General features: G+C 37.7%; 1 protein-coding gene and 1 non-coding gene across 2 annotated transcripts; one reads left to right on the top strand and one right to left on the bottom strand.

The window, feature by feature from the left end:
• Positions 1-35,170: 35,170 nt before the first annotated feature.
• Positions 35,171-41,300, top strand: LOC133803116 (protein TRIGALACTOSYLDIACYLGLYCEROL 4, chloroplastic). The gene is made up of 5 exons (XM_062241059.1): positions 35,171-35,523; positions 36,138-36,384; positions 36,959-37,340; positions 40,581-40,897; positions 40,977-41,300. Exons 1-5 carry the CDS (start codon positions 35,252-35,254, stop codon positions 41,172-41,174), a joined length of 1,416 nt encoding a protein of 471 aa, XP_062097043.1. The 5' UTR covers positions 35,171-35,251; the 3' UTR covers positions 41,175-41,300.
• An 8,797-nt stretch (positions 41,301-50,097) lies between these two features.
• LOC133807839 (small nucleolar RNA R71) lies at positions 50,098-50,204 on the bottom strand. The gene has a single exon (XR_009879729.1). It is a non-coding gene; the product is annotated as a small nucleolar RNA R71 (small nucleolar RNA).
• Between the last annotated feature and the right edge of the window lie 21,885 nt (positions 50,205-72,089).

The raw sequence follows: 72,089 nt of genomic DNA, 5'->3' as shown, positions 1-72,089 counted from the left end.
CTCTTCCGGCTTAAAGCATCAGCTACCACGTTGGCCTTTCCCGGATGATACAAAATCTCGCAATCATAATCTTTTACTAACTCTAGCCAACGCCTTTGTCTCATATTCAAGTCCTTCTGGGTGAAGAAGTATTTCAGGCTCTTGTGGTCTGTATAGATCTCACACTTCTCACCATAAAGATAATGCCTCCATATCTTTAAAGCAAAGACCACATCTGCCAACTCTAAATCATGAGTGGGATATCTCTTTTCATACTCCTTCAACGGACGAGAAGCATAAGCAATTACCTTCTCTGACTGCATCAGAACACAGCCCAAACCCTGATGAGAAGCATCACAGTAAATCACAAACTTCTCCTGATCTGTCAAAAGACTCAGAATCGGAGCTGTAATCAATCTCTGCTTCAGTTCTTGGAAGCTGTTCTCACACTTATTCTGACCACACAAATTTCTGGCTTTTGCGTGTCAGCTCAGCCAATGCAGTAGCAATCTTTGAGAACCCTTCCATGAAACGTCTATAATAACCTGCCAATCCAAGGAAACTTCTAACCTCAGAAGCATTCTTCGGCCTTGGCCAATTTTTGACCGCCTCAATCTTCGCTGGATCTACCTTAATCCCCTCCTTACTGACAATGTGCCCAAGAAAGGATACCTGAGATAACTAGAACTCACATTTCTTGAATTTAGCAAACAGTCTGTGCTCCCTCAGTCTCTATAGAAGCAACCTCAGATGCTGCTCATGCTCTGACTCAGACTGAGAATATACCAGGATATCATCGATGAAGACGATCACAAACTGGTCCAGATAATCCTTGAACAATCTGTTCATCAGATCCATAAAAGCAGCAGGGGAATTAGTCAATCCAAATGACATGACTAAAAACTCATAATGCCCATATCTGGTACGAAAAGCAGTCTTTGGTATGTCTCCCTCCTTGACCCTCAACTGATGATAACCAGAACGAAGGTCAATCTTTGAGAATACCTTCTTACCTTGCAATTGATTGAACAGATCATCTATTCTTGGCAAAGGATACTTATTCTTAATTGTCAACTTATCCAGTTCCCTATAATCAATACACATCCTCAGAGAACCATCCTTCTTCTTTACAAACAGAACTGGCGCACCCCAAGGTGAGAAGCTAGGTCTGATAAAACCCAAATCCAACAGTTCTTGCAACTGTACCTTTAATTCTTTCAACTCAACTGGGGCCATTCTGTAAGGTGCTCTAGACACTGGCTCCGTCCCTGGTGCCAGTTCTATAACAAACTCAATTTCTCTGTGTTGTGGCAACCCTGGCAAATCTTCTGGAAACACATCCAGAAATTCACATACAATTCTAGTCTCTTCTAGTCTCACTGGCATGACCTGAGTGGTATCAACCACACTGGCTAAGAATCCAATACAACCTCCTTGCAATAGATACCTAGCCCTCAATACAGAAATCATAGGTATGCGAGATCCATGCACAGTACCAGCAAACACAAAAAGATCCTCACCTTCAGGCTCAAAGGTGACCATCTTCCTCCTGCAATCAATGGTTGCCCTATACTTTGCCAACCAATCCATACCCAATGTCAGTCATAACCAACTCTATCAAATCCACTGATAACTCTCTGCCCTCTACTGTCACTGGCAAAGATCTGACACATCTCCTGGATACCACTAACTCTCCAGTGGGTAACAAAGTTCCAAACCCCACAGCATAAAAATCACAGGGTCTACACAGTCTATCAATAATACTACTAGCAACAAAAGAATGTGTAGCACCATAATTAATCAATACATTATAAGGGGTTCCACCACTAAGAAGTTGACCTATAACAACTGAGGGAGAAGCCTCAGCTTCTACTTGAGTCAATGCGAACACTCGAGCTAGGGCCAAGCTATCCACTTTCCTGGGTTCTTCTTTTCTTGCCTTAGGGCAATCCTTTTTAAGATGGCCCATTGCTCCACATGAGAATTAGGCCCTTGCCCTACACTCTCCCAAATGATGCCTCTTGCATCTAGGGCACTCAGGATAAGACTTCCAGGCTTCACTACCACCTGGACGACCCATAGAAATACCACGAGGCCGCCTATAAGGACCTGGAACTGGGAAGGTGTCAGGAACCTTCCTCTTCTACTCACTGGGGCCTATACCCCTACCAGAACCCACAAATGGAGGACCTATCCTCCTGAAATCCTTTCTGGCTGCACTGTCTCGCCAGATCCTGTTCTCTGCACTCTCAGCTGTGAGTGCTTTCTCCACCACCTGTGCATAGATAGTAACCCCAGCCACAGTGGTGATACGTACATCACAGGCTAATCTCGGCTATAGCCCCTGCAAAAATCTCTCTCTCCTGGTCCCATCAGTGGGCACCAGCTCCATTGCAAATTTTGCCAAACGATCAAATTTTAAGGCATACTCAGAGACTGATAAATTCCCCTGAAGTAGCCTAATGAACTCCTCGGCCTTCGCCGCCCTGATGGCATCATTATAATATTTTTCATTAAACAAAGTTTGAAACTCCTCCCAACTCAGGGCATTTACATTCTTGGTCTGGGTAATAACCTCCCACCAAATCCAGGCATCCTCCCGAAACATATAAGTGGCACAGGCCACCCTCTCATTACCAGATACCCTCATGAAATCAAGGATAGTGGTAATCATACTCATCCACTGCTCTGCCTTGGCAGGATCTGCACTGCCCTCAAATACAGGAGGTTGTTATTTCCTGAACCTTTCGTAAAGAGGCTCCCATTTATTTCCAACCTCAGGCAGATGCTCTGCTACTGGCACCGACACAGGGGGTGCCTCTGATACACTAGCCACTGCAGGCACTTGCTGCTGTTTCAGGAGACGAAGCTCTTCTCCCTGTCTCAACACTGTTGTCTGCAAATCACTAATTATCTGCTGCCAGTTTACAGGAGCTGGCTGTGGAATCTGTGACTAATCATTTTCCTGACCCTGACTATTATTATTCTGTCCTTGATCACTTTGGCCAGCTAACGTATCTATCTGCCCTGGATTCATTCTTATTTGTTATATCTTGCTGAAACATTGATCAATACGGCCAGTCAGGATGTAATAACTAAACCTCTTGCCGCCTTACGGTCCAAGAACAAGCAGACAATTATCATATTCCACAGTCATATAATTATTCAGGCAGATACATGTTTATAGCATTTAGCACTTAGCATGTATCACATAATAACTCACAATCAACCATACTAATAAGTATGTTCCAGCAATCTCAGTACTAATTAGCACACATTTGTTGATAATATAATATTTCAGGGCACAGGTTTAACATGGTGTCTCATGCATACAGGTAAAGCATATATACTATATTTAGGCAGTTATACATATAACTACATAAATAGTTACCAAACCATGAGTCGAGCTTGACTTCAGTGATGTGTGTACATGCCCAGCCAGTCTACAGGAACCCTAACCTTGGCACACTCTGATACCAAGTTGTAACGCCCTGGTTACCCCAGAACAGATATGACGAACCGGAAATTTGACTCGCTACCCGAGTCCTTTGGTTAAAAACGTGTTTCTAAGTGTTATTAACAGGCTAAGGTGGAAAAATAATAAAAAGGAAATGATATATTTTATTAAATACATAAAACTGTTCATGGGCCCATAAAAACATTTACAAGTTATTTACAACTCAAAATGGTCATTACTGTTTCAAATTTACAAACCCGCCGACCTAAGCGGCAAAAATAGGGTAAACCTCTAGTTCCTCTGAGAACTCCTTGGCCGTGGTGGTCAAGCGACTGCATATGTACACATCACCACCTAAGCTCTCCACTCAAGGCTGGGTGAGCTTTTCTTTCCCTTTACCTGCACCACATAGCACCCATGAGCCAAGGCCCAGCAAGAAAACACAATATAGCATGATATAATATCAACAATGATCATAATAATCATTCAGGACTTTCAGTCCAAAACAGGTAAGTGACATGTTTCCTAGGATTGCCTTTGATTGGGTTGTTTCTCATCAAATCCTTCGGTCAAGAAGCTTCTAATCTTTCCTAGGATCGCTATGCCTTGATCCTCGCTTGATTCTGACTCCTAGAACTCGAGATTTCTCCGAAAATGCTTCGAATGGTAAAACGTACTAACGGGAAGAGAACGAGAGGTTTTCTAACGTACGTTCTATCTGACAAGCTACTTCAAGCTTAAGTAACCTCAAATAAAACCTAGTGCTCGGGGTCCCAAAAACACCCCCGGGGACATTATAGTCAAAACTCCCAGAATTTCCTCTTGGTCTCAATAACTCCCAATTTATTATCAAATAACATCCTCATAACTCAATATCCCAATAAAAGACCCCCCGTTATGACAAAATCGCTAATTTATAATATAAGGTCATCTCATGCCGAATAGGTCGAATATATCTCCATAATAATGGGATCTCATTCACAAATCACAATATGCACCAAAAATACACAAATATGCCATCAACGGGCCAAATTACCAAAACACCCTAATATTCAAATGTGGACCCACATGCATGCATATAACATAATATTATAATATAATTCACATAAACATGCATATTATCATCTAATGGCATAATTAAACAGTTATGGCCCTCCCGGCCTACTAATCGAGCCATTAAACCGCATTAGGGATTTCGGGGCATTACAGTTTCCATCAAAATGTTGGCATGTTTGGCATCCTGAAGCCAATAGGATACGTAGCTGCTACAATGTTCTAGGCGAAAGGTTCGAGCTTCTCATCGGAGTCATAATCATCAATGTTAGGAAAACTTATACTGGAACTTGTTTATTTTCATGTAGATCTTATATTAATCAAATTAATATAAGAAAACCTATAACAAGTTTCTAAAATTGAATTCATACAGAGATAATGATAAGAACACTTACATTATACGCAGCGAATTGATTGAGTCATTCATTCAGTTTCTCTAACCCTTGTATCCTTTCTGTCGCAAAGTATCACCAAGAAATTGAACCGTTCTTCAATTTTCTTCACAACCTTCCAAAGTATCCTTAGAATCACCTAGACTAGGGTGGGCAATTCTCAACACATGAGATAGATGCAGTGAGAAGAAGAGAAAAGAATATTGAGGCTTAGAAAAGGACTTATGTTGTAGAAAGAATCTAAAACCTACTGGATCTTCTGATCTTCTAAGAAACAAGTGTGTTTTCAACTTTCACTTAACATTCCTTTTATAGGCTCAATTAGGTCATTTATTTAATTAAAAAATCAATTAAATAATAGCAATAAATCAGCCCTAGGTCGAAATTATCATGGGCTTTAGGCCCATGAAATTTCTCATTTAAAATAAGCCTATTGGACTTAAAATCAATGTCTGTATTATTTTATATTGATTTAATTAATTAAATAATTATTTAAATCATTTATCAAATTAATTATTTGTAATTTGAAAATTTATTTAAACTTATTTATTAGTTTAGACCCCAATTTATCTTAGTTAATAAATCTGCCATAATTTCTCTTTTCTTCTTTAAACTACATAACTCTGTGAAACTATCAAAAATTGACCTGGTCAACTTTGATCATTCTAATTGATAATTAAATCAATTAATTGAGACTATCTAGATGATTTTATCCGAGGTACAGTGGGGACCATGGGCCTATGAAATCAAGCTCCAATAAGTTATCATAAATCTAACAAATAAATTTACTAACTTATTAATTTCTCGTGACTCCACTAAAGACTCAAGAATTGCACTCTTGAATTCATAGAACGATCTATAAGCAATATAGATACGTTATTAATTATCCATTGTTACAACCATAATTGTCACTCAATCCTCTATAGATGGTCTACAATGAGATGGGACTAAAATACCGTTTTACCCTTCATTGTATTTTATCCTTAAAACACTTAGTTCCTTGTAAATGATATTTTAGTAAGCTAATATTAATTACTGAAATGAGATCTCTATCATTTAGCACCTTGAACCAAACTAAAAGGAAACCATCGTTTCACTTCTTCATCAAAAGCTATAGATGTTCATATCTATGGTTAACACTCCCACTAAATTATACTACCGAGTTCCCAAGATGTAAGTATGGGCTAGTCCGTAGGGTAAGCTGGTAACGAACAAGTCAAAGAACTCCAATAATACAATCAATTAGAATACTAACCACTCAGAATTGAGATTGAATTGACCTATGGTCAACTATATGATATGACTAGAATAGATAATAACGATATGTTTTCTTATCTTGTCTACTATCAATATCGGTCCAGTCTGATGTAACAAATACATCTGATCTTATCTACTTTGATAATGTTCTGGCAAGAACATAACATTGTGATGTGTAAGTAGAGCATATTGTAGATTGGCAAGTCAGTATAAATCATGTGCACTGACTAATCTTAGGACTAGCTTATTTTGAACATATAATCATATTTATATTCCACTGTGATTACGTCACTATGAATATGATTGGCTATATGCTCGGGATTTAATAGAAGTTTATATTAAACAAATAATCATGAAAATAAAACATGTGAGCAAAGTGATTGACCAAGTCAAAAAATGAAATCTATTCTTTTATTGATAATAAAATGAGATTACAAAGAAATTGGGTTTTAATTAGGGCATAAAACCCGAACAATCAATCCCTGTCCCAGATAAGAGCTTCTTCATTTGCTCATCCAACAAGGCCAGTTGCTCGAGGGTTGGGTCTTTGGTTTCTAGGTTAGCTGGGAGCTGTTCACCAGCTCCCAGCCTATTGTACACGTTTGATGGGTTGTATTCCCTCCAAGTTCGAGCTTGGTTAGGTGGGACATTCCTATTGTCGCGTACGATAAATGGACCTCCCTCGTGTTGAGTATAACTCATATCATCATTGCGATCTAGAAACCTTATTTGTGAATTCAGATGATCACACAGGTCGGGATATGGATCAAAATGAGGAATTTACTGAACTAAGATGATTCCTCAGGTCGCTCTCAGACCTGACTCCACGCTGGCTCCCCGTCCAGTAACTTTCATTTGCGAAACTTATAGGCCGCAGCTGAGATTGAGGACTTGGATTATCAGCACGTGCCTGTGGGACGTAAGTGTCTACTGACGAGGGAGGATTTTTCCTACTATTTCCACGAACTGCAGCGTCTCTTTGTGGGCACGATAATGTCGGATGTCTAACCGGCGATGGCAGATGTCTTATCGGTGAGGCTATCCTCATTCCACCAGGACAAACTAAATTAACCCATCTCGGTTCTACCCCGATGTCTCGAGTTCTCTAGGTGCAGGAGGATTCACTGAGGTGTTTTGTCTCCATGAATTTTTCCCAGCTCGCCCTGGTGGGTTGTTATGGGCTGTAATGCCCCGAAATCCCTCATGTGGTTTAATGGTTGGATTAGTAGACGAGAGGGTCATAATTGTTTTATTATGCCATTAAATGATTATATGAATGTTTATGTGAATTATATTATAATATGATGTTAAATGCATGCATGTGGGTCCAAATTTGATTATAAGGGTATATTTGTAATTTGGCCCGTTGAGGGCATATTTGTATATTTTGGGTGCATGTTTGTGATTAATTGTTAAGGTCACATTATAATGTGGATTTGTTCGAGCTATTCGGCATGAGACGATCTTTGAATATAAACTATCAGTTTGGTCATAACAGGCTTAAGCTCGGGGCTCGAGGTGAGTCTCGGGGTGTTTTGGTGAATAGAGCATTGCCGAGAATTAAAGGGTAACGGGATATGAATTATTTGTATTTGAGGATATTGAGAATAATGGGAATTGGAGGACGTTAATTATGATTTGTAGGTTTAGAGGTTAAAAGTCATGTTTGCCCTTACTAGCCTTTAGAGGGTTTTATTTAACCTAGGGGTAATATGGTCTTTTGGCAAGGGTTATATGGGATTCTAGTACGCTGTAGAATAAGCTGAACCAAAACAAAGCCAGGTTTCCCTTCCTCACGTTCATCATCTTCCTCTTGTTTTCTTTGGAGTATTTTATCCCAATTTGAAGAACTAAGCTAAGGAATCAAAGTTTGGAGATTAGGACTTTAGTTCAACCATTGAAGAGGACTTAAATCCAGCTTGATGTAAGAATTTATCAATGAAACCTTAGTTATACTCTGTTTTTCTTATGGTTTTTAGTTGTGGAATTTAAGGTGCAAAGTTGAGAATTAATGAAAGTTTTTGGAGAAAGTTCACTTGGGTTTTGATGCTTGTATGGTGGGTAAGTTGTGGTAGAAATTGGGGGATTTTCTTGGTGATGTTGGGGGAGTTTTAATGAGGTTATAGATTGAGTTTGAAGGGAATAAAACAAGGTTTTTGGCTGAGTTTCAGGCGAGGTCACGGCTCTATTCTAGAGCGCTGCGGCCCAAGCTTAAGAAAATGGGAGGAAGAGGCTGAAGGGCCGAAGGGTCGCGAGATGGCCAGGGAAGGCCGCGGCCTGTGCTGGGAGCTGAAGGAAGGCTACCTCTGGTTGAGGGGCGGGCTGCGGCATGGCCAGGGAAGGTCGCAGCCCTTAGTGGCATTTTGGCTAGAAATAGGTTTTTGGCTTGGGGATTCAAGCCTTAGGCCTCGGGATCGATCCTACTGCCCGGTTTAGTAGGACTCGATGTCTCGGAGGCTAGATTTTGGTTTGGGAACCTTTTTTATTCATTTTATTGATGGAGTTCCATAATTGGTTATGACCAGGTGACCATCAAGGAACTAAGAGGTTGATCATTCTCAAGGGTCGTTCTTTTAATCATTCTCGTTCGAACCAGAGGTAAGAAAACTACACCCTATATGTGACATGCGTGGTTATTATAGAGGCATGTTGGTTGTTAAATGTGGACATTGATTGCATATTAAATGCTTAGCAAATCTTGCTTACTTGTGTATGGCATTGACTATTCAGAATCGACATTGGTGGTGTATTACTGACCTAAGAGTCAGGAATGGTATAAGCGTCAAGAAAGCAGAGCTGATAAAAGATTAGATATATTCGATATCAACGTTGAATGATTCTAGGAGCATTAATGCTGGACCGACCCTAAGGTCGATGACAATTATAAGCGCTTGACTAGTTTAAGACTAGTTACTCAGAGCCAGGGCCAAAGGCCTAGGTGACAGCTTGTCATATGGCTAGGGAGCAAAATCCCATGGTTATGACTCTATGGTCACGAGGTAGGTTATGTTGGTGACTAGTTCATCAAGCACCTATCCTGTTTAATCTAGTGAAAGGATCACTTATTTGTAAAGCCCCAGTGACCTTATCGTCACATGGCTTATGGGAACAGAACCCACTTTAGTGACTTTTACAACTGTCATTCCTCTATTTTGGACTGAAAGTCCTGAATGATTATTATGGTCATTGTTGATATTATACTCATGTAATTATGTGTTTTCTTGTTGGGCTTAGGCTCATGGGTGCTATGTGGTGCAGGTAAAGGGAAAGAAAAGCTCACCCAGCCTTGATTTGAGAGCTTAGGTGGTTTACCCTATTTTTGCCGCTTAGATCGGCTGGTTGTAAATTTTACACAGTACTGACCATTTTGTATCCTAAACAACTTGTAAACGTTTTTATGGGCCCATGAACAATTTTATGTTTTAAATAAAATATATCATTTCCTTTTGATTGGTTTTCCACCTTAACCTATTAATAACACCTAGAAGCACGTTTTTGACCAAAGAACTCGGTTAGCGATTTAAATTCACGGTTCAACGTTCACCGTAACAGTCTTGGGGTGACCAGGGCATTACAACTTGGTATCAGAGCGTGCTAAGGTTAGGGTTTTCGTAGACTGGCTGGGCATGTACACTCACCATCGAAGACAAGCTCGACTCATGGTTTGGTAACTATTTATGTAGTTATATGTATAACTGCTTAAATATATTATAAATGCTTTACCTATATACATGAGACACCATGTTAAACATATGCCCTGAATACTGCATCTTCAGCAACAGTGTGCTAATTAGTACTGATATTGTTGGCACGTTCTTATTAGTATTGTGGATTATGAACTATTATTTGATACATGTTAAGTTCTAAATGCTATGATCATATATTGATATGTATATTTGTATGACTGTGGAATATGATAGTTATATGCTTGTTCTTGGACTGTAAGGCGACAAGAGGTTTAGTTATCACTACCTGACTGGCCGTATTGATTATTGTTTCAGCAAGGTATAAGTTGATAAGAATGAATCCAGGACAGATAGATACATCAGCTGGCCAGAGTGATCAAGGCCAGAAGAATAATAATCAGGGTCAAGAAAATGACCAGGGACAGATTCCACAACTAGCACCTGCAAACTGGCAGTAGTTGTTTAATGATCTGCAGGCTACAGTGTTGAGACAGGGAGAAGAACTTCGCCTCTTGAAACAACAGCAGGTTCCTGCAGTAGCCAGTGTATCTGAGGCACCTCTTGTATTGGTGTCAGCAGCTAAGCAGCTGCCTGAGGTTGGTAACAAGTGGCAGCCTCTCTATGAAAGGTTAAGGAAGCAGCAACCTCCAGTTTTTTAGGGCAGTGCAGACCCTGCTAAAGCTGAGCAGTGGATGAGCATGATTACCACCATCCTGGACTTCAGGAGGGTGACTGGTAATGAGAGGGTGGCTTGTGCCACATATATGTTTCGGGAGGATGCCTGAATTTGGTGGGAGGTTATATCCCAGACCAGAAACATCAATGCCCTGAGTTGGGAAGAGTTTTAGACTCGGTTCAACGAGAAGTATTATAACGATGCCATCAGGGCAGCAAAGGCTGAGGAGTTCATCAGGCTACTTTAGGGAGGTTTGTCAGTGATTGAGTATGCCTTGAAGTTTGATCGATTAGCAAAGTTTTCCATGGAGCTGGTGCCCACTGATGGGACCAAGAAGGAGAGATTTCTCCAGGGGATATAGCCTAGATTAGCCCGTGATGTTCATATTACCACCGTGGCTGGGGTTACTACCTATGCACAGGTGGTTGAGAAGGCACTCACAGCTGACAGTGCAGAGAACAAGATCTGGCGAGATAATGCAGCCAGAAAAGAGTTCAGGAGGACAGGTCCTCTATTTGTGGGTTTTGGTAGGGGTAGAGGCCCCAGTGATCAAAAGACGAAGGTTCCTGACACCTTCCCAGTTCTAGTTCCTGATAGGCGACCCTGTGGTATTTCAATGGGTCGTCCAGGTGGTAGTGAAGCCTGGAAGTCCTATCCTGAATGCCCTACATGCAAGAGGCGTCATTCGCGAGCGTGTAGGGCAAGGGCCTGCTTCTCATGTGGAGCAGTGGGTCATCTTAAGAAAGATTGCCCTAAGGCAAGAAGAGAAGAACCCAAGAAAGCGGATAGCTCGGCCCCAGCTCGAGTGTTCGCGTTGACACAAGCAAAAGCTAAGGCTTCTCCCTCAGTTGTTACAGGTCAGCTTCTTAGTGCTGGAACCCCTTATAATGTATTGATTGATTCTGGTGCTACCCATTCTTTTGTTGCTAGTAGAATTATTGATAGACTGTGTAGACCTTGTGATTTTTAAGCTGTGGGGTTTGGAACTTTGTTACCCACTGGGGAATTAGTGGTATCCAGAAGATGGGTCAGATCTTTGCCAGTGACAGTGGAGGGCAGAGAGTTGTCAGTGGATTTGATAGAGTTGGTTATGATTGACTTCGATATGATATTAGGTATGGATTGGTTGGTAAAGTATGGGGCAACCATTGATTGCAAAAGGAAGATGGTCACCTTTGAGCCTGAAGGTGACGATCATTTTGTGTTTGTTGGTACTATGCATGGACCTTGCATACCTATGATTTATGTTTTGAGAGCTAGAGATCTTCTGCAAGGAGGTTGCATTGGATTCTTACCCAGTGTGGTTGACACCACTCAGGTCATGTTAATGAGACCAAAAGAGACCAAATTAGTCTGTGAATTCCTGGATGTGTTTCCAGAGGATTTGCCAGGGTTGCCACCACACAGAGAGATAGAGTTCGTGATAGAACTGGCACCAGGGATGGAGCCAGTGTCTATATCACCTTACAGAATGGCCCCAGCTGAGTTGAAAGAATTGAAAGTACAGTTGCAAGAGCTGTTAGATTTGGGTTTTATCAGACCTAGTTTCTCACCTTGGGGTGCGCCAGTTCTGTTTGTGAAAAAGAAGAATGGTTCTTTGAGGATGTGTATTGATTACAGAGAACTGAATAAGCTAACAATTAAGAACAAGTATCCTTTGCCAAGGATGGATGATATGTTTGATCAGTTGCAAGGTAAGAAGGTATTCTCAAAGATCGACCTTCGTTCTAGTTATCATTAGTTGAGGGTCAAGGAGGGAGACATACCGAAGACTGCTTTTCGTACCAGGTATGGGCATTATGAGTTCTTAGTCCTGTATTTTGGATTGACTAATGCCCCTACTACTTATATGGATATGATGAACAGAGTCTTCAAGGATTATCTAGACTAGTTTGTGATTATCTTCATCGATGATATCTTGGTATATTCTCAGTCTGAGTCCGAGTATGAGCAACATCTGAGGTTGGTTCTTCAGAGACTGAGGGAGCACAGATTGTTTGCAAAGTTCAAGAAATGTGAATTCCGGTTATCTCAGGTATCCTTTCTTGGGCACATTGTCAGTAAGGAGGAGATTAAGGTAGATCCAGCGAAGATCGAGGCAATCAGAGATTGGCCAAGGCCAAAGAATGCTTCTAAGGTTAGAAGTTTCCTTGGATTGGCAGGTAATTATAGGCATTTCGTGGAAGGTTTCTCAAAGATTGCTACTTCATTGACTGAGCTGACACGCAAGAGTCAGAAATTTGTGTGGTCAGACAAGTGTGAGAACAACTTCCAGGAACTGAAGCAAAGATTGATTACAGCTTTGATTCTGAGTCTTCCAACAGATCAAGAGAAGTTTGTGATTTATTGTGATGCTTCACATCAGGGTTTGGGTTGTGTTCTGATGCAGTCAGATAAGGTAATTGCTTATGTTTCACGTCAGTTGAAGGAGTATGAAAAGAGATATCCTGCTCACGATTTAGAGTTGGCGACTGTGGTCTTTGCTTTAAAGATATAGAGGCATTATCTTTATGGGGAGAAGTGTGAGATCTATACATACCACAAGAGCCTGAAATACTTCTTCACGCAGAAAGATTTGAATATGAGACAAAGGCGTTTGCTGGAGTTAGTAAAAGATTATGATTGTGAGATTTTGTATCATCCAGGAAAAGCCAACGTGGTAGCTGATGCCTTAAGCCGGAAAGGTCCGGGGCAGATTTATGGTGAGAGGCTGATAGCCAGGGAATTAGCTGATGATATGACCAGAGTTAGTATAAAGTTGCTGGTGGGCCTGTTGGCCAATATTACGCTACAGCCTACACTGTTGGAGAGAATAAAGGAGGGTCAGTTGGGTGATCCACAACTAATCAAGATCAGAGATGATGTTTTGGCTGGAGCATCCAGAGATTATACAGTGTCTGATTTAGGCTTGCTGCGGTACAAGGGGCGGATATGTGTTCCGTTAGACACTGCTATGAGGCGAGAGATTCTGGATGAATCTCATACTACACCTTACTCTTTGCATCCATCCACCACAAAGATGTATCAGGATGTGAGATCGTTGTATTGGTGGTCGGGGATGAAGAGGGATGTAGTGGAATAGGTGGCTAAGTGCTTGACATGTCAACAGGTCAAGGCTGAACATCAGAGGCCGGCAAGGTTATTGCAGCCTCTAGATATCCCAGAGTGGAAATGGGAGGACATCACGATGGATTTTGTGGTGGGCTTACCCAGGACTGTTGGTCAGCATGAATCTATTTGGGTGATAGTGGATCACTACACCAAGTCAGCTCACTTCTTGCCAGTGAGGACTACATATACAGTTGATCAGTATGCATATCTCTATGTGAGAGAGATCGTGCATCTTCATGGAGCACTGAGGTCGATCGTGTCAGATCGAGACCCCACTTTTACTTCCAAGTTTTGGGGAAGTTTGCAGAAGGTCATGGGAACACAGTTGAAGTTCAGTACTCCTTATCATCCTCAGACAGATGGGCAATCTGAGAGGACGATCCAGATATTGGAAGACATGCTGTGAGCATGTGTGCTGGACTTTGGTGGATCTTGGAGTAGGTATCTACCTTTGATAGAGTTTTCCTACAATAACAGTTATCAGTCTACCATTGGAGTTGCACCTTATGAGATGTTGTATGGTAGGAAGTGCAGATCTCCCATTCATTGGGATGAGCCAGGTGAAAGGAGATACTTGGGTCCTGAGGCAATTCAGAGGACCAGTGAGGCCATTGAGAAGATTAGAGCTCGGATGCTCACTTCTCAAAGTAGACAGAAGAGCTATGTAGATCCCAAGCACAAGAACGTGGAGTTCCAATTGGGAGACTATGTCTTCCTTAGAGTCTCACCATGGAAAGGGGTGAGAAGGTTTTGGAAGAAGGGCAAGTTGAGCCCTAGGTTTGTAGGTCCATTTGAGATCCTGGAGAGGATTGGTCAGGTGGCTTACAGGCTAGCCTTGCCTCCGGCATTGTCAGCCGTGCATAATGTGTTTCATGTTTTAGCTCTTCGGAGGTATGTGTCTGATGTGACTCATGTTTTGAGCTATGAAGATCTGGAGTTTGAGGCAGATCTCTCCTATGAGGAACAACCAGTCCAGATACTTGATGGAAAGGACAAGGTCCTCAAAAATAAGACGATACATTTGGTTAAGGTGTTGTGGAGGAACAACAAGGTCGAGGAATCGACCTGGGAGCTGGTTGCAGATATGCAGAGTCAGTATCCCGAGCTGTTCAGGTAAATTTCGAGGACGAAATTTCTGTAAGGAGGGGATAGTTGTAATGCCCCAAAATCCCTCATGTGGTTTAATGGTTGGATTAGTAGACGAGAGGGTCATAATTGTTTAATTATGCCATTAAATTATTATATGCATGTTTATGTGAATTATATTATAATATGATGTTAAATGCATGCATGTGGGTCCACATTTGATTATAAGGGTATATTGGTAATTTGGCCCGTTGATGGCAATTTGTATATTTTGGGTACATGTTTGTGATTAATTTTTGAGGCCACATTATAATGTGGATTTGTTCGAGCTATTCGGCATGAGACGATCTTTGAATATAAACTATCGGTTTGGTCATAACAGGCTTAAGCTTGGGGCTCGGGGTGAGTCTCGGGGTGTTTTGGTGAATAGAGCGTTGCCGAGAATTAAAGGGTAACGGGATATGAATTATTTGTATTTGAGGATATTGAGAATAATGGGAATTGGAGGACGTCAATTATGATTTGTAGGTTTAGAGGTTAAAAGTCATGTTTGCCCTTACTAGCCTTTAGAGGGTTTTATTTAACCTAGGGGTAATATGGTCTTTTGGCAAGGGTTATATGGGATTCTAGTACGCTGTAGAATAAGCTGAAGCAAAACAGAGCCAGGTTTCCCTTCCTCACGTTCATCATCTTCCTCTTGTTTTCTTTGGAGTTTTTTATCCCAATTTGAAGAACTAAGCTAAGGAATCAAAGTTTGGAGCTTAGGACTTTAGTTCAACCATTGAAGAGCACTTAAATCCATCTTGATGTAAGAATTTATCCATGAAACCTTAGTTATACTCTGTTTTTCTTATGGTTTTCAGTTGTGGAATTTAAGGTGCTAAGTTGAGAATTAATGGAAGTTTTTAGAGGAAGTTCACTTGGGTTTTGATGCTTGTATGGTGGGTAAGTTGTGGTAGCAATTGGGGGCTTTGCTTGGTGATGTTGGGGGAGTTTTAATGAGGTTTTAGATTGAGTTCGAAGGGAGGAAAACAGGGTTTTTGGCTGAGTTTCAGGTGGGGTCGCGACTCTATTCTAGAGCGACGCGGCCAAGCTTAAGAAAATGGGAGGAAGAGGCCGAAGGGCTGAAGGGCTGCGGCATGGCCAGGGAGGGACGCGGCCCGTGCTGGGAACTGAAAAGAGGCCGGCCAGGGAGGGTCGCGGCCCTTAGTATCATTTTGGCTAGAAATAGGTTTTTGGCTTGGGGATTCAAGCCTTAGGCCTCGGGATCGATCCTACTACCCGGTTTAGTAGGACTCGATGTCTCGGAGGCTAGGTTTTGGTTTGGGAACCTTTTTTATTCATTTTATTGATGGAGTTCCATAATTGGTTATGACCAGGTGACCATCAAGGAACTAAGAGGTTGATCATTCTCAAGGGTCGTTCTTTTATTCATTCTCGCTCGAACCAAAGGTAAGAAAACTACACCCTATATGTGACATGTGTGATTATTATAGAGGCATGTTGGTTGTTAAATGTGAACATTGATTGCATATTAAATGCTTAGCAAATCTTGCTTACTTGTGTATGGCACTGACTATTCAGAATCGACACTGGTCGCGTATTACTGACCTAAGAGTCAGGAACAGCATAAGCGTCAAGAACGCAAAGCCGATAAAAGATTAGACCTAATCGATATCAACGTTGAATGACTCTAGGAGCATTAATGCTAGACCGACCCTAAGGTCGATGACAATTATAAGCGCTTGACTGGTCTAAGACTAGTTACTCAGAGCCAGGGCCAAAGGCCTAGGTGACAGCTTGTCACATGGCTAGGGAGCAAAATCCCATGGTTATGACTTTATGGTCACGAGGTAGGTTATGTTGGTGACTAGTTCATCAAGCACCTATCCTGTTTAAGCTAGTGAAAAGATCACTTATTTGTAAATCCCTGGTGACCCTATCGTCACATGGCTTATGGGAAACAAACCCACTTTAGTGACTTTTACAACTGTTACTCCTCTATTTTGGACTGAATGTCCTAAATGATTATTATGGTCATTGTTGATATTATACTCATGCATTTATGTGTTTTCTTGCTGGGCTTTGGCTTATGGGTGCTATGTGGTGCAGGTAAAGGGAAAGAAAAGCTCACCCAGGCTTGAGTGGAGAACTTAGGTGGTAATGTGTACATATGCGGCCGATTGACCACCACGGCCAAGGAGTTCTCAGGGGAACTAGAGGGTTTACCCTATTTTTTCCGCTTAGATCGACGGGTTGTAAATATTACACAGTAGTGACCATTTTGTATCGTAAACAACTTGTAAACGTTTTTATGGTCCCATGAATAGTTTTATGTTTTAAATAAAATATATCATTTCCTTTTGATTGACTTTCCACCTTAACCTATTAATAACACCGAGAAACACGTTTTTAACCAAAGAACTCGGTTAGCGAGTTAAATTCACGGTTCAATGTTCACCGAAACGGTCTTGGGGTAACCAGGGCATTACATGGGCATTCCTGGGAATCTGTGTGGAAGGCACGGAGCTGGGGGTCGCAGTTTTGACCGACCGACTGACATGCGGATGATGGTTCCTGTGATGATTAGTGGGCTGAGCACTTCGGTGATTTCGCTCTGAAGGTACAAAGCTCGAAGTGGCGGTCCTGATAGAACGACTAGGTTTGGATTGGTTATTCCTGTTGGACTTATGGGACCCACTTTGCCTCTTTCTGACATTAACATCGGTTGCAAGAGGGGGTAACCAAGCCAGGACCTCCTCGATCTGTCTGTTTTCCCTAGCAAGATGGCTCTTTAATTGGACATTCTCCATCTCGATGGCTGTTAGATATCCTGGATTAGGATTTGGTGGGCGTGACGTTGAACTCCCAATGTCGTCTTGGCCCACCGGTTGCTTCCCAGGACATTGCTGAACATTTGGGGCCTTTTCAGTGGGAATGACTGTATGATAGGCCTCTTGCCCACCAAGCTGTTCCATTTTGTTGTCATGCATCGATCAAGTAACCACCATGATGAACTTCGAATGAAACTTGTAAAGGATTAAGCACTAAAAAGCTCTATATGAAAGCGCCAAATTGTTGACGCGGTTTTTCGCCAACAGTAGATTTATAAATCTAATAAGAGTATTAATGCTTATTTGCAAACCATAATGAACTTATATGAACCCTTTCTTACACACACGATTTTACGCGGTTCAATGATTAAAATTCACCTAGTCCACGAGACAATATTATTACTCTCTCACAATTTTTGCAGAGTTTCAGTATTACAAAAAGGTTGTCTCCTTCCCTGTCCATGATCCATGATATTTATAGTAGAATTTCCTGGACAGATTTGGGTAACCGTGTGCATAAATACGGTAAACATTTAATAAAGATAATTCCCATTTACATAGGGATATGATTACTTAACAGAGTATACTCATGTTATCTCGGACAATAAATGTGCAATACAGCCTGGACATTAATGATCATATAGAGTGCCTCCGAATCTCTCAGGATCCTTCAGTATGTGTCATGACCAGGTTTCCACGAGCTGAACATATTCAAAGCGCCCTAAAGGGGATCCGACCACTACATGTCTCGAACTGGACCATCATCCTAAGAGGTGACCTGCCAGTTACCTGAATGTCATTCTGCCAAGTCCTAACTAGAGCTGCTCACATCATCATTAGCTAGATGTTCTACTCATCTTCTTTTTCCATATATTCATCTGTCAATTGTACCCCTAACTAAGTGATTAAACTCACACTAATTTTTAGAGTACAACACATACATATTCTTCAACATTGATTATTATTATTCATTCTTTAAAATGTTGATCACCATTACATAATTAATCATACTCATATTTAATTCTTCATCTTTAACGTATTAATAATCATTCTTATATAAAAAAATTGTTAATAATTGAATTGCGAAACCTTCAAGTTACCAACACTCACATCTAGAGTTGTAAATATGGGTCAGACTTTTTAGCACGACACGAAACCGACACGAGCCCGGGAGGCACGAGCACAACATGACACTAAAAAATATGAGCTTGGGCCAGGCATGACACGAATTGAAAATTGGCACGGCACGACACGACATAGGCCTGAGCATGGCATGGCACGACTAGCCCGAAGGCATGAACTAACTAGCCTGAAAGCGCACGACACGATAAAAAGCTCAATATTTTGACATTAATAATGATAATAAATTTTTATTTATCAATTATCTATAAATTAAAATGACAATAAAAGTCTATTGTTTTTCTTAATGTTTATAATTTTATAATTATATTAATTTATTTTAAGATTTCTGAGTTAAAATTATTAGCATTTATTAGTAGGTATTCAAATTTTAATAATTATATTTGATATAATTTTGTGTAAAGTATTGTTGAAAAGTATATAAATATATCTCAAACTATAAATTAAACAAAGAAATGTTTTTTATTGGTGGTGAGTCCATTGATTGTTAAAGAGGAGGTGGAGGGTTCAATTATCAAACATCATAATTTTTGGGTCGGCCCGATATGGGTCGAGCCGTATTGGGCTTACTCTTTCACATACGAGCAAGTTCGGCCCAACCCGAATTATTCGAAGGCACGAAAATGTGGGCGTTGGTTGGTAATGAAAACAGTTGTATTTACCTTCTAGATTTTAGAATAAACAATAATAATTTTTAATAAAATTTGATTTGCTCTTTATTTTTATTATTTTAATTTGTTTTTTATGATATCCAAGTTTTTAGTGTTATTGTGCTTAGCTCTCGCTTCTCACAGCTTTTTGAGTAAACAAGTTTTATGATTTTTATTTATTCTTTTGCTTTCAGACTTGATTTTGATATTATGGAGAATATTAAATCTGTAACTATTTTAATAATTAAAGAGTTATAAGTTTGACAACTTCAAAACTATCATATTATTTGTTAAGAGCTTTTAGCATTATTGCCCCCTAAGTTATGGATGGATTGTCAATTTAGTCCCTGAATTTATTTTTTAGCAATCAAATCATTAAGTTTATTAAATAGTGACAATTAGATTCTTTTATTTAACTCCATCTATTTTTTTAACAGAAAATTTAATTAAAAAAAATTCTATTTAATTTAAAATTTACATAGAAAAAAATAATTATTTTAAAAATATTTTAAATAATATTATTTTAATAATAAAAACCCTCACTTTAAGCTCTACTGGTGGGGCTCTCAGTGTTCTTGACCCGTGAACAGTTTTCGATGCAATTTTTTTATGACTGTGTATATTGTAGCTATTTAGAACATCCTGCAAATTTTCAAAAAATTTCGAATAATTTACAGTACTGAAAACTAGGTTCAAAGATGTTGTTGCACGTGTGACTAATTTTTTTATAAGGGAATTCTTCTATAGGAGCTTCACTTTAAGCCCTACCGGTGGGGCTCTCAGTGTTCTCAACCTGTGAACAGTTTTCGGCGTGATTTTTTTTATGACTGTGTATATTGTAGCTATTTAGAGCATCCTACAAATTTTCAAAAAATTCTGAATAGTTTACAGTACCGAAAACTATGCTCAAACATGTTGCTTTCCATGCGCATAAAAAAATTAGTCACGCATGCAACAACATCTTTGAACTCAGTTTTCGGTACTATAAACTATTCAGAATTTTCTAAAAATTTGTAGGATGCTCTAAATAGCTACAATATACACGGTCATAAAAAAAATCGCGCCGAAAACTGTTGACGGGTCGAGAATACTGAGAGCCCCACCGGTAGAGGTTAAAGTGAAGCCCCTATAAAAAAATTTCCCTATATTCTTATATTATATATACAAATAATATTATGTATATATATTAATATAAATAGATAACAAAAGTTTTCAGTACAAAAAAGTAGCAAAATTTTGCGCCAATAAATATTGACACTTCTCTAAGCTTTCTCTTTTCTTCGATGAACTACAATCCACAAAAAGATTAATTTTTGTATATCTCTTCTATATAAAAATAATATAGATAACAGAAATTTTCGATTTTAACAGTTTTTTATTTTTTCTCTGTTAACTTTAACGGAATATTCTTATATTTAACATAATATTTTTTATATTTAATGGTAGATTGTAAACGTGACTTAAACTTAAATAAAATAAAATAAAATTAATTAATAATTAAAAAAATTAAAATAAGATATTTTTGAGATATTTTACAATGATAATTATTTAAAAATAATAAAATCATACATTTTATAAATTAAACTTAAACTTAAACTTCACTTATTAGAAAAAATATATATATATATATAATATACTATCAACTAGCAATAAACTTAAATTTAAAATTCACTTATAATATTAATTATATATTAAACATATAATATATAATCTCTTGTTATCACTGCTAGATTCAAAAACTAGAACAGCCATAAACTTAAACAAAAATAAATTATTAATTAATTAATTAAAATATAATATTTTAAAGATATTTTATGATAATTTAAATAATTAAATTATTTTTATTTAAAAATAATAAAAGCATACATATTATTTTTTTTATCTTATAAATTTGTGTGATAGTTTGTTTTTTATCAAATGATTGAAGCTATTTTTATTCATCAAATTCACTAAAGGATATGGCAAGATACATTAAAAACTAAAAATAATTTATGTATGTATACTACTGTCTACACTATGATTTTTTTTGTTTTTATTTTATTTCTATTATTAATATCTTTTTAAATATTATTATAATTTATATATATATCTGTCAATTTTGTGTTTAGATGTCATATATGTAGAGATTATTGATATAAATATTTATATATACTATAGAACTAAAATTCATTCTATTATATATATTTAAAAAAAAAACAGTAATAGTGAACCAATTTTTATTAAAATTATTGATAATATTTACAATTTTAAAATTAAACAGAAGTGTATTGCATGTTCTTTTTCCCTAGTATATATATAAATATGTAAACGTGTTATATATATATATGGGTGCACTCTTAATGGTTACTACCCATGGATAGTTACTTTAATATTAACCATTGGATTAAGATCAATGGTCCATATTTATAGTTGTTAATTAATATTTCTATAAATAAATTTTGATTTTTCAAATTTTTGGAAAGTTTACTTGATGAAAAAAGTGTATTTATTATGAAAATATAATATTGTAAACTTTTCATTTTTCAAATACATGTCAATTTTTAAATATAGTTAGTGTCTCTCATTTGTTGGACACAATATTAATTATGGCAAAAGAAAAAATAACTAAATTCGAAATTAATGTAGAAAAAAAAAATTTACCTATTGGTGACTTGCTATACCAAGTCACTATGTTATCAAATCATCATAATTGTTAGTACCCATCTATGGGTAGTAACTATTGAAAAGTCTTCCATATATATATAATATGCATGATTATTGCAAAGGGCGAGGAGAGGAGGAAATAAAAGGTGTTGTTTTTTTTAATTAAATTTAATTTAGTTTTTATTATTTAAAATATTTTAAAATTAATTATTTTTTTAGTTGAATTTTAAATTAAGCTATAATTTTTTTCTTAACTTTTCTGTTAAAAGTTAGATAGAGTTAGATAAAAGAATCCAATTGTCACTATTTAGTAAACTTAAGGATTTAATTACTAAGAAAAAAAACTCAGGGACTAAATTGACAATCTATGCATAACTTAGAGAGCAATAGTGCTAAAAACCCATTTGTTAAACGTGTATTTTATCATATATTAATCAGATTTTTATGTTTGTGTTATTTTTGGTACAAATTTATGAGTCCAAAGCCCATAAAAGAGCAAGTTGTGGTATTTTTCTAAAGCCTACTATCCAAAAATTCATAAAACATATTGTTGACCCTTGAATTAGCCAACGACACGGAGTCAAATGTATGACAAAATATGAAATGACACTTGAAAATATAATCTAATAGAAAGGGAAAAAACACCAAGGAATTATAGTGGTTCGGCCCCAATGATAGGTAACAACCTACGTCCACTTAGTGTATTGTTATTATTGAACTTCAAAGTCGTGATCAAAGAACTAGGGTTCTTTGAGTTTTACAAACCTTGGAAGGATTACAATAAAGCAATGAACAATCACTATAGCTCTTTCTCTCTCAATATTCAGGAAAAAACCTCATGAATCCAAAATCTCTTCCTTGAGCTATTTCATGCATATTTATAGGCTTAAGGAGGGTTACACATGCTAACGTGTCCTATATTTCCTTAATAATCGCGTATCAAGGATAATTATGAAGAAATATTCAAATGCAGTTAATATTATATTACAACTCAAGAAGGAAATAAATCAGGCTTCACGATCAGCCTGGTCGTATCAAAAATTAACACTGACGATGAGTTGTGCTTCTGGTTGATAGCCGAACAACACCTTTGCCCTTCAATTCCGCCACATGTCAATCCACGTGCGAGAAATCTTTGCCACGTCATCAATAGTCATTTTTGGGTAAACACATATACCTTTTATTTATTTGTTTGTTAATATTAAATGAGAAGTTTACATACATATGGGAAAAATAAATATAGTTTCTATATTTACGGGAAAAAAATAATTACACAAACTATGGTAAATTTTGAAAAAAAAGTTTAAAATATGGTAATTCCATAAAATATAAAAATAGATTACCATAATTATAAATAGACAAAACCCTCTTTCACTCTCTCATTTCTCTCCCTCATAATATTTCTCTTTCTTTTCTCCTTTCTTCATATCTTCTCCCTGTTAGGAAAAATAGTTTTGCCTCAATGAAAATGTTAAGATAATTACAACTCTAAACAAAATATTACAAATAAATAATTATTGATTAAATAAAGTTACAACTTTATGACTGGAATTACAAATAAATAAAAGAAGAAATAGAAGAAGAGAATAGAGAAATACAACTCTATGCAAAATAATACAAATAAAGTAAAGTGTTTGAAACAAAAAATAAAAGAAGATTACAACTCAAAATAAGAAATACAAATAAACAAAAGAGAAGAATATGAAGATGAAAAGAAATATAATAAAAAGAAAGAACAAGAAAATAAAATAGAAACATCTCTCACTCACACTACCAAAGTGAAGAGTATTGGGGATCACCAACATGAACAAGGTTTGAAACATTTGTCCAAAAGCTTATTTCCCCCTAACTCAAGCACTAAGGGATCTCTCACAGGTTTTTGGAAATGTTTTCTGGAATAATCAAGCCTTGAGGTTTTTCTAGCCAAGTGCTCTAATGGATAGAAAAATTGTGTCTTACAAGTGAGCATTAGGATCCTATTTATAGAGTTTTGAGACACCCTTTGAATTTCAAATTCCACCAACCCCCATGGCTGTTACCAATGATTAATTGGATGTTTATGGAATTAAAATATAGAATTTGGGAGTTATTTGGCTGTTGGAAACGTTCAAAATTAGATAAAATCGAAAATTGGAAGATGTTGTCAACCACTTGGGTCGCGGCCTGACAAACATGCGCCGCGGCCCACAGAGTGTTTTTGCCACTTGGGCCGCGGCCTGACAAACATGCACCGCGGCGCAAGACCTTTTCCAGCAATCAATTTTTCCAAATTTTCCAAAACATTCCAAATTCATTCCCACTTGATTTTGTGACTTCCATACACATTATGGGAGTTAAAATCACATCTCTATCAGCCATTTCACATATGGCTTTAAAAAATTCATCTCAATATTGTGTAACAACAAATCTACATAATAATGGGTAATATTTGGAAGTTACAAATTTGTAACACCAAATATGTTACATATTTGGATATATCTCATATATCTAAATATTGTAACTCTCTATTATATGTTACAATATGTGACACTTTTTGTCACATTTATTTAATCTAAAACATTATATTATAATATAATATAATATTACATTATATTATAAAATAATATAACACTCCCCCATTTGGTTCTCTCATCTCAGCCGTTCACCGGCGATGCTACCTTCGCCCTTGACCCCGACGACGACGATGCGCCTCCGCCCCTGTCCCTGACGGCGACGTACCTCCGCCCCTGTCCCTGACGGTGACGTACCTCCGCCCCTCTGGTTCTTCTTCTTCTTCTTCTTCTTCTTCTCTAGTTTTATTTCTATTCTATTTGTTATTCTTCTTCTTTTTCACATCTGGTTTTGTCATTTCAAATCTGTTTTTGCACTTTATATTTAATTTTTTTCCTTCTAAATGTAACTCTAACCGGTTACAGTCACGATCTGTTCTGATTTCTGAGTTTTTTTTTTCTTCAGATCTATTTAAGTAACCGGGTACAATGACGTCTGATTCTTTTTATTTATATCTGATTTTTTTAGATCTAGCTGTAACCAGATACAATAACGATTAATTTAGATTTGTGTTGTTTAGATCTTAATTTGTTTTCATACCTGACTAAGTAACCAGGTTTCATTACGATTAGTTTTTTTTTTTTAGATTTGAATGTGTAACCAGTTACAGTTATGAGCAGTTTAGCTTTTTTTGTTTGTGATACTATTTGTTTCCAAGTCAGGCAAAGTAATCGGTTACCATCGCAATTGGTTTTTTTTTCATATCTATTTTGTTTTTCAATCATAGCTGTAACCAGTTACCTTTATGATCAATTTAGTTTATTTTTTTCATATCAGTTTTTTTTCTCCAAATCTCACTAGGTAACCAGTTACAATTCAGTTGATATTTTGATAATGGTACATTACTAAAAAATCAAAATTATTTTTATAGTTGTAACTAGTTACTACAACACCAATTAAAAAATAAAACTGATTTTTGTTATTATAACCAATTACCACACATCACTAAAAAAATTGACAGTGGCACATAATTACTAACACAACTAGTTATTGCGAATAAAATTTTGATTGAAGAAAATAAAATATGGAATAAAAGAAGAAGAAATAAGAATAAAAAGTATAGTGATGAAAGTCTCAGATTTTTTTCTTCAAATAATTATGTAAAAAATAATATTTTATTAAATATGAATGATAAAATATAGAAAAATTACCCAAAATACGGTTATTTCTCTTTATTTTTCATTTTTACGGTATCTTTTACATATTTTCATTTTTATATGTGAATGTTTTTTCAAAATTACATTAAAATTATTTTATTAATTTTACTTTTATGTTTTCTTCTTTGTTGTCTCACTCACCTACTGTTTTTACTTTTATGTTTTCTTGAGAAAAATATTTTATTCTTTTCTTTTATTATATTTATAAAAAAAGAATATTTTGTTATTAGTTGGCTTTCATTCTCATCAGTACATATTCTAATAATAGTTGACTTTGAACACTTTTCTTGCAATGATAATTTTGCTTACTCTGAAGGTGAAGATGATGTCTGCCAATTTTTTTTGTTTTTATCTTTTTTCCTATATTAATTTATATATATTTATATACTTATAGTTTCATTTAAGAAAGATATTTACAACATGCTTCTAATGGTGAATTCTGTAATATATGTACATGAGTTTTTAGTATTCTCACTCAAATAAATTAATTTATAGTTAACCCATCCAAGCTAGTTAGAATTCAATTTATAAGCAATTCATCATATAGAATAATTATTATAATCCCAACTCTCTTGAATTTATGTTCTTCTCCTTATCTTTAAGAATTTTTTATTACTTGTTCGAAAGCATACCATGCCATCTTAAAGAAATTCTTACAGACTATTTTTAATTATTTAGTGGTAAATTTTGAATTTTTCCATACTTTAAAAAGAAATTGGAAACTTAAAAATGCATATGCTAATTTCATCCTCGTGCAACTCATGCAACCCACTATAACTTTAAATGCAGGTCTTGTGCAACTCAATGCAACCTAAAACAACTTTAAAAAGCTCATTTGCAAATTTGTATCATTATGCAACTAATACAACTCACTGCAACCTCAAATGCAAGTCCAATGCAACCTAAAACAACCTATTGCAACTTCAAATACAAGGTCATGCAACTCATGACAACCTTAAAACTCATCTTCTAATTTCATTCTTATGTAACTCATACAACTTATTGCAACCTCAAATGCAACTCAATGCAACCCCATGTAAACTTAAAAAGTCATATGCTAACTTTATTTTTATGCAACTACAAGCCCATGCAACCTAATGCAACTCCATGAAAACTTAAAAAATCATATGCTCATTTCATTCTTATGCAACTCATTGCAACCTTAAATGCAAGTCCAGGCAACCCAATGCAACTTAATAACTCATATGATAATTTCATCCTGATGTAACTAATGCATCCTCAAATACAAGCCCGTGCAGCCCAATCAATGATGGAGTCAGAAAAAAAAAAGTGTTGGAACCTTTTGTTATGAATTATTAAAAATTGATACATTTGTGTGTGATATGGGAAAAGTCCCACATGGATTTGGAACACTCTTTTTGGAGTGTATATATATTGCAAATGCAATGACTTGGGGTGTGCCCCAAGGGGTACCCAGATTTGTGCGAATGGGTGAGGACTCACACACTTGACCACCACACGCGCGCGCGCGCCGCCGCCGCCGTCCGTCCGACCGAGCCGAGCTGAGCTGGCTGGCGGGTGGGTGGTGTGGTGTTAACGTTTTATTTTTTAAACAAAGGTATCTAAACGTTTATATCATTTTATTAATTAAATTAATTTTAAAACGTTCATTTTAATAATACCAAAAACGGTTTTATTTTTATTAATTGAAGATAAACGTTTTTTAGCCGTTTAATCCTTAATCCTCCTCTGATTTATTAAGAAAAAAAAACGTTTTTGACCGTTTTGGGGATTTCTTTGTGTATAAATAAGATAGAACCTTTTTTGGAAGATATACAAAAAAACAGAGAGTTCCTTTTGGGTTCTGGGTTCTGCGAGAATTTTTCAGAGAGCAATTTTTTTTATAAAGGGTGTACAAGAACGATTCTCTCGGTGCAGGGAGGATTCGTATCAGAGGCTGTTTTATCCTGGGGACGGCGTGGTTGATAGACTGCCGTGCACACTTGGGGCAGAGCCGCGCAACGTCTTAAAGAGAGCGACTTTGTCCGCGACTCAGCCAGAAATATTGATCGGTAAATTCGTTCCATTTTATTTTCTATTGTGGAATATCAATTTTAAGACGTTCTGTTCTGCTATGGCTGCGACCGATGAATGTCCTGGTTCTACCTCTGTTGATATTAACAAACCATTTCGCTTTGAGGGTTTGCACTTTAAGCGTTGGAAACAGAAGATGCTTTTTTATCTGACCATGAAGAAGGTGGCGTTTGTGCTCACTGCTCTGAAGCCGGTTGTCCCTGAAGCCTCGACCGACAAGGACAATCAGACTGAACGTGAGAAGCAACAGAAGGACTTGGACTCATGGGTGGAAAACGATTTCCTATGTAAGAATTTTATTCTTAACGGTTTATCTGATGATCTATATGACTATTATAACTCAGACAAGTCAGCAAAGGAGATTTGGGAGGCGCTGCAAAAGAAATACGATACAGAGGAGGCGGGGACTAAAAAATACGCTGTTAGTCGCTACCTGAAGTATCAGATGGTTGATGACAAATCTGTGGAGGCCCAATCTCACGAAATTCAGAAAATTGCTCATGAGATTATCTCGGAAGGTATGGCCCTTGATGAACAGTTTCAAGTTGCTGTTTTAATTGACAAATTACCTCCTTCCTCGAAAGGACTTTAAAAATGTTCTCAGGCATAAGACTAAGGAATTTTCCTTAGAAAGTTTGATCACCTGCCTTCGAATCGAGGAGGAAGCAAGGAAACAAGACCAGAAAGAAGAGGTGCTTGTTGTCTCTAACAGCATCCCTAAGAAGCCCACACCTGCGGTTCTGAAGCCAAATGGCAAAACCTTTAAGAATCAGAACCGCAACTCGAATTCAAATTCCAACCGCAACGCGAATTCAAATTCCAACCGCAACAACCAGCACAATCCTCGAAACAACAATCAGAATTGGAACCATAACAGGAACCAACATGGAAGGCAGCAGCCCCCACCTAAACAGAATGACTCTGGACAATTCCTTTGTTACGTTTGTAACAAGCCAGGTCATATGACACGTAAGTGTAGGAACAAGCCAAGCACTGCTCCGCAGGCTAACTTGACTGAAGAAGCTTTTATAGCTATGATTTCTGAGATCAACCTTATTGGTGGATCAGATGGGTGGTGGGTAGACACTGGCGCTTCTCGCCATGTCTGCTATGACCGTGCTATGTTTAAAACATACACTGCTGCTGATGATAAGAAAGTGCTGTTGGGAGATTCCCACACCACTATTGTTGCTGGGATGGGAAATGTGGAGCTTAAGTTTACCTCAGGAAAGACTTTATTACTGAAAGATGTAATGCATACTCCTGAGATGAGAAAGAATCTGGTTTCTGGTTTTCTGCTTAATAAGGCTGGGTTTACTCAAACTATTGGGGCTGATTTGTACACCATCACTAAGAATGGTATTTTTGTTGGGAAGGGTTATGCTACTGATGGTATGTTTAAGTTAAATGTTGAATCCAATAAAGTTTCTCCTTCTGCTTATATGTTGTGTGATTTTAATGGTTGGCATGCTAGACTTTGTCATGTTAATAAGCGCATTATTAAGAACATGAGTAACATAGGACTGATTCCTAAAGTGTCAGAAAATGATTTTGAAAAATGTGATTTTTGTAGTCAAGCAAAAATAACTAAGACTCCTCATAAGTCTGTTACTAGAGAATCTGAGCCACTAGATTTAATTCATTCAGATATTTGTGAACTTGACGGAACGTTAACTAGGAATGGTAAACGTTATTTTATCACTTTTATTGATGATTGTTCTGACTTTACTTATGTGTACTTGATGAAAAATAAAAGTGATGCGCTTGACATGTTCAAATTATTTGTGACTGAAATTGAGAATCAATTCAATAAGAAAATTAAAAGGTTTCGTAGTGATAGAGGAACTGAATATGATTCAAACATGTTTGTTGAGTTTTATAATTCACATGGCATTGTACACGAAACCACTGCACCATATTCACCTGAAATGAACGGTAAAGCTGAAAGGAAGAATCGAACTTTTACTGAATCTGTTGTGGCTATTTTATTGAATTCTGGTGCTGCATCTCATTGGTGGGGTGAAATTCTTTTGACTGTTTGTTATGTGCTGAATAGAGTTCCTAAGTCTAAAAGTAAAGTTTCACCTTATGAGATCTTGAAAAATAGGCAACCTAACCTGTCTTATTTTAGAACTTGGGGTTGTCTGGCTTATGTTCGTATTCCTGATCCTAAGAGAATTAAACTAGCAAGTAGAGCCTATGAATGTGTATTTATCGGATATGCAATGAATAGTAAAGCATATAGGTTCTATGATCTAAATGCGCATGTTATTGTGGAATCAAATGATGCTGATTTTTATGAACATAGATTCCCTTTTAAATTGAGAAATAGTGGGGGCGCATCTACTAGCAACATTCCTGTGATTAGGAATAATGAACATATTGAGGATAGTGAGTCAAAACCTAGGAGAAGTAAAAGAACTAGAGTTGCTAAAGATTATGGTTCTGATTTCTGTGTCTATACATTAGAGGAGGATCCTGCTAACCTCCAAGAAGCCTTGTGCTCTTTAGATGCTGACCTTTGGCAAGAAGCAATAAATGATGAGATGGAGTCTCTTGAGTCTAACAAAACGTGGCACTTAGTTGATTTACCTCCTGGTTGTAAGCCTATAGGTTGTAAGTGGATCTTGAAAAAGAAATTGAAACCCGATGGTACTGTTGAAAAATACAAGGCTCGTTTGGTAGCCAAGGGTTTTAGGCAGAGAGAAAACATAGATTTCTTTGACACCTTTTCACCTGTTACGAGGATAACATCCATTAGAGTTTTGATTTCCCTAGCTGCCATACACAATCTAGTTGTACACCAAATGGATGTTAAGACTGCTTTTTTGAATGGTGAATTGGAAGAAGAGATCTATATGGATCAACCGGAAGGGTTTGTGATCCATGGCCAGGAACATAAGGTTTGCAAGTTAGATAAATCTCTGTATGGTCTTAAGCAGGCACCTAAGCAATGGCATGAGAAATTTGACAATTTAGTTATCTCACATGGATTTAAAGTGAATGAAAGTGACAAATGCATTTATTATAAATCTGATAATGACATTTGCACTATTGTATGTCTATATGTGGATGACTTGCTCATATTTGGTTCGAATATCCATGCTGTTAATGTTGTGAAATCTCTGTTGTGTGCTAACTTTGATATGAAGGACCTCGGAGAAGCGAATGTAATCCTTGGTATTAAGATTACTAGGTCCGAAAAGGGAATTTCTCTGGATCAATCTCACTATATTGAGAAGATTCTAAAGAAATATAATTACTTTGATTGTAAACCTGCTTGCACACCATATGATCCAAGTGTAAAGTTATTTAAGAACACTGGTGACGGTGTAAGACAATCTGATTATGCGAGCATCATTGGCAGTCTTCGATATGCCACAGATTGTACGAGACCCGACATTGCCTATGTCGTGGGATTATTGTGCAGGTTTACTAGCAGACCTAGTATAGAGCATTGGCATGCTATTGAAAGGGTCATGAGATACCTAAAGAGAACCATGAACCTTGGATTACATTATCAGAAGTTTCCAGCTGTTCTCGAAGGTTATAGTGATGCAGACTAGAACTCTCTGTCTGATGACTCCAAGGCAACAAGTGGCTATATCTTTAGTATAGCTGGTGGAGCTGTTTCTTGGAAATCAAAGAAACAGACTATTTTGGCACAGTCCACCATGGAGTCAGAAATGATAGCACTAGCTACAGCTAGTGAAGAAGCAGGTTGGCTGAGAAGCCTGCTAGCTGAGATCCCTTTATGGGAAAAACCGATACCAGCTGTGTTGATCCACTGCGATAGTACCGCGGCTATTGCAAAAATTCAGAACCGTTATTACAATGGTAAGAGACGACAGATACGTCGTAAGCATAGTACTGTTAGAGAGTTTCTCTCAACAGGAGCTATTAGAGTGGATCATGTACGCACTGATGATAACCTAGCAGATCCTTTGACGAAAGGATTAGCTAGAGAGAAAGTCCATAAAACATCGAAGGGAATGGGACTATTGCCCTTAGAATGATGAATCACTCATGATGGTAACCCAACCTAAAGACTGGAGATCCCAAGAACTAGGTTCAATGGGTAATAACAAGTTGTGAAGTGATATGAGTTGAATCATGCTATTTCCATTAAAGCAAATAGAAGCATGAATTCCTGAAGCGATGAGAGGATGAGTTAATAGAAACTCTTAATGAGATCTATACTCTATGTGGAGTGGAGTACCGAGCTACAAGAGTACTCTTGATAGACTCACCTACGTGAATGTGGAAGTGGGGCCGCTTCCTATGGAATTTGGGCAAAATTTCTAGAGCATTCACTATACTGGGATAGACGTGCATGGCCATAAACGCACGGGCTGTTTTGATTACACCCTTGAAAGGTTGCTGCGTGGTACGATGTTAGAAATAGAGTTCAAGACTACGTGTCACTCTAGTATAATCTAAATCGTATTCACTACGCAAATGTTCAAATCGAAAGATACATTTGTTTATGCACAATCTTATAGATTCTGAAATTGCTCAAGAAAATATTTTTAAAAATTCAAGTGGGGGATTGTTGGAACCTTTTGTTATGAATTATTAAAAATTGATACATTTGTGTGTGATATGGGAAAAGTCCCACATGGATTTGGAACACTCTTCTTGGAGTGTATATATATTGCAAATGCAATGACTTGGGGTGTGCCCCAAGGGGTACCCAGATTTGTGCGAATGGGTGAGGACTCACACACTTGACCACCACACACGCGCGCGCGCCGCCGCCGCCGTCCGTTCGACCGAGCCGAGCTGAGCTGGTGGGTGGTGTGGTGTTAACGTTTTATTTTTTAAACAAAGGTATCTAAACGTTTATATCATTTTATTAATTAAATTAATTTTAAAACGTTCATTTTAATAATACCAAAAACGGTTTTATTTTTATTAATTGAAGATAAACGTTTTTTAGCCGTTTAATCCTTAATCCTCCTCTGATTTATTAAGAAAAAAAAACGTTTTTGACCGTTTTGGGGATTTCTCTGTGTATAAATAAGATAGAACCTTTTTTGGAAGATATACAAAAAAACAGAGAGTTCCTTTTGGGTTCTGGGTTCTGCGAGAATTTTTCGGAGAGCAATTTTTTTATAAAGGATGTACAAGAACGATCCTCTCGGTGCAGGGAGGATTCGTATCAGAGGCTGTTTTATCCTGGGGACGGCGTGGTTGATAGACTGCCGTGCACACTTGGGGCAGAGCCGCGAAACGTCTTAAAGAGAGCGACTTTGTCCGCGACTCAGCCAGAAATATTGATCGGTAAATTCGTTCCATTTTATTTTCTATTGTGGAATATCAAAAAGTCTTGGGGTTCACCATATGAAGTTATATATAATTTATAAAAAATCTAAAAAGAAAGATAAGAGCTTGGGGGGAGGTCATGTCCACCACTAACCCTATAGTGAACCCAATGCAACTCATGACAACTTCAAAACTAAACTGCTAATTTCATCCTTATACAACTAATACAATCCATTGCAACCTCAAATCAACATAAAATGAACATATTATTCTCTTATGCAACTTAAGAAACCTGATATGTAACTAAAGAATCTTAAGCAATCTCATTTGTAACTAAAGCAAGTTAAAATAATTATATGCAAATGAAAGTATGTTAAGCAACCTCATTTGCAACCTAAAGCAAGTTAAAGAAATTCATTTGAATTTTTTTGGAACTTAAGCAACTATAGCAACATCATTATGCAAATTAATCATTCTTAAGCAACCCATGCAATCAATATCAACTTATAAAATCTTATTTTACAAATTAAATACTTGACCTACCTTTACTTATTGGCATTGCCTTTTTCTTAACGTTATAACTCCTTTTTTTTTTTTGCTAAGCTTTTTGTTGTATGATTACCAATAAGTAAAAATTTGAGTTAGTACATGCAATTAATTGCTATCTTTACTGTAGGGAACTAATTTATTCTTTCATGTAGTTAGAAGATATTTTTAGCTTTATTTTTGTACTTTCTTGGGTTTTGATGAGCCTTTAAACCTAGTGCGTATGACATCAAAGATCATAACAAGGATCCTAATATATAAAGATTTTCAAATCAAAACTAAAGACTAATGCTTGCTATAGATTTTGAAATATCTGGAAAGGGTACAACGATGGATACAACAACTTATGTTTTGAACATTTATATTCATGTTTGTGGATAATAAATGATACTAGTGGAAATCTCGAAGTTCTCACAAGGTCGTATAGATGCACCCTCATCACCCTTGGTTAACACAGTAACAAAATATGAGAGCTAGAGATCCTTTTGTCTATGAAATTGTAATTTTGTATCCACTCTTCAATTACAATTTTTGAGAAGGTAATTAAAGAGATCTCACATCATGATAAAATTGTTGAACATTCAAATGGGTAAGCTATAAATGCGTACAGAGAACTAATAACAAAATTATATGAGAAGATAGTCAAAGAGATCTCACACATCTATTTCTTGTAGTACCGACGATAATTTTAAAAATAAAAAAATAGGTTATATATTAATGAAATAACTTTTTTACTTACCGTATAAATGAAACAAAAGTTTCCTATAAATGTTTTAATAAAAAAAGTCTCTAAAATATAATACAAATAGATTAAAATTATAAAAATAATCTCAAAACATATAAAACCAAACTACTAAAAATGTATAAAAAATAAAATATGGTATACAAATAAAATTTTACAAATATATGAGAAAAAATCCCCATAAAAATGTAAAAAAAAAAAATATGTCGTAGAAAACTTAAAGAAAAAAAACTGCCTTATTTTTAAAAGTTTAACAATAAATCTCATATTTAGTATAATTTCTTCCTATTAAATTAGGTTGACTATTGAGAAGAGATCATATAAACCCCAGCTCACAAGTGTTACTCATGCACCCTATTTGAGTTCTAAATATGCAAGTGAGAGTGACATTCATATATAAGCCTCATTAGAAATCTCATTTGAGTGCACCACTCACCTCTCTTACTAATCCCAAAATACTCTTTTTTTTAGGGATTCTTACCCCTTGTAAAAAATAACTATTTAGTGTAATTATATTTTAAAAAAAATATACAATTCATGTATATATGTAATATTAAATATACACTACAATTTCCATATAAAATACTAAATATATATTATATCTTGAGAATTTGATACCAAATTAAAAGACTTTATAAGAGAAGAAAAACACGAGTGAATTTAATACCTTTATTAATAATTCAATTCTCAAATTTCTAATTTTTGTATTAATAAAAGTGAATTTTTTTTATTGAAGCTGTATTTAGGAAAACAAATTATTTATATTAGGCAAAAAAAAAAAAAAACTTTAGGACCAAAGTATAAAATAGTTTTATTCCAAGGACTAGTAACTCAAATACCCTAAAATAAAAAAACCTCATACAAAACCCTCTCCCTTTTTGGAAGTTGAAAAAAAGACATAGATAAGGAAAACCAACACAGACAAAGCTTCCTCCAAAACCCATCACCTCTCTCTCTCTCTCAGCCGAAAACATGGCGAGGCTGAGGACGGCCATGGATTCGGCGTTCTGGGATTTGGACGTGGCTACGCCTCGAGTCCTTGAAGGCGCGGCCAAGGCTGTACCGGGTGAGCCATTCCCCATGGACGCTGCTCGAGCAAGTCGAGCAATTAGAATACAGCAAGTCTCCTTCTTGGGAAATGGGTTTCCTCTTGGCATTATCCCTTCTTACTCTCCCACTTCATCCAAGGACTTGGGTTCTTTCACTCTTCAATCCCTCTTGCTCAAGCCCGTCACCTCCAACTGGTAAGTAAGCCCACACACACTCACTGCTGTCTCTCACTTTTTTTTTTTTTTTTTTTTTTTCTCTGGCTTTGTTTGGTTTATTGGAAAATTTAAGTGGGTCGAAATGTTTCAACCAGAAAATGAAAATGTGGGTTGGTAAAGTTGCATAGGGTGTGGGGGGTTTTTGAGTTGTGGTGTTAAACCATGAAAGAGGGAGAAAACGTTCATTGGTTGAAGTAACTTTAATCTCCTAAGTTTCATTAGTCGTTGGACTTAATAGCATGTTTTGATTCTCACACTAAGTTTAGTGGAGAAAGAAGTAGTTTAAAACGCAATTTCCTGCTAGGAAAGTTGTTTTGTTTATGTAGAATTTCAGAGTAAAATTGTGCGAGCAAGGAGGGAATCCATGGACTTTGTTCCCTTGGTTTGAAATGGGCTGATTTTTTTAATGATAATTATGATGTCCTGAGCTAGGTATAAGATATGCGAAATGAGTCGTTTGAAAGATGTTTTTCCAACATCTGAGTAAGATTTTATTATTCCTTGAAAATAGTATTTCGTTGAAGAAGATATACTCAGTGAGTTTTCAAATATGGTTAACTGATGATGATCTACATGACAATTATCGAGTATAGGTGGGTTGGATTTATTGGGCAGTTCCGACCGAAGAAACTGATATCTTCTATAAAAGCTGAATTTACAAGTGAGGATACAGATTTCCCTTCTTTCAAAGAGGTGGCAAAGCATGTTTTGGAAAAGTCACTTTATTCATTTGGATTATCAACACAGTTTTCTCCGACTCCCTCTTCGTTCATAAGGTGGAGCACAGAAGGGCATGGTGAGGAAAAGCGACGACGCCACAAAATGATGCTATTTCAGAAGGTGTTTGTTTGCATTAAAATGTTGAAAATCTTCTTTTTTTTACCTTTTCATTTACATAGCTGTTTTATCTGGCTGCATAACTGTTCACCTGATTGAAGTTCTGTGTTTAAATCATTTGGCTGGTAGTGTTATTCCAAAATTTTGATTTTCTTATATCGAGTTGCAAATTAGTTATCTGTGTGTTTTATCTATTGCGTATTTAATGATTGAACATGATCAGACGTTTGAGAACAAAGATTCTCATTTTTGCTAAAAGGATTTACAAGATTATATTTTGAATGGATGGATGGCTCACGTGTTTTCATGTCTCGTATTCATACATCTTAAGTGAGTTAAAACTAGTTTATGCTTGACAATGTTGTTAGATGCATACTTCAGTTCTAACATCTCAGCTTACAAGTTTCCTACTTAAAATGTCTGGTTCTTTTGTCTGTAGTCTGTACATATTAAACTCTAAAGCATTAAAACTTTGGTTGACCAGTGACTTTTATCTTCTGCTGACAGCTTACATTTTTATTAGTTCTTTCTGTTTCAAATTTCAATTAATTTATCTTCATCTCCATTATCTTTGCAGCTAACGAGTCATGATATCACTTTTGAGGCCGCTTGGCCTCAGCTATTCATTGATCATAAAGGACAATATTGGGATGTGCCAGAGTCAATATCCTTGGATCTATTATCCCTTGTTTCTGAATCTGGATTCCGATATCGCCTTGGATTGCATAAAAGCAGTGGTCATCCTGATGCACTAAGTGCTCAAAGTGTTGATGCTCCTACTTCTATTTTGCCTGGATTATGTGCAAAAGCTGCTTTTTCTTATGAGAAAAGCAAGGACTTCTGGAGGAAGGTTCAGACTCGGGAGGATACAATTGAGAAGACTGACAGGGGGTTGTTTTGGCGGCCTTCATATGATGTGCGTCTCAGCGAACCCCATTCTGCAATATCTGGAATTATAGGTAATGTTACAGTCACAAAAGTTTCGGCATTTTTGTTTTCATTAGTTTACTTATTAATTCATATGAAAAATGTTTTTTATTTTTGTGCATAATGTTTACTATTATCTTAAAATACTCTTTGTTCTCAACTTTGTTATACATATATATATTTATATAGGAAATAGATTTAACTATACTATTAGATGGAGTTAGATCTAGTAGTCAAAGTTAATAGCAATTAGAATACAATAAAAATTAAAATTCTTCCAGCTCTTTTAGCTGTCATGGCTGTAGCTTGCTGTCCATTTTCAACCTCAAGCTCCTATCTTTCATGGTAGGTTCTTGTTCTTTTTGCAACCAGAAATGTTACTTTCGAATCAATTTTTAGTTTTGTAGAATATACTGTAAAATCTTATTAGAAAAAATGTTCATAGGCCGTGAAAGATTTGGCTAGATATTAATTTTCCTTTATAAAGATTTGACCAAAAATGTTACTTTCTATTCATTTTTTTTAAAAGGCAAGCAATATAGTACATGTATATTGGCCTGTTTGGCTGGGCTCATAGTTTTTAGCTTCTCGAGAAGCATTTTATGAGGAAGCCATTGAGGCCAACTTCTTCTCAAAAGGCTTTTTAGAGCTAAAAGTCAAAACACATTGAAAACCCAACCAATTTTAAAAGTATTTTTGGATCTTCAAAAGCTTAAGAGTAGCTTCTAAATATCCAATCAACCAGCTCCATTATTTTAACAAAGCTCTAGATGAAATGTTTTTGAGTGGTGGTACTTTTGGTAACACAATGGATGTGTCCATTTAATAGTTACTTGTGTATCATTGTGTGTTAGATGGAATTATTTGCATATATTTTGCAAAAGCAAAAGAGGATTTGAAAACAGGGCCGGCCTGTCAGTTTTGAGGTCCCAAGGAAAATTTTGATATTTTTATAATAATTAATATAAAATGGTATTATTGTAAATTTTTGGAGCCTTTTGTACGGAAAAATGTCATTTTTTAAAATATTGGACCCTTCTTAACTAGGGGCCCTAGGCACAGGCCTAACCTGCCTATGCCTAGGGTTGGGTCTGTTTGAAAATAAATAACTTTAGTTGCAAAGAGAGCAAGAATCCATTGTGCAAGAAGCTTGAGGTTGGTGAGGAATGATGAGCAATGATTTTCGGCAAGCAACAATCACAACATTTAGAAAAATTTCAAGTATTATTGTCTTCTAATTATTAATAACAAGTGCTTTAATTTGGACCATTAGATTCAACTTTCTCTAATGTAAAATTTGTGTAAAACATTATGTATATTAAACATATCCCATATATACGAAGTATTGTTATGGAGCATGTGTTGTGTTGGACACCGCACACTAATATAGATGGATCTCACAATATTAAATTCTTATGTGGGTCCTACATTTATATTAGTTGTGGAGCCTAATATGCATCTTATCATTTTATATATACTAAAATGCTAAGGGGTACCAAAACTAATACAGCTGTAGGATCCACATAAGAATTTAATATTGTGGAGTCCATCTATATTAGTGTATGGTGCTCAACATCGTATATGTTCTATAGCAAGAATTAAAATTTGTTGCCTTTATTTTTCCTTTCTATACTACGTCCCACTAATAAAGAAATGAAAACTCGTTGTAAATAACATTATTTGTAATTAATATTACATGTAATCAACATTTAAATGAGTTGTCATTCATTGGTGGGACATAGGAGAGACAAGAGGAAGGGAAATAAAGAAAACAAAATTTTTTATATCGATAGGAATTATATATATATGGGTGAGTGCAAAGTGCTCAAAAACAAATTATCAATGGGTAAATATTGAGTAATCATTCAACTATGTATACTATATAGAGAGAGTAGAGCACTAACAACATTTTGTTTTGTACATTTTTTAACATTCTCTTATGTAAATGCTTGACATGTCAAATTTATTAAAGTTCACATTTTAATAACATTAAAATTGATTATTGAAATCCACATGTCAAACAATCTTATTTGAGTAGAGAAATGCTAAGAAAATTCTATCTTACTTTTTTTTACACTCCCATGTGAACGCATGACAAATTGCATTGTTCAAATATTTTATATTTTAAAAGTTTTATAAACAATCAATAAAACTCATTTGTGTGGGTATTTACATGAGAAAGTGCAAAAGAGAGTATGAAATAGAGTTTTCTTAGCATTCCTCATAATCGTATAAAGAGAGTGGAAAATAAATAAAGTGTATAAGTATATTTCCCACAAGTGTACATTCTCAATGGTTGCTGTGAAATATAGCCACTGATGGTTGTTATTTTGATTTGGTTATGACATAATTTAATTGAGAGTGATACTTTAGACTCACAAATCACACACAAAATATACACACATTGATGTGTCATTTTTAATTATGTAAATATAAATAATGACACGTCATTATGTATATATATTTCGTGTGTGATTTGTGAGTGTATCTAGCATTACTAAATTTGCAATCTCATTAGATATTTTATTGATGGATAATTAGTTCTTTACCTTGTGATGTGGCGAGTGGCTTTTACAATTACCCTTATTTAAGTTTGATAGAATTTAAATATAAGTTTCATTCCTGTAATTCAATTTTTTTAAAAAAAAGAAAAGAGCACTCCGTACACTTCAAGGAGAATTTACATGTACTATTGAATTTCGTATTCATTATAACTAATGGATTTTTTCTTTTCCAAAGTCTTGTATTTATAACTTTGGATTTTATTACTTAAATTATTATAGGCAAAATAATGCTGGAGACCTGGTTGACAGCAAAGATTTAAGATATTTATGAAAACAACTATCCTAATCCTTTTTGTTCAAGGAGATTGGGAGAAATCTTTAAAATGTTTTTTTTCTCCTATTCTTTCTCATTTGCTGGAAATGTTTAAATTGCTTGATTTGATCATTAATTCTCTTTAGTATCAATATTTGGCCAAATCAGGAGACATAGATTTTACAGGGGCCAAATGTCAAGGAGAATTCTTCATAAACATGATTTTGTTCTTTTAATATTTATGATATATTTGCATGGACTTGATTCTCCACTCACACACTTATCCTCTCAGCCATTTGAGCTTCTTTTTTGTTTCACTCCGATTCACTAGTGTTAATCTGATTTTGAACAATGGGAGCATACAGGTTTACTTCAAATATGTACATAAAACTGCTGATGATTCTCTTTTAAGAAAGTTTTTTCGTTTGAATATCATTGTTGAACTTGCATCTTAGGTGGCACCTGTGCTGCCTGGTTCGGGGAGAGGGCGAGCTCAATGTGTGCTGAATCAAAAGAACATGAGGGCATTTCTTCAAGTACTAAGAAGAGAAGCCCACTGAATGCTGATTTATTTGGCTCAGTTTGCTATACTATCCAGCATGGGAATTTTAGAAAGTATTATGGTGATCTAACCAGAGTAGACGCTCGGTTGGATATTTCTTCCGTGTCAGCTTTTGCCAAAAGGATTCTCGACGGTTCCAAAAGTTCCTCTTCTAAAATTGCAGAAGATCCAAATTCCCATCCCAGGCTCAATTTGATCTTTCAACAGCAGGTACATTTTCACACTTTACATTAGGCTTCCCTGAGAACCTCGTTGGGTGTAAATAACAATCACAACTTTGTCTTTGTAGGTAGGAGGGCCAATTGTGTTTCGATTAGATTCGAGGTTCTCACTCGACTCGTCTTCTGGGAAACATAAACCTCACATGGAGGATTTAATTTGCAGCTTGACTTACTCCTTCAGGCTAATACAATCAGGGAAAGCTGTTTTCTGGTATTCTCCAAAGAGAAAAGAGGGCATGGTTGAGTTACGCGTCTACGAGTTTTGACATGATTCTCTGTGCCTAGTTTAAATATTTTGTTTTCATTGAGTTTTTTTTGGAGGGAACTAGACTGTAGAAAATACCCAAAAATGAAAAAGTAGAAGGAAAAAAGAAAGGTCATTTCTGTTTGAATCTTGCATGTCTAATTTTACTTTGAATGTGTAGAAAACACGAAGGTCCAACCCCAAGGATAGTTTTTGGCATTACAAATTGGGGTTTAGTAACTGTTGAGGGAAATTAAGCCCAAAAATAGAGTTAGAAGATACCAAATTTAGTAATAAAAAGTAACCAAAAATGGAAGAACAGCCTGAGTTGGGTTAATGTGAATGAGTGCAATGGAAGGTTTATCACTTTATTACAAGTATTAAACCAAAAAGAAAAAGAGAGCATTCAATATAATCATCTGAAGAAAAATTGGAGCAAAATGGCTCTCATTGAGCAAGAGCACTAGCTAGCAAGCTCTGACAGAATGTACATACGTCAGTGCTAAAATGAAGAGACTCAAATGCCTTGCAATTTATTTAAAGCTCCCCCCTGAGATATAGTTGAGGAGATCTTCCATGCAGAAACTTAAAAAGGGATTTGTTGTCCAAATTAGTAGCTGGTGGCCTATTGATCAAGTAGGCTTGCCGATGATTACCCACACACGAGTGGTGACGAAGAGTGAAAAAGTTAGTATAGCCTAATTCTGGGGCATTATCAAGTATTAACTCGAAAAGCCTTGATGGATATCCCAAATTTTGTTGAGATAAGAGCAAAGAATTTTGGTGTAATTTGCTTAACAACAGACTTAGAACAAAAGTAATTATACAAACTTAGAGCACCATAACACGAGAAAAATGTAATTACTTCATTAGAACAAAAGTAATTACAAAAAGATTTAGATACAATATTTGACCACAACACACTCTAAACACTTGCACACTTTATTTTGTAGCACTCACTAGTAATTTCTCTTGCACTCTTTTTGGACACCCTTATACATCTCTCACACTATCACTTATTTAGTGATTACTTAGACTCACACTTTTGGGACACTCCATAAATACACTTTGCTACAAACTTGGACACACTTGCAAAGTACCCAAGGTCCCTATTTATATATGCCAAAGTCAGGGGGCATTAACCAACTTTTAATTAACTAGAACGTTACAGTTATTTGTAAATCTAGAAAAGTCTACTTAATACATGGGCTCTTATTTTTGGTCTAAGGCCTAGTGCTAGAAACCACTCCATATTTCTAAACATTTCTCAATTCTTCTAGAAATGTTAAAGTCGGTGGTGACTTCAACACTCCCCCTCAACACTGACTTTTCATATTGAGTTGTTCTCTGAGTTTTTGAAATCTTATCGTGTTGAGTCCTTTAGTGAACAAATCTGCTACCTGGCCTTTGCTCTTTACTTTATGCATCTCTAGCTCCTCTTGCAATACATTTTATCTCAAAAAATGATAGTGCACCTCCACATGCTTTGTTCGAGCATGAAACTTTGGATATTCTGCTAGGCGAATAGTAGACTGATTATCATAATAAAGCGCCACTACATTGTCTGTAGATTGGTGTAGATCCTTCATTAGTTGCATCAACCACGTACTTTCCTGAACTGCCATTGCTGTTGCACTATATTCTGCTTCAGTGGTTGACAAGAACACCGTTGTTTGCCTTTTGCTACACCAAGACACAACTCCAGATCCAAGCTTGAATACATATCCAGTTGTTGATCGACGAGTATCGTGATCTCCAACATAATTAGCATCGCAGTATCCAACTATCTTAACCTCATCATCTTTCTTATATAAGAGACTGTAGTTACTGGTATTTTTGGCATACCTTAGAATTCGTCACACTGCTTCCAAATGAGGTTTATTTGGGTGTTGCATATACTGACTTGCTATGCCAACTTCATACGAGATATCTGGTCGAGTCAATGTTAGATAAATTTGACTATCAACCAGTTGTCGGTACATTGTCCCATCTTGCAAGTCCTTCCCTTCATGTGCACATAACTTGGCATTAACTTCCATAGGTGTTGAGATGGGCTTGCACTCGAGCATTCCAAACCTTTGCAATAAATCTCTTGAGTACTTTTGTTGACAGAGAAATAAACCTTCCTTAGTTAGATCAACTTCTAATCCAAGGAAGTGTTTCAATTATCTAAGTTCCTTCATCTAAAATCGAACTGAAAGGTTCTCCTTTGTTTGACAAATTTTTACTTCATCATCGCTAGTGATGATGAAATCATCAACATATACCAGAACAACGGCGATCTTTGCTTCCTTTACTTTAATGATAAGCTTGAATCTGCATGTGCCATGACATATCCACCATCTACTAGGAACTCAGCTATCTTGCCATGCCATGCTCTCGGAGCCTGATTTGATCCATAGAGTGCCTTTTTAAGTTTACAAACATACTCAGGATGAACTTTATCCTCAATTCCTCTTGATTGGACCATGTATATTTCTCGATCTAGCTCTCCATGTAGAAAGGTGTTCTTCACATCCATCTGCCATAGTCTCCAGTCTTTACATGCTGTAAGCGCTAACAGGACTCGTACTGTTGTAATCTTGGAAACTGGGCTAAACGTCTTATCATAGTCTAGCCCATACTGTTGAGAGAATCCTCGAGCTACTAATCGAGCTTTATGTCTCTCAATCAAACAATCAGGACACATTTTTACCTTGTATACCCATTTGCATGAAAAGGGTTTTACTTCCCTTGGCTTTGGTACCGGTTCCCAAGTTTGATTCTTTTCTTAGCACGTATATCTTCTTTCATGGCTTCTATCTACTTGATATTTTGGGATGCTTCTTCATATGTATCTGGTTCTATGAACTTTTCTTCTTCAGCTACAACAACATTGGCATACTTAGGATTCAGCTTTCGTGCTCTTGTTGATCTCCGAGGTTGTTGGCTTACTGCTTCAGGTTGACTATCACTTGCATCGTCTGCTGCTCTTCGATGCACTCTTGTTTGACAGGGACTTTGTGTTTCCTCTTCGTTGTCTTCCTCACTTTGTTCTTCTTCATCCATTTCTGTAGTCTAATGTAGCTGATTAATGCTCAAAACTGCCAAATTCTTAGTTTTAAAGTGTAAAATAAATTAAGTTTTAATTAATATTTTCATGGAGTTATTGTAATATATTTAATAATTGAAAATATAAATTTTAATTTAATTTGTGGTTAATTTTCAGGAAATAAATGGCGTTTGGATATTAATAAAAAGAAAAGAGAAAAAAATGAGTTAAAACTGGAAAAAAGAAGTAAAAAGTGGCACTTTTGAAGCAAAGAAGCAGGCCCAATCCCTTCAGCCCAGGCCCGCGTCACCCCTAGGCCCGCCTGGTTCTCTTCTCACCCTAGCCCGCCTGACCTGCGCCACTTGGCGCTTTCCTGCAGCGCCACTTGTCAGTGCCCCTGCCTCCTTCAACAGCCCAGCGACCCGTAGACCCAGCTCCTGACCTGCGTGACCCGACCCAGTGACCCGCACCTGGCCTCATTTTCTCCTTACTTAGCTGTGCCATGTGTCTTCCTCTAATTGGTTGCGGCTGGGTCAACACCTCCAGCTGCCACCAGCCCATTTTGTGTGCTCTTTGGGCCTTGAACCTTCCACTTTGAGCTTTAAAGCTCACATTGTGTGGTGTTTTAGAAAAAGGGAATAATGATCATTCACTAAAATAACTAGGTTAATATTAATAATAAGATTTGATTTTTCAAAATGATATTTTATTATTAATATTTTAGATTTATTTTGTAAACCCCATTTGTAATTTAATTTCTTTTTAGTCCTTTTCTTCTTCTATAAATATAGACTCTTCTTCCACATTTGGAATGTAATTTTTAGAGTAAAGAAAGTATAGCAAAATTTCTACTCACTTTCTTCTCATATTTTCTTCTTAGAATTTTGTGAGAATCATGAGCATAATGGCCTAATCTTCCTAGGAAGGTTAGGGATGATTCCATATGCTAGTGATGTTATTTTGCTACTTTGATTTACTATGTTCTTAATATAATGCATTTGAGTTGTTTATGTTCTTTCATCTTCATTTTTATTTTTGTTATCTTTATTTACTTGTGCTAATAGTATATAGGATTAGTCATGCTATTTCTATGTGCTTCTAATTAGTAAAAGTAATATTGATACATAATTTTATGTCTAATCTTCTATTGCACTATTGCCCTTGGGAATTTTGTCATTTTTAGATTTTTCATAAGATTAACATTGTGCTCCTTAAGTAAAGAACTTTATAACTCAAATGAACTTTTGTTATAAAAGAATATGAACTTTAATATTAAATTTTCCAAGTAAATGTTACTATTTACTTGTGTATTTTTGTAAATCAAGTAACTAAGTAACCAAACAAGCATATGGATGATTCTTGAAACCTTTCTACTTCTCAACTCTTGATTACACATTATTTTTATCTCACTTGTTTCATTTTATCATTTCATCAAAAAGACAACATCAAAATCTCAAATCTATTTTCATTTCCATTTTTATTTATTTCATGTTACTAACTTTTTGTGTTATTTTTCTACTAATCTTTTTGCTTTAGGTTACCTCCTTGTGGATCGACTGCCCAATTTTACTACAACTACCGCTTAGTGGTTGTCACATTTTGGGCGTTCAACAAATTTTGGCGACGTTGCCGGGGAGGTAGTTTTCAAAAGTTTTAGTGAAGTTTTTACCAAAATGTTAGTAACTTTATTTGTATTTTTGTTGGTATGAATATTGTATTAGTATAGTTTTTTTTTTTTTTTTCATTTGTGTGTTGTATTGGGGAATTCTCCTATAAGGGCTTCACTTTAAGCCCTACCGGTAGGGCTCTCAATGTTCTCGACCCGTGAACAGTTTTTGGTGCAATTTTTTTTTATGATCGTGTATATTGTAGCTATTTAGAGCATCCTGCAAATTTTCAGAAAATTAAGAATAGTTTACAGTACCGAAAACTAAGTTCAAACATGTTGTTGCACACGTGACTAATTTTTTTATGTGCGTGGAAAGCAACATGTTTGAACCTAGTTTTCGATATTGTAAACTATTCAGAATTTTCTGAAAATTTGCAAGATGCTCTAAATAGCTACAATATACACGGTCATAAAAAAATCACGCCGAAAATTATTCACGGGTCAAGAAACACTGAGAGCCCTACCAATAAGGCTTAAAGTGAAACCCTTATAGAAAAATTGTCCTATATATATATTTTCTTTCTTTCTTTTCTTTTTCGGTAAAAAAACAAAATAGGAAAAATTATATATATGTATATTAACAAACGTAAAAAAACATATATATTTATTTATTTTTTAATATTTTTCTACTTTTCTGATACATAAAAAAAATTATATAAATATATATAAAAAAACTTATATTTTTCTTTTTAGTTAACTCTAATTTCATTTCATTCCTTTTTCTTTCTTTTTCCTTAATTTCTTTTAATTTTTTTTAGTTTAATAAATATTTGTAAAAGAAAAAGAGAGATTAAGCTTGCTATTTTATCTTCACTTCAATTCTCTTTTCTTTATTTTTTTGTGTTGACTATTTTATTGTTTTAGGTTCTTAGTTTAGATTTTTCATTCCTATTTTTTTTGTTCCCTTAGTCTTCATTGAAAAAAAAACAACATAAAATTGTTCATACAATTTCAATCATAGAACACTTAGTATTGGGAAAAATTGTGTAATATTACAAATGGTAGAAACTGATATTGTTCGATCTAGAAAGATTGGTTGTTAAATAAGGTTTGTGAAAGCGTTACCCCCCACACTTACCTGGGAGCCCCGGGGACTTCTGTCTAGACAAGTGTGGGTCTAAAGCGGTACCTTGGCAACCTTCCCAATCGGCTTGGGAACATTTCGAGCATATACATTTGCACTATTACATTTTTGAACTTATTACTATAAGAAAACCAAGCTTGTTCTGTCAAAATAAGCAATCTCACTCTGCTTAAAGGTTGTTTGGTCGAAAACGTTTAACTTGTGATCCACCATACTTACTTATTAGCCTCGGGGAGTTCTAGAAAGGCATTGGAGATCGCCCCAAAACCTCCAAATCTATCTGCGAACAAGTTTAACAAAAAAAAATAAAAACATAAAAAAAAAAAATTAATTCTGATTTCCAAGAGTGGATGAATCATCACGAAACATCTAGTGAAACTTATTCCAATTCATCCACCACTCCTTCCGAAACTCCTTCAACCACTCTTGCTTCTCCACAAACTTTAGTTGATGATAATACATTCGCAATGGCTCGCAATGATGAAATCCATTCGAGAACTCTCAATGACTACCTCCATCCTACTCACACTTCCACGCCTTCATGCATTATCTTCCCTCCTAATATGCCCGCATTAGACTTTAAACCTAGCATGATTCAACTCTTGCCCACATTTCATGGAATGGAAAACGAAAGCCCATACATGCATATTCGAGAATTCGAGGAGGTAGTAGCCACGTTCTATAACCGAGCCGAAAATGTCGATTCTGTGCGACTAAAGTTCTTCCCTTTCTCCTTGAAGGATAAATCCAAAAACTGGTTATACCCTTTGAGACCTAGGTCTATTGAAACATGGGAGGAAATGTGTAACGCCCTGGATAACCAAGACCGTCACACTGTGTTTTTTAAATAGTGCTTAACTCGTTAAACAAGTCATTAGGCCATAAACATGCATCTAAGTGGTATTAATGGACAGGGTTAAATTTTTGGTCAAAATGAATGTATATTTTATTAAAAACATCAAGCTGTACATGGGATTCCATAATAGTTCTTACAAAGTTGTTTACAATCCAAAATGGTCAATACAATTCAAAAGTTACAATCCGCCGACCTAAGCGGCAAAAATAGGGTTAAACCCTAGTTCCCCTGAAACACCTTGCCCGTGGTGGTCAAGCGGCCACATTTGTACATGTCGCCACCTAAGCTCTCCACTCACAGCTGGGTAAACTTTTTCTTTCCCTTTACCTGCACCGCATAGCACTCGTGAGCCAAGGCTCAGCAAGAAAACTTATTACTGCATGCATATAAGTATTAATAAATGATCATGGAATCATTCTAGGGCTTGCAGCCCTAATCAGAGGACTGTGGGTCATCCTGGGGTCATGTGCCCTGAATAGATGACTGTGAAGTCATTCTGGGGTCTTGTGCCCTGAATAGATGATTGTGAAGTCATTCTGGGGACCCGTGCCCTAATCCACATGACCATCAGGTCACTTGGGCCTTTTAGCCCTGACTCTGAGTAACTAGCCATAGACTAGCCAAGTGCTTTAGTTTTCTTCGATCATAGGGTCGGACTAGCGTATAATTTTCTGTTGATTAGTTCTAATCATATTGACCAGCGCTTGTTGCGCTATTGCCGCTCTTGACTCATAAGTAAATTCCATACGACCAACGCTCAACACTATTGTTGTTTCTGACTGATAAGTCCCTGCGTCTCTTAAGTAACAATGCAACCAAACATTCATAATGCAACAGATATCCATATATGGAGCACTCAACATGCTTCATCAATAATCATGTATGTCACATAATGGGTGCAGTTTTCTTACCTCAGGCTTGAGCGTAAAATAAATTACGAGCGACCCTTGAGCACGACCCTGATCTTGAGCACTTAGCGGTAACCTAATCATAACCAAATATGAAATCCCATAAAAAAAATGAGTAATAAAAGGTTCCCAGACCAAGTCCTAGCCCCTGAGACCTCAAATTCTACCAAACCAGGTAGTAGATTCGATCCCGAGCCTTGAGGTTTGAAAACCAGCTCTTAAAACCATGCCTGGCCAAAAAGAAACAGGCGGGCCGCGACTTGCCCCCAAGGGCTGGTTTCGCCTCCCAGACTGAAAGCCCCCTGTCTGGATGCCAGGGGCGGGCTGAAACTTGCCCTTGAGGGTCGCGGCGCACCATGAGGACAGAGCCCCAGGCTCTGGGGTTCGCTCAGGTCGCGGCGCCCAAGAACACAGTCGCGACTTGACCCCGCGAACCCAGCTCCCCTGCATTTCCTTCAATCCAAACTCAACCAGAAACACTACCAAACAATCCCAGAATCAATACCAAACCTCAACATAACATTACCACCAAATCAACAATAAAACCCAAATTTAAAAACCCTCAAAGCACTACCAAAAATCCAATTCCATGATCAAACTTCCAAGCTTATAAACAACATAAAAATAGAGGAAAAACTCAAAGTTCAAGCTTAGAACCATTACCTCAACTATGAATTGAACCCCTCTAGCTGCTGCAATTCAATCCTAAACCTCAAGCTCTAGAACTCCAAGCTTGAATCCTTAACCTTAGCCTCCAAAAATCACACTGAGAGAGAAAAAGGAATGGTCGAGAGAGAAGAGAAAGAGAGTGCCATATTTATGTTTTTCTTGCTTCTTTCTACAACCACCCTTGGTCAAGTCTATCAAATAGCATAAAATGACTAAAATGCCCCTAGGGCCAACCTATTTCCTCAAAGTCTCACAATGGCAGTTTTGTCATTACCATCTACCCCGTTAATCATAATTAACGTCTCACAACTCCTGTCATTCCCAATATCCTCAAATAATTACCAAATAATTTCCCATTACCCGCTCAATCTCGGTAATGCACTAAGTACCAAATTACCCCTAGGCTCACCCCGAGCCCAGTAATTTACCCCGTTATGACTAAACCGCTAACTTGCTTCCCAGGATCGTCTCATGCCAAATAGCTCAAATATATCCACATAATAATGTGGTCTCACCCATATATCACATACATGCACATAAATATACAAATACAACCATATAATAATACAACCCACATAATCATGCATATAATCATGTAATAACACATTAAATCAATTATTGCCATCCTGGCCTCCTAATCCAGGCACTAAGCCATATTAAGGAATTTATGACGTTACAAAATGACCACATCTTTCTTTTGAAAACACTTCCCTAGCCATAAGACCAACAATCTAAAACGACAGATTTCCACATTTTCCCAAAAGGACAATGAAACGTTCCATCAAGTCTGGGAAAGATTCAAAGATCTCTTTAATTAGTGCCCGCACCATGGCTATGAGAGCTGACTTTTAGTCAATTACTTCTATGAAGGCCTCACGAGTCGTGAACGCCAGTTTGTAGAAATGCTATGCAATGGTGAATTCCTCGAAAAATAGCCAGACGATGCTCTTGAATATCTCAAAGAAACCGCAAAAAAATCTTACACATGGACTGGTCTAGACTGGTCCAAGTGCTACTAATAGCACCAACCGACATAAACCATTTGGGATCTATCAACTTCAAGAAGAGGATAGTTTTGAGGCCCAACTCGAAGCTTTGAAAAAGTAGTTTGAGGTCAAGCGGAACCACAAGAACCTTGCTTTGTTTGTGGAGGGATGGAGCATTTAGCTAAGGACTGCGTAGCTTTTAATGAAATGAGGGGGGGGGGGGGGTTTATGAGGAGCAATGCAATGCCTTAGGGGCGTATAACAAGCCATTCTCCCATACATATATCCCTGGTTGGAGAAACCACCCAAATTTCAGTTGGAGAGATTCCAACCAAGCTCAATCGTCTGGAGGCCAATGGAGAAATGAGCAACAAGTTCAACCATCAAAGTCGTATTCTGCACCTTAATACAATGCTCATCTACGAAATTCTCTTGAGAATACCCTTCATGCATTCATAGAGGAACAATCCAAACTAAATCGCCAAATGATGGAAGAAATCAAGGAAATGAATTGTCAATTCTCAAAATTGACTGAATCCTTGGCCATTCCAAAAAAAGGCAAACTTCCTTCCCAACCTAAATTCAATGTGCAAGGCCAACACATGGCCCAATCCTCAAATTCTAATGATCCAAATGTTAAGGAAGTAAATGCCATCACGATTAGAAGTGGTAAAACTTTGCAAGACCCACCCATAAAAGCCAACTCTCCCAGTACTCCAAAAGTTAATCCTGAAAATGCACCACTCAACGCTTCTCCAAAAGTACCATTTCCCCAGGCTTTGAAACTTGTTGGGAAACTTCCTGATAACTGAGCTGAAATCCTTGAGCACTTGATACAAGTGAAAATTAATCTTCCTTTGCTTCACATCATAAAACAAGTGTCGTTTTATGCCAAAATCATCAAGGATCTATGCACTGCAAAAAGGAAGCACCGTGTCAAGAAGATTGCTTTCTTGACTGAGCAAGTGAGTGCGGTGATTGAACAAAAGACACTGCCAAAATACAAAGATCTCGGTTGTCCCACCATTTCTTGCCAAATTGGGACTCATGAAGTCAACCAAGCGTTGCTTGATCTTGGTGCGAGTGTAAATCTCATGCCTTACTTTGTGTACTCGCAACTCCGTCTTGGAGAAATGAAGCCAACATCTATTGTGCTACAGCTTGCTGACCGCTCCACCAAAAAGCCTACGGGTACTGTTGAGGATGTTTTAGTTCAAATTGAAAAATTCTATTACCCCGTGGACTTTCTTATTCTTGATACCCAATATATGGTAAACATGGAGTCAAAAATTCTTATATCCTCGAAACATCATTCCTTGCTACTGCAAATGCTTTGATCAATTGTCGGAATGGCCTAATGAAGATATCGTTTGGAAACATGACTCTCGAAGTCAATATCATCCACATCGGGAAACAACCCCAAGAAGATGATGAATGCTATCAAACATTCATGAATGACACTTTAATTCCCGAGGAGGTTCAATTGCGAAGCAACTTCGATAATCTTGATGAACTCCTCCTTTTGTCTTAAAATGAAAGTCCTGGTTCTATTGAGTCTACTCTTGCAATATCATATCACATAGACTCAAGGAATAGAAGGACTAAGTTTTGGAAACCTTGCTTTGAAGAGCTACCTCGTGAGAGGGCACAGCCGAAAACTTCACCAGAAGAGGTTCCAATTGTTCAATTGACCTAACTTTCCGAGGGTTTGAAACATGTCTTCTTGGGAGACGGTGAAACCTTTCCAGTTATCATCTCATCCAACCTTCAAAATTCTCAAGAATTGCAGTTACTCGAGCTACTGCAAAAGCATAAATCTGTTATAGGTTGGACGCTCGCTAATATCAAAGGTATAAGCCTTTTAATTTTCTCCCATCGAATCAATCTGGAGGACGAGGCTATCCCTTGAATAGATCCTCAAAGGTGAGTGAACCCCACAATGAAAGAAGTTGTAAAAAATGAAGTTTTGAAATTGCTAGACGCTAGTATTATTTACCCAGTAACTGATAGCAAATGGGTCAGTCCAACTCAAGTCGTGCCCAAGAAGTCAGGTGTCACTATGGTCCAAAACAAAAAATGGGTCCTTGTCCCCACAAAAACTGTGACAGGGTGGTGCATGTGCATTAATTATCAAAAAGTAAATGCTGCTTCCCGCAAAGATCATTTTCCACTCCCATTCATAGATCAAATCCTTGAACGTGTAGCTGGTCATCCATTCTATTTCTTTCTTAATGGCTATTCTGGCTACTATCAAATCGAGATTGCATTAGAGGATCGAGATAAGAACACTTTCACTTGTCCCTTTGGCACATTTGCTTTCCGGCGTATGCCATTTGTCTTGTGTAATGCACCAGCTACATTGCAAAGATGCATGATGAGCATCATTAGTGATATGATTGAAAAATCTATGGAAGTATTCATGGATGACCTACCCGTTTTTGGAAACTCCTTTGATACATGTCTTCTTCATCTTGAAGCTGTTTTAAAATGATGTATTGAGAAAGGACTCGTGCTCAATTGGGAGAAATGCCACTTCATGGTATCTTTTGGCATAGTCTTAGGCCACATTGTTTTTGAAAGAGGAATTGAGGTTAATCAATCCAAAGTCGACCTTATCTCCAACCTGCCAACTCCTAAGATTGTCAAAGACGTTAAGTCATTCCTTGGTCATGTTGGTTTCTATAGGAGGTTCATACAAAAAATTTCAATGATTGCTCGTCCGTTAAGCCACCTCCTAGCCAAAGATGTTACCTTTGTGTGGACACCTAAGTGTGAGGAATCATTCTGAATGCTTGTAAATTCACTCACTTTCGTTACCATCATTCAGTCACCCGATTGGAGTCTTCCTTTCAAAATCATGTGTGACGCCAAAAGCTTTGTTGTGGGAGCTATGTCAAGACAACGAAGGGAGGGGAAGCCATTTGGTGTCTACTATGCAAGCCGAACTCTCAATAGTGCTCAAATGAACTATTCCACTACTGAAAAAGAGTTGCTTGCCGTCGTCTTTTCCCTTGAAAAATTCTGATCTTATTTGATTGGATCACCTCTTACGTTCTTCACGGATCACTCTGCCTTGAAATATCTCCTTTCCAAAAAGGATGCTAAGGTGCGATTAATACGGTGGATCCTTCTTTTGTAAGAATTTTATATAACGATCAAAGACAAAAAAAGATATTGAAAATGTCATCGCGGACCACTTAAACTGACTTGAATTCAGCGATCCCACTGATGGTCTTCCTATTCATGATGATTTCCCCAATGAACAATTGCTTTCTGCTACTAAGTTACTGTAGTATGCTCACATCGTGAACTACTTAGTAACAGGTGAACTCCCATCTGAATGGAGTTCACAAGACAAATGCAAATTTCTGGTCGAGGTGCGCAATTTCTTTTGAGATGACCCATATACTTATTCAAGTACTGCCTTGACCAAATCATGCAAAGATGCATCCACGACAATGGGGTGTCTAGTGTGCTGAATTTTTGCCACAATGATGGTTGTGATGGTCACTTTTTTGTGAGAAAACCGCTGCATAAATATTACAATGCGCTCTTTACTGGCCTACTCTGTTCAAAGACACCAATGATTTCTTCGTTCTTGTATAAGGTGCCAAAAGTTAGGTTCCTTGTCCCGTCGACACATGATGCCCTTGAACCCAATTCTTGTTATCGAAATATTCGATTGTTGGGGGATGGACTTTATGGGCCCATTTCCACCTTCTTTTGGCTACCTTTACATTCTTCTCACAATGGATTATGTTTCCAAATGGGTCGAAGTTGTACCCTGTCGAACCAATGATAACGCTACAGTTGTTAAATTCTTGAAAGAAAATGTGTTATCAAGGTTCGATACTTCTCGCGCTATCATCAGTGATCAAGGCACTCATTTTTGCAACAGATCTTTTGAAGCTCTTATGCGTAAGTACAGTGTACTTCATAAACTTGCAAATGCCTATCATCCACAGACTAATGTCCAACCTGAGATAGCTAATAGGGAGATAAAACACATTTTGGAAAATACGGTAAATCCTGACAGTAAAGGTTGGTCTACACGCCTTCTAGACGCTCTTTAGGCATATCGCACTGCTTTCAAATCCCTTCTTCGGATGTCTCCCTATCGACTTGTCTTTGGAAAAGCTAGTCATTTACCTATCGAGCTCGAGCATAAATCTTATTGGGCTATCAAACCCCTAAACTTTGATCTGAATGCCGCAGGTATCAATTGCAAACTCCAATTGTCTGAAATTGAGGAGTTGAGAAACGATGCATACGATAATTCCAGGATTTATAAAGCGAAATTGAAAATCTCTCACGATAAACAAATCCTGGGAAAATACTTTGAGCTGAATCAAAAAGTGTATTTGTATGATTCTCGCTTGCTTGCACCCCGGTAAACTGCAATCGCGATGGACTGGTCCATTTGTAGTGAAGCAAAAATTTCCCAACAGTTTTGTTGAGGTCGAGGACCTAACTGATGGGAGAATTTTCGAGTCAATGGCCAAAGACTGAAGCATTACGTTGAGAGTGTGAGTCACGTTGAAGATGTCCTTCTTAAGGACCCAATTTATACACTCTGAAATTCTGAATGGTTTGTTTTTTTTTATTATTTTTTTTCTGTCTTTCTTTCACTTTTGTATGTGTTGTTCGTTTTTGTCTTTTGTTTGTTTTGGGGTATTTTTATCAGGCTATTTCAGCTCTCCCTCATGGACATGGACATGGTCATGGTCATCATCCAGGTGTTCTATTTCCCTACTTTTTTTTTATTGAGTATTCATTTTGTCATTGAGGACACGACCTGATTTTTGGTTGGGGGTGGTGGGCATTCATTAGCATTCATTTGAAAAATCTTATTGTCGTGTTGAGTTTTTAAGTCAAGTTTTTTCAAAATTATCCAAGCATGAGTACAACTTGTTGGTTTTGAGTAAGTTTTTACTATGTTTAGCTATGAAGAAGTGATTTTCAGAGTTCTTTTGTGCAATTTCCAAACATGTGATAAATTGGTTGTTAACACAAATAGTTGAGAGAAATTTCAAGTTTAAAGTTTTTCATTTCTTGGTGGGTCATGAGAGTTGAGAAAATAGCTTTTTGAACTTTTATTGATCATTTGAGTTGGTAAAGTCACATCTTTGGAATTTAAAACATGACATTTACTAGAGGAATATTTTTCATTTAAGAATAAGTCTTTGAAATAAATTTTAAATTTGTGTTCAATTTAGTGTATTTTGTTTGTAATTTCCTTTTGTGTTTCCTCTTGTCAAAAAAAGAAGAAGAAGAAGAAGAAGAAGAAGAAAAAAAAAAGGAAAAGAAAAACATAGTAAAAAAATAATAAAAAAAGAGAGAGAGAGAACAAGAGCAACATTCTCCTTCATTATTTTGTTGTTGTTGAAAAAAAATATATTTTTATTATTATTTTTTGTTTTGTGTAATTGTATTAAAAAAAATTATCTAGTTAGTTGTCAATTTATTCTTTGAGTTTTCTCATGTAAATCTCAAATGTTGTTTGTCATTTGAATTCCAATAAGTTAATATGCCTATCTTGTGATCAATTATTGTTCAAATTGCTTGTTCTAAAAAGTTTATCTTTTCTCATTTGAGCGTAAACTGTTACATTTCCAACTCCAAGAGTGTTATCCTTCCCATAAAATACTTTCAATGCCTATGAGGAATTTGGAGTTGAGACCTTTATACTTTTGAGATTTTTCAATACTATTTGTGTTATGACTTGCGATAAAATGAATGTGATTTGGTACACACACACACGACTCTGGAATTGCAACTGAAGTAGTTTCGATAGTAATCTCTGACTTCTTGTTGATATTTTGAAAATGCTTTGATTGTTTTGCTTGATTTGACTTGATTATTCAACTTGATAATTTCTTTTTTCGCTTGAATTGCTATGGACTACAATAAGGTAGTTGGGGATTGTGATTAATGCTAAAAAATGCCAAATTATTAGTTTTAAAGTGTAAAATAAATTAAATTTTAATAATATTTTCATGGAGTTATTGTAATATATTTTATAATTGAAAATATCAATTTTCATTTAATTTTTGGATAATTTTCAGGAAATAAATGGTGTTTGGACATTAATAAAAAGAAAAAAGAAAAAAATGAGTTAAAACTGGAAAAAAGAAGAAGTAAAAAGTGGCACTTTTGAAGCAAATAAGCAGGCCCAATCCCTTCAACCCAGGCCCGCATCACCCCAGGCCCGTTTGGTTCTCCTCTCACCCTAGCCCGCCTGACCTGCGCCACTTGGCATTTTCCTGCAGCGCCACCTTTCTGCGCCCCTGCCTCCTTCAGCAGCCCAACGACCCGCAAACCCAGCTTCTGACCCGCGTGACCCGACCAAGTGACCCGCGGGCGCCTACCCTCATTTTCTCCTCGCCAAGTTGTGCCATGTTTCTTCCTCGGATTGGCTGCGGCTAGGTCAAAAACTTCAGTTGCCACCAACCCATTTTGTGTGCTCTTTCGGCGTTGAACCTTCCACTTTGAGCTTTAAAGCTCACATTTTGTGGTGTTTTAGAAAAAAGACAAAATGATCATTCACTAAATAGCTAAGTTAATATTAATAATAAGATTTGATTTTTCAAAATGATATTTTATTATTAATATTTCAGATTTATTTTGTAAACCCCATTTGTAATTCAATTTCTTTTTAATCATTTTCTTCTTCTATAAATATGGACTCTTCTTCCCCATTAGGTATGTAATTTTTAGAGTAAAGAAACCATAGCAAAATTTCTAATCACTTTCTTCTCATATTTTCTTCTTATAATTTTGTGAGAATCATGAACATAATGGTCTAATCTTCCTAGGAAGGTTAGAGATGATCCCATATGCTAGTGATGTTATTTTGCTACTTTGATTAACTATGTTCTTAATATAATGCATTTGAGTTGTTGATGTTCTTTCATCCTCATCTTTATTTTTGTTATCTTTATTTACTTATGCTAATAATATATATGATTAGTCATGCTCTTTCTATTTGCTTCTAATTAGTAAAAGTAATATTGATACATAATTTTATGTCTAATCTTCTATTGCATTATTGCCCTTGGGTATTTTGTCAATTTTAGATTTTGCATAAGATTAACATTGTGCTTTTAAAGTAAAGAACTTTATAACTCAAATGGACTTTTGTTAGAAAAGAATATGGACTTTGATGTTAAATTTTCCAAGTAAATGTTGGGATGTGAACTATTTACTTGTGTATTTTTGTAAATCAAGTAACTTAGTAACCAAACAAGCATGTGGGTGATTCTTGAAACCTTTCTACTTCTCAACTCTTGATTACACATTATTTTTATTTCACTTGTTTCATTTTATCATTTCATCAAAAAGGCAACATCAAAATCTCAAATCTATTTTCATTTCCATTTTTATTTATTTCATGTTACTAACTTTTTGTGTTATTTTTCTACTAATCTTTTGATTTTAGGTTACCTCCTTGTGGATCGACCGCCCAATTTTACTACAACTACCACTTAGTGGTTGTCACATTTTGGGCGTTAAACAATAGCTTAACAATTTTGTAACACCCTGGATAACCAAGGCCGTTACACGGTGTGATTATAAATGTGCAAGACTTGTTAATCAAGTCATATAGTTGAAAACGTGATCCTAAAGTCATAATCAGGTTAGGGTTAAAAGATTTGGTCATAAACGAGAAATTTCTCATTTAAATAAACATTTAGTAGATGGGATAAAAAAAAATAAAAAAATTTAAAGGACAGTTTACAAAATTTCAGAGTTATACACATCCATAAGCCACTCTAATGGCAAAATATGCATTTCAGGTTTTTCTATCGTTGAACTATTCCTCGATCATGGCGGACGAGCAGTTGACTATGTACATTCTGCCCCAAAACTCTCCAACTCAGGACTGGTCCACCTTGCCCTTGTCTTTACTTGCACCACGTAGCACCCGTGAGCCAAGGCCCAGCAAGAAAACCATAATGCAGAGCATAAACGATACAGACAAACAAATAATCTATAAAGTTGTTAACCAGATATTCAGCATGCCATAACAGTCATCTACTCAGAGAGGTCAAACAATTATTCATAAGACATCCATCTCAGTATTAAACAAGTTATAATCAACAGACAACAATAATAACATATCAATATTCATTATACAATACTCAGGGTCGACGCCCTTAGGTCGCACCCTCTATTTAACCCATTGTCTCTGGCTCACTTAGGCCGAGCCCAGTGTTTAACCCACTCACTCCGGCCCGCTTAAGCTGAGCTCAGTGACTATTAAGCTATCCTCAGCTACCAATGGCCGAGCCGCATCCTGTGTGCAAATATCAGTTCCGGCACTCTTAGGTCGTTTATTTCATGCTCTCATGGCATATCATAATCATACAACAATTTTATTCAAATATAGGGAGCCCTTAGTCCCATCACAACTACACAAAAAGGGTGCAGTTTTCTTACCTTTTACACTTGCACTAGTTTCAGGAGTCGGCCCCCCTCGAGTATGATGTTGTCCCAAAAACCAAGCGGTCACCTAGTCACAAATCTTAAAATAGAACCCTCATTAAGATTCAATTCCGTAACCCAACTTCGAGACCAATCCCAAGCTCTTGGGAAGCCCAATTCCACCAAACGGGGTGGTGGAATCGACCCCCGAGCCCCCAAGCAAAAACCCTAAAGAAATTCCCAAAAACCAAGTTTAGAAGGCCAAGGAGCGCTACAGTGCTACTAGGTGGGCGCTATAGCACTATAAACAGAAACCCAAGCCCCTCCAGAAAACGCAGCCTAGCGCTCCCAACCTAGCGCTACAACCAGAACATGCGAAATTATGGGTTTTTCTCATGAAACTTTCCCGAGCCAAAGCTCCAAAAACCCACTCCAATCCTCAACTAAACTCAAAATTGAACCTAAAATTCACTATAGCTCAACCAAAACACCCGCTTAACACCAAAACTTGGCTAACAACTTCATCAAACATAAAAATCAAACTTGAGCTCTGAAGCTCAAGAACACCATCTAAAATCAGAAACCCAGATAATCAAGGTCAGAAATTGTTACCTCTGATGAATGAATCTGACCCTAGGTTTCCTTCAATGTTCCTACCAACTTAGATTCCTCCAATTCCCAAGTTTAAATCCTTAAACTTCTATCCAAAATCAAACTCAGAAATCATTCTCAACAAAGCTCAGCAAACTCAGATAAAACCTTAAACCTTACCTTAATTTGGAAGCTAATTCCAGCTGAAATCCTTAGCTACTCCAAGGATCAAAGCCCCAAAATCTAGCCTAGACTTCCTCTTGAGTTCTCAGCTTCAAAATTCTCAAGGGAGAGTGAGAGAGAAAAATATCGTGAGAAAGGGGAAAGAGTGAGCTGAGTGTTCTCTATTATTCTTTCTTTCCTTCAGTGCTTCTACTTCTTTCTACTATAGTCTAAGGTAAACAGATTATATCAGTTATCCCCTCTAATAACCAAAAGACTCTTTTACCCTCCTAACCTAAAACTAAGCATTTTAAATAATTGAAGGGTAAATTGGTCATTTGTTCCCAATTCTCTCAAATTCCTCGAGTCTTCCTAATATTTATCACTTAAATCCTGTCATCTAATTAATCACCAATTATTTTTCCCCAATGTCTAAAAATCTCCAATATATTTCCCAAATTCCCAAAATTACCCCCAGGCTCCCCCGAGTCAGGTATAAATCCCCGCTGTGACTATTTTGCCAAACCGCTCACTAGGATCGTCTCGAACCATAAGCTGCAAATACATCCACATAATAATGTGGTCTAAACAATTAACCACAAATAATCACATCTATGCCCTCAACGGGCCAAAATTACAAATATGCCTTTACAAGCTAAACAGGGTTCACATGCATATTAATACTCGTAAACATGCATTTCACATATCCAAATAATCATATAATCATGCTTATCACATAATCATGCATTTAATCATTTAAATCACACATAAACCAATTATGCCTTTCTGGCATACTAATCAAGGCCCTTAAGCCTTGTTAGTGAATTTGGGTCGTTACAACTATCCCCTCCTACTGAGAATTTCATCCTCGAAATTTACCTGAATAACTCGGGATACTGATCCCGCATTGCTGACTAAAGTTCCCAGATCGCTTCCTCGACCCTACTATTCCTCCATAATAATTTAACCAGAGGAATCGTCTTATTCCGTAGAACTTTATCTTTCATGTGTAAGATCTGAATTGTTCGCTCCTCATAAGACAAATCCATCTGCAATTCTAAGTCCTCATACTTCAACACATGTGTGGTATCTGAGATGTACTTCCGAAGCATAGAAACATGTAATACGTCATGAACTCCCGACAATGATGGTGGCAAGGCTAACCTGTAAGCCACCTGTCCGATCCTTTCCAAGATCTCAAAAGGTCCAATGAATCTAGGGCTCAGCTTGCCCTTCTTCCCAAACCTTCTCACCCCTCGCAATGGTGAAGCTCACAGAAACACGTGGTCCCCAACCTGGAATTCCACGTCCCTACACTTAGGATCAACGTAGCTTTTCTGTCTGCTCTGTGAGGCGAGAATTTGAGCTCGAATCTTCTCAATAACCTCATTAGTCTTTTGAACCATGTCTGGTCCCAAATACTTCCTCTCACCCATCTCATCCCAATGAATGGATGATCTACACCTCCTCCCATATAACATCTCATATGGAGCCACTCCAATCGTTGATTGATAACTGTTGTTGTATGAGAACTCAATCAACAGGAGATACTTACTCCAAGATCCCTTAAAATCAATCACACATTCCCTAAGCATATCCTCCAACGCCTGAATCTTCCAAGTTGTGCTGAACTTCAACTGACTCCCCATAGCCTTCTGCAAACTACCCCAAAAATTGGAGGTAAAGATAGGATCCCGATCCGACACAATAGACTTAGGAACCCCGTGGAGATGTACGATCCCCCTCACATACAACTCTGCATACTGATCCACCATATAAGTCGTCTTCACTGGAAGAAAATGAGCTGACTTAGGTATCTGTCCACTATCACCCATACCGAGTCATGAAGCCCCACTGTCCTGGGTAATCCTCCCACAAAGTCCATCATAATATCCTCCCATTTCCACTCGAGAATACCCAAAGGCTGAAGCAACCCCGCTGGTTGCTGATGCTCAGCTTTTACCTGTTGACAAGTCAAACACCTGGCCACGTACTCTACCACATCCTTCTTCATTCCAGGCCACTAATACAATGTCTGTAGATCCTGATATATCTTTGTGAGTGAGTACGGCATGGTATGTGATTCATCCAGTATCTCGCGTCTAATCCCCACATCAATCGGAACACAAATCCAACCCTGATAGTGTAGTAAACCAACCTCAGAAATAGAATAGTCCTTAACTACTCCCACTAAGACATTCTCTCTAACCTCCAGTAACTGTGCATCCACCAGCTGACCCTCCTTAATCCGCTCCAGTAGAGTCGACTATAAAGTAATGTTGGCCAACCGGCCCACCACCAACTCTATCCACGCTCTGAACATCTCATCAGCCAACTCCCTCGATATCTGAGTGGAACTAAACAACTGCCCCGAACCTCTCTGGATCAATGCATCCGCCACTACATTGGCTTTCCCTGGGTGGTAAAGAATATCACAGTCATATTCCTTCACCAACTCCAGCCAACGCCTCTGCCTCATGTTCAGGTCCTTCTGGGTAATGAAGTACTTCAAACTCTTGTGATTGGTGTATATCTCACACTTCTCTCCATACAAATAATGTCGCCACACCTTCAGTGCGAATACCACCACTGCCAATTCTAAATCATGGGTAGGGTACTGCTGCTCATACTCCTTCAGTTGTCGTGATGCATAAGATATAACCTTTTTGTTCTGCATCAACACACAACCCAAACCCAACCTCGACATGTCGCAATAAACCATAAACTTTCCTTCCTCCGAAGGAAGACTCAACACAGGTGTAGTAATAAGTCGCCGCTTCAATTCTTGAAAGATGTTCTCATACTTGTCTGACTAGACGAACTTCAAATTCTTCCGCGTTAATTCTGTCATCGGTGCAACAATCTTCGAGAACCCTTCCATAAATTGTCTGTAGTAATCTGCTAACCCGAGGAAACTCTGAACCTTTGAGGCATTCCTTGGCCTCGACCAATCTCTAACTGCCTCCACTTTAGATGGATCCACCTTAATCCCATCTTCACCAACAATATGTCCAAGGAATGTCACTTTTAGTAGCCAGAGCTCACACTTCTTAAATTTAGCGTACAACCGGTGTTCTCTTAATCTCTGTAAGACCTATCGAAGATGTCGCTTGTGCTCTGCATCTGAACTGGAGTACACAAAGATGTCGTCGATGAAGACAATCATAAACTGATCCAAGAAATCCTTAAGCACCTCATTCATTAAATCCATGAAGGCTGCTGGGGCATTGGTCAAACCAAATGAAATGACTAGAAACTCATTGTAATGACTTGGTTACCCCAGGACAGTTACGGTGAATGATGAATCGTGAATTTAACTCGCTACCCGAGTTTTTTGGTTAAAAACGTGCTTCTAGGTGTTATTAACAGGTTAAGGTGAAAAACCAATCAAAAGGGAAGGATATGTTTTATTTAAAACATAAAACTGTTCATGGGCCCATCAAAACGTTTACAAGTTATTTACAACTCAAAATGGTCATTACTGTTTAAATTTACAACCCGCCGACCTAAGCGGCAAAAATAGGGTAAACCCCCTAGTTCCTCTGAGAACTCCTTGGCTGTGGTGGTCAAGCGGCTGCATATGTACACAACACCACCTAAGCTCTCCACTTAAGGTTGGGTGAGCTTTTCATTCCCTTTACCTGCACCACTCAGCACCCATGAGCCAAAGCCCAGCAAGAAAACACAATAACACATGAATATAATATCAACAATGATCATAATAATCATTCAGGACTTTCAGTCCAAAATAGAGGAGTGAAAATTGGAAAATTCACTAAAGTGGGTTCCGTTCCCATTAGCCATGTGACAATAGGGTCACCTGGGCTTTACAAATAAGTGGTCATTTCACTAGATTATCATGATAGGTGTTCGATGAACGAGTCACCAATATAACCTATCGCATGACCATAGAGTCACAACCATGGGATTCCGCTCCCTAGCCACATGACAAGCAATCACCTAGGCCTTAGGCCCTGGCTCTGAGTAACTAGTCCTAGACTAGTCAAACGCTTATAATTTTCATCGACCTTAGGGTCGGTCCAGCATTAATGCTCCTAGAATCATTCAACGCTGATATCAATTAGATCTAATCTTTTATCGGCCCTGCGTTCATGACGCTTATGCCGTTTCTGACTCTCAGGTCAGTAATACGCGACCAGTGTCGATTCTAAATAGTCAGTACCATAAACAAGTAAACAACATCTGCTAGCATTTAATATGCAATCCATGCCCACATTTAAACACTCAACATGCCTCAACAATAGCCATGCATGTCATATATATAAGGTGCAGTTTTCTTACCTCTGGTTCGAGCGAGAAATAGAACGAGAACAACCCCTGAGAACGATCGACCTTTTGATTCCTTAGCAGTTACCTAATCATAACCAATTATAAGCTCCATTAATTAAAATCAACATTGAAAGGTTCTTGACCTAACCCCACTCTCGGGACCTCGAAACGTACCCACACAGTGAGTAGATTCGATCCCGGGCCTTAAGGATTGAAACCCCGAGCCAAAAACCCTTAAAAACACTCAAAACGGGATTCTGAAGGAACAGAGTAGCGCTATAGTGCTACTCACTAGCGCCCCAGTGCTCATATCAGAACCAAAATGCCCAAAACCAAACCCTGGGTAGCGTTGTAGCGCCCCCTTGTGGGCGCTGTAGCGCTACACCCAGCCAGATTTTCCCCTGAACCTTCCTCCTTCGACTCCTTCATTCCCAACTTGATTCCAATGCTTCCAAACATTAAATTAAGTGAAAAATGAACCCAAAAACCATCCCCACAAGTCCTAAGCATCACAACCCCAAGAACCCTAGCCAAAAACTCTAAACAAAATCAATCAACCAACCTAGAAATCTCAACTGAATTCCATAACTAAAACAGAGTAAACCAGAGATTCAATGGCTAGAAACTTACCTCAAGCTCAGGTTATGATGCTCTTCAATGGTGGAACACACTCCCAAGCTCTCCAGACTTATTTCCCAAGCTTGATTCCTCAAGTTAGGCTAAAAAATCCAAGAAAAAGAGAGAAAGTAGGTACGAGAGAAGGTACAAAAGATGCTCTATTTTTCCCTTCTTTCTACATCATTCAATGGCTTAATAATATCCTAGGGGTGAAAAGACCAAAATACCCCTAGGTCAAATAAATATTTCTAAAGGCTCCCAAGGGCAAAATCGACATTTTCCACCTATTTCGTTAATCATAATTAACGATCTCCAATTCCCGTTAATCTCAATATTCTCAAACACCAATAATTCATTTCCCATTACCCTTTAATTCCCAGAAACACTCTAATCATTAAAATCACCCCGAGACTCACCCCGAACTTAATCCCGTTATGACTAAACCGCTAATTTTCACTCAAAGATCGTCTCATGTCAAATAGCTCGAACAAATCCACATTATAATGTGGTCTCAAAAATATGTCACCGACATGCATACAAATATACAATTTCGCCCTCAATGGGCCAAATTACCAAAACACCCCTATAATGAAATGTGGACCCACATGCATGCATTTAACATCATATTATAATATAATTCACATAAACATGAATATAATCATTTAATGGCATAATAAAACAATTATGGCCCTCCAGGCCTACTAATCCAGCCATTAAACCGCATTAGGGATTTCAGGGCATTACAACTATCCCCTCCTTACAGAAATTTCATCCTCGAAATTTACCTGAACAGCTCGGGATACTGACTGCATATCTGACTCCAGCTCCCACGTCGCTTCCTCGACCTTGTTGTTCCTTGAAAATACCTTAACCAAAGGTATCGTCTTATTCCTGAGGACCTTATCCTTTCTGTCAAGTATCTGGACTGGCTGCTCTTCAAAGGAGAGATCTACCTCAAGCTCCAGATCTTCATAGCTCAAATATGATTCACATCAGATACATACCTCTGAAGAGCTGAAACGTGAAACACGTTATGCACGGCTGACAACACCGGAGGCAATGCCAATCTGTAAGCCACTTGACCAATCCTCTCCAGGATCTCAAATGGACCTACAAATCTAGGGCTCAGCTTGCCCTTCTTCCCAAACCTTCTCACCCCTTTCCATGGCGAGACTCTAAGGAAGACATAGTCTTCCACTTGGAACTCCACGTTCCTGCGCTTGGGATCTGCATAACTTTTCTGCCTACTCTAAGAAGCGAGCATCCGAGCTCTAATATTCTCAATGGCCTCACTGGTCCTCTGAACAGCCTCAGGACCCAAGTATCTCCTTTCACCTGTCTCATCCCAATGAATGGGAGATCTGCACTTCCTACCATACAGCATCTCATAAGGTGCAACTCCAATGGTAGACTGATAACTGTTGTTGAAGGAAAACTCTATCAAAGTTAGATACTTGCTCCAAGATCCACCAAAGTCTAGCACACATGCTCGCAGCATGTCTTCTAATATCTGGATCATCCTCTCAGATTTCCCATCTATATGAGGATGATAAGCAGTACTTGACCTCAATTGTGTTCCCATGGTCTTCTGTAAACCCCCCAGAACTTAGAAGTAAAGGTGGGGTCCCAATCTGACACGATCAACCTAGGTGCTCCATGGAGGCGCGCGATATCTTTCACATAGAGATCTACATACTAGTCAACTGTATATGTAGTCCTCACTGGCAAGAAGTGAGCTGAATGGGTGTAGTAATCCACTATCACCCAAATAGAATCATGCTGACCAACAGTCCTGGGTAAGCCCACCATGAAATCCATCGTGATGTCCTCCCACTTCCACTCTGGGATATCCAGAGGCTGCAATAACCCTGTAAGCCTCTGATGCTTAGCCTTGACCTGTTGACATGTTAAGCACATATTCCACAACATCCCTCTTCATCCCCGGCCACCAATACAATGATCTCACATCCTAATACTTCTTCGCGATGCCTAGATGCAAAGAGTAAGGTGTAGTATGTGTTCCGTTAGACACTGCTTTGAGGCGAGAGATTCTGGATGAATCTCATACTACACCTTACTCTTTTCATCTAGGCACCACGAAGATGTATCAGGATGTGAGATCGTTGTATTGGTGGCCGGGGATGAAGAGGGATGTCGTAAAATATGTGGCTAAGTGCTTGACATGTCAGCAGGTCAAGGCTGAGCATCAGAGGCCGGTAGGGTTATTGTAGCCTCTGGATATCCCAGAGTGGAAGTGGGAGGACATAACGATGGATTTCATGGTGGGCTTACCCAGGACTGTTGGTCAGCATAATTCTATTTGGGTGATAGTGGATTGCTACACCAAGTCAGCTCACTTCTTGCCAGTGAGGACTACATATACAGTTGATCAGTGTGCAGATCTCTATGTGAGAGAGATCGTGTGCCTCCATGGAGCACCTAGGTCGATCGTGTCAGATCGGGACCCTACTTTTACTTCCAAGTTTTGGGGAAGTTTACAGAAGGCCATGGGGATACAATTGAAGTTCAGTACTGCTTATCATCCTCAAACAGATGGGCAATCTACGATCCAGATATTGGAAGACATGCTTCGAGCATGTGTGCTGGACTTTGGTGGATCTTGGAGTAAGTATCTACCTTTGATAGAGTTCTCCTAAAACAGCAGTTATCAGTCTACCATTGGAGTTGCACCTTATGAGATGTTGTATGGTAGGAAGTGCAGATCTCCCATTCATTGGGATGAGACAGGTGAAAGGAGATACTTAGGTCCTGAGGCAGTTCAGAGGACCAGTGAGGCTATTGAGAAGATTAGAGCTTGGATGCTTGCTTCTCAGAGTAGGCAGAGAAGTTACGCAGATCCAAAGTGTAGGAATGTGGAGTTCCTAGTGGGAGACTATGTCTTCCTTAGAGTCTCGCCATGGAAGGAGGTGAGAAGGTTTGGGAAGAAGGGCAAGCTGAGCCCTAGATTTGTAGGTCCATTTGAGATCCTGGAGAGGGTTGGTCAAGTGGCTTACAGATTGGCTTTGCCTCCGACGTTGTCAGCCGTGCATAACGTGTTTCATGTTTTAGCTCTTTGGAGGTATGTATTTGATGTGAATCATATTTTGAGCTATGAAGATCTGGAGCTTGAGGCAGATCTCTCCTTTGACGAGCAACCAGTCCAGATTCTTGACAGAAAAGATAAGGTCCTTAGGAATAAGACAATACCTTTGGTTAAGGTATTGTGGAGGAACAGCAAGGTCGAGGAAGAGACCTGGGAGCTGGAATTAGATATGCAGAGTCAATATCCCAAGCTATTCAGGTAAATTTCGAGGACAAAATTTCTTTAAGGAGGGGATAGTTGTAATGCCCGAAATCCCTAATGCGGTTTAATGGCTAGATTAGTAGGCTGGGAAGGCCATAATTATTTAATTATGCCATTAAATGATTATATGCATGTTTATGTGAATTATATTATAATATGATGTTAAATGCATGCATGTGGGTCCAAATTTCATTTCAGGGGTATTTTGGTAATTTGGCCCGTTGAGGGCGAAATTGTATATTTGTATGCATGTCAGTGACATATTGTTGAGACCACATTATAATGTGGATTTGTTTGAGCTATTCGGCATGAGACGATCTTTGAGTATTAGTTAGCGGTTTAGTCATAACAGGTTTAAGTTCGGGGCTCGGGGTGAGTCTCGGGGTGATTTTAATGATTAGAGCGTTGCTGGGAATCAAAGGGTAACGAGATATGAATTATTGGTGTTTGAGAATATCAAGAATAGCGCGAATTGGAGAGCGTTAATTATGATTAACGAAATAGGTGGGAAATGTCAATTTTTCCCTTTGGAGCCTTTAGAAATCCTTATTTGACTTAGGGGTATTTTGGTCTTTTCACCCCTAGGATAGTATTAAGCCATTGAAGATTGTAGATGGAAGAGAAAACAGAGAAATTTTAAAAGCTTCTCCCATACCTGTTTTCCCTCATTTCTCTTTGGATTTTTGAGCTTAAGTTGGGGATTCAAGCTTGGGAAGTAAGTCTTGAGAGCTTGGGAGTGTGTTCCACCATTGAAGAGCATCATAATCTGAACTTGAGGTAAGCTTCTAGCCATTAAATTTCCTGTTTTGCTCTGTTTTAGCTTTGGTTTTCAGTTGATATTTCTAGGTTGGATGACAAGTTTTGTTGGGAGTTTTTGGCTAGGGTTCTTGTGGTTGTGATTCTTAGGGCATGTGAGGATGGTTTTTGGGTTCATTTGACACCAAAAATGAGGTTTGGAAGCATTGGAATCAAGTTGGAATTGAAGGAGTCGAAGGAAGAGCATTCAAGGGAGGTTCTGGCTGGGTGTAGCGCTACAGTGCCCACCGGGGGGCGCTGTAGCGCTACCCAGTGCTCTGTTGGGCGGTTTGGGGTTCTAAGTATAGTGCTGGGGCACTAGTGAGCAGCACTGTAGTGCTACTCTGTTCCTTTAGAATCCCATTTTGAGTGTTTTTAAGGGTTTTTGGCTCGGGGTTTCAATCCTTAAGGCTCGGGATCAAATCTACTCACCGTGTGGCCACGTTTCGAGGTCCCGAGAGTGGGGTTTAGGTTAAGACCCTTTCATTGTTGATTTTCATTAATGGAGGTTATAATTGGTTATGATTAGGTAACCACTAAGGAATCAAAAGGTCGATCGTTCTTAGGAGTCGTTCTTGTTTTATTTCTCGCTCGAACCAGAGGTAAGAAAACTGCACCTTGTGTATATGACATGCATGATTGTTGTTGAGGCATGTTGGTTGATAAATGTGGACATTGATTGCATATTAATTTCTTAGCAGAGCTTGCTTACTTGTGTATGACACTGATTAGTCAGGGATGGAACTGGTCGCATAATACTGACCTGAGAGTCAGAAACGGCATAAGTGTCCTGAACGCAGGGCCGATTAAAGATTGGATCTAATCGATATCAGCGTTGAATGACTCTAGGAGCATTAATGATGGATCGACCCTAAGGTCGATGAAACTTATAAGCGCTTGACTAGTCTAGGACTAGTTACTCAGAGCCAGGGCCTAAGGCCTAGGTGACAGCTTGTCACATGGCTAGGGAGCAAAATCCCACGATTATGACTCTATGGTCATGCGATAGGTTATATTGGTGACATGTTCATTGAGCACCTATCTTGATAAGCTAGTGAAATGATCACTTATTTGTAAATCCCTGGTGACCCTATCGTCACATTGATAAAGGGAACGGAACCCACTTTAGTGACTTTTCCAATTGTCACTCCTCTATCTTGGACTGAAAGCCTTGAATGATTATTATGATCATTGTTGATATTATACTCATGTGTTATTGTGTTTTCTTGCTGGGCTTTGGCTCATGGGTGCTACGTGGTGCAGGTAAAGGGAAGGAAAAGCTCACCCAGCCATGAGTGGAGAGCTTAGGTGGTGTTGTGTACATATGCGGCCGCTTGACCTCCACGGCCAAGGAGTTCTCGGAGGGGGGTTTACCTTATTTTTCCCGCTTAGGTCGATGGGTTGTAAATTTGAAACAGTAATGACCATTTTGAGTTAAAAATAACTTGTAAATGTTTTTATGGGCCCATGAACAGTTTTATGCGTTAAAAAAAATTATCCTTTTCTTTTTGATTGGTTTTCCACCTTAGCTTGTTAATAACACTAGAAGCACGTTTTTAACCAAAGGACTCGGGTAGCGAGTTAAATTTTCGGTTCACCATTCATCGTAACTATTCTAGGGTAACCAGGGGGTTACAGATAATGCCTCCATATATTTAAAGCAAAGACCACAGCCGCCAACTCTAAATCATGAGTGGGATATCTCTTTTCATACTCCTTCAGCTGACGAGAGGCATATGCAATTACCTTCTCTGAGTGCATCAGAACACAGTCCAAACCCTGATGAGAAGCATCACAATAAATCACAAACTTCTCTTGATTTGTTGGAAGACTCAGAATCGGAGTTGTAATCAATCTCTGTTTCAGTTCCTGGAAGCTGTTCTCACATTTATCTGACCACACAAATTTCTGACTCTTGCGTGTCAGCTCAGTCAACAAAGTAGCAATCTTTGAGAACCCTTCCACGAAACGCCTATAATTACCTGCCAATCCAAGGAAACTTCTAACCTCAGAAGCATTCTTTGGCCTTGGCCAATCTCTGACTGCCTCAATCTTTGCTGGATCTACCTTAATCCCCTCTTTACTGACAATGTGCCCAAGAAAAGATACCTGAGATAACCAGAACTCACAATTCTTGAACTTTGCAAACAATCTGTGTTCCCTCAGTCTCTGTAGAACCAACCTCAGATGCTGCTCATGCTTTGACTCAGACTGAGAATATACCAGGATATCATCGATGAAGATGATCACAAACTAGTCCAGATAATCCTTGAACACTTTATTCATCATATCCATAAAAGCAACAGGGGCATTAGTTAATCCAAAAGACATGACTAAGAACTCATAATGCCCATTACTGGTACGAAAAGCAGTCTTCGGTATGTCTCTCTCCTTGACCCTCAACTGATGATAACCAGAACGAAGATCGATCTTTGAGAATACCATCTTACCTTGCAACTGATCAAACAGATCATCTATCCTTGGCAAAGGATACTTGTTGTAACGCCCCAACTCCAGGGACCGCTACAGTGCGCATTGCAAACGGTGCTAAACTCGCTAATCGAGTCATTTGGCCATAAATGTGCAACTAAGTATGATTAGCGGTTTAGGGATTAAAAATTTTGGTTAAGATATAATGTTTCACTAGAACGTTTACTATATACATTGGGATCCCAAAAATATAATTTCAGAGTCTATTAAAAGAAAATATTTACAACAGGTCGTTCTAAGCGGCAAAACAGGGTTTAACCCTAGTTCCTCTTTCAAACCTCGCCCAAGTATTGGTTGAGCAGCCGCATATGTACACGTCATCACCTAAGCTCTCCAACTCAAGGATGGTCCAGCTTCCTTTTGCCTTTACCTGCACCACAAAGCACCCGTGAGCCAAAGCCCAGCAAGAAAACTCATATGCTCATGAACAGTCATATCATGATATCAAATCATATCTGGCATGCCTAGCAAACATATCTTTATTCGAGCATGCAAATGAATTCAAACAAGGCTGGGGTATCCAGGATAAGAGATCTTGCCCTTCTGATTGGAGGACTATCAACTCCATCCTAATCAGATGAGTGTCGCAACACTTAAGGTTCTGGTAAACCATGTTGAGTGACCAACAAGCAAGTCACTAGGGCCTCAGTGCCCAAGCCATGCATATGATGATCAAAATGATCATACAGAGCTCATAGCTCTAATCAGATGAGTGAACATCACTTTGAGGTCCTGTTAAACCATACTGAGTGACCGACAAACAAGTCACTAGAGGCCCAGTGCCCATAGCCATGTAACGACACCGTTACCTAGGCTTTCCTGCAATGGCTCTTATCAAATGAGTGACTAACAAGCATGTCATTGAGGGCCGGTGCCCATATCCATGTGACCTAACAGTCACGGGGCTCACTGGCCCTGGCTCTAAATGACTAGCCTGTGGCTAGATAAGCGCTTGTTTGTATTCATCAAACTTGAGGTCGGTCCTGCATTAATGCTCTTTGAGTCATTCAATGCAGAAGGTCGATTAGGTCTAATCGACATGGCTTGCGTTGAACACGCT

Source organism: Humulus lupulus, chromosome X (genome assembly GCF_963169125.1).
Source record: "Humulus lupulus chromosome X, drHumLupu1.1, whole genome shotgun sequence".
NCBI lineage: Eukaryota > Viridiplantae > Streptophyta > Magnoliopsida > Rosales > Cannabaceae > Humulus > Humulus lupulus.
This window is presented reverse-complemented; position numbering and strand designations above follow the sequence as displayed.

What these genes read in the sequence shown, in the direction of transcription:
- LOC133803116 (XM_062241059.1), top strand. Translation starts at nt 35,252, where the DNA reads ATGGCGAGGCTGAGGACGGCCATGGATTCGGCGTTCTGGGATTTGGAC. An exon ending in AAATGATGCTATTTCAGAAG is followed by an intron (nt 36,385 to 36,958) that starts GTGTTTGTTTGC and finishes TTATCTTTGCAG; the next exon opens with CTAACGAGTCATGATATCAC. An exon ending in TGCAATATCTGGAATTATAG is followed by an intron (nt 37,341 to 40,580) that starts GTAATGTTACAG and finishes CTTGCATCTTAG; the next exon opens with GTGGCACCTGTGCTGCCTGG.